Source organism: Hordeum vulgare, chromosome 4H (genome assembly GCF_904849725.1).
Source record: "Hordeum vulgare subsp. vulgare chromosome 4H, MorexV3_pseudomolecules_assembly, whole genome shotgun sequence".
NCBI classification, from domain to species: Eukaryota; Viridiplantae; Streptophyta; class Magnoliopsida; order Poales; family Poaceae; genus Hordeum; species Hordeum vulgare.
The window spans coordinates 135,355,070-135,427,158 of NC_058521.1; positions in this window are offsets into that span (position 1 = coordinate 135,355,070).

Below are 72,089 nucleotides of genomic sequence, written 5' to 3' on the forward strand. Positions count from 1 at the left end.
ACCATAGATAAATCATGAATTGGTAACTAGTAGGATATAATGAGATAAACCACATTATTGTGAACATAGTTAGAAAGAATACATACCCATAATGAAGATTTATGTTCCTTAAATAGAACATGGCAATGGCATTCTTCTACCTTCATGTTGAAATTCCTTCTTAATTTCAGCAAGATCAATTCCTTTAAATATCTCTCTCGATGTAGCACATCATTAAGTCATCAAGCCAACAATTGGACATCTTGCTGCGCAAATCGGTCTTGATGATCTTCATTGCTCAGAAGGCCCTTTTAGCCGATGTCGTTGCCACCGGTAGAAGCAACCCCAACTCAATAAGGTGATAAACAATAGGGAATATAACATTTCTTTCAAGTTCAAACATTTTTTGGCTAGGGTTGAAAGATTATGGCAAACTCTAAAATCATCATGTCTTCTCATATGGTTGATGAACAGCTCGAGTTCAATTTTTATACGCTTACGATCATCATTGGAGAATTCTGCATCATAGATGTTTGTAAGCTTAGCAACTTTGTCCAAATCAAACTTGGAAAATGAGTCTCTTGGGTCAAGACAAGCTAATCCACAAAGCAGTTCTGAAGCCATGTCATTAAAGCGATGATCAAGCTCTATGGTGATAGAATCTATCGCTGCAAAGAAGGTATAAACACGAAAAAAATGGTCTTGAGTAACATTATTTCTCCCTCCTTTTCTTGATCGACCGAATCTCGGTACAACTTCATCCATATTTGGTATTGGAATATCATTAACATTACAAAAGATCTTGACATCTTCAAAATGTGGTTCCGAACCATGGTTCCTCAAGTTGGCCAAGGAAGACTTCACATCTGTAACCAAAGACATAGCTTGAACAATATTTTGACCCTTCCGTTGGAGGAGTTGTGACAACTGATTTGTAATGCGAAAGATTTGCAATATCAACTTCATGATGAACACAAAGCTAAAAGACTCCATTATCTGCACCAAACCTCCCGCCCTTGATGGATTATGCTCATCCTCATACACAATAGTTAGCACTTCTATGACTGCATCCCACATTGATTCAATGCGGGCTAGTGTTTCATAATGAGAGCCCCATCTTGTATCTCATGGTCGAGCCAATGATGTTTCTTGGTTTTTTCCTCTTACTGAGAAAATTTCTCCACTCTCTAACTTAGCCAACAAATTTATGCGTTGTTGATCAAGCAATATATGCTTCCTCTCGCAAGACGAACCAGCGGCGTTCACAATCAGTGTCACATATTCAAAGAAACCCTCAATGGAAGAACAACATCTCGTGACAGAAACAACTACAAGCTGCAATCGATGGGCAAAACAATGCATCTAGAAAGTATATGGGTTTTCATCTCGGACAGGTTTCTGAACACTCTTAAATTATCCCCTTATATTAGATGCTCCATCATACCCTTGCCCTCGTAAATTTGCAATAACTATCCCATTCTTACCAAGAACCTCAACTAGTGCTTTCTATAGTGCTTCTGTTGTGGTCTCCTTGACATGCTTTATACCCAAAAATCTTTCAATAACTTCTCCATCGTTCATATAGATGTAAGGCATAGAAGAAATAATACAATTAGTTAATTAAAAAATGGTGATTATAAGGCAAAATATGAAACACATAATCAAGTAACCAGTGGCTTACCTCACAACCAAGGCCATCTGCTCTTTAACTGATATGTCACGATAGTCATCAACAAGAACAGAAAAAAGGTTATCCCCCATCTCTTGTTGTATTCCTCTTCGAACCACATCTCCACAACTTTTGCCAAGTTGTTTTTGAATTGTTGAAGAAGTCATTTGTGCATTTCCTAGACATAGCTCATTAAACACAATTCTCACTTCCTCCTTCCTTGCTTTGTACCAATCATGCATCTCTAGAAACTTACCCTTATTTTAAGAAAGGACAGATTCATTGTGACCATGAAATGGTTCACCTTGCAATGCAAGAAAACTTACAATCATCAAAGATGTTTCCAAACGGGTCTCATACTTGATTAATGATTCTTTGTTATAGATGGTAACCTTACGCTCGAGACTTGAACTTTGATTTTTGAAATCTTCATATGTTGTCCTTGCTTGATTGTGGACACTCCCAGGGCCACCAACATGAAAAGTAAATGCTTTGTATGCATTCTTCCAAGTAATGTAGCCCTCTTTCGTGAAGGTAGTATGACCAAATTTTTCATCTACCAGATCTTGTCTAAAAAGAAAACAGTAAAAGAAATAGGTTGCATTATTTTTTATGTTGTATTCTAACCAAGGATTTTTTTTTCATACCACGCTTCACGAAAGGCCCTCTCAAAATGATCACGCTCATAAGTATGACCAACCGGTCGAGTTGGACCCTTTGCCACATACGCCAATCTAATTTCATCTCTAATGTTGGGATGAAAATTATTGATTGGAACTCAAAGCCTAGGATCAAGCTCGATGTGGTCAAGATGTAATTCTTCAATGAACGTGCCTTATCTCTCTTCTCTAGCTATTGGTTCATCCTCAACATAATTTTCCCCTTCATTCTCTTCCTCTTGAAGAGATGTTGAAACTTCAGTCCGCGCATTTTCTTGAGGTGCAGGCTCTTCTTCTCGTTGTTCAGTGGCTACTTCCGAAGTTGGAGCTTGGCTCGAGGAGCTAGTGTCACTGGCTTTGGCAAAAATACTTTTAAGTCTATAAGAGAAAACAAGAGTTGTGTATGTTATCAAGCAAGTAAAATTAGTACATGACACGGTTAAAATGATGCGATGAAGTGAAAAAAGTAAACAAAATTATACCTTTCATTACATACTTAACCCTCTTCTTCGGCGGCGGGGGCATCTACAACTGCAAATCCGGTGAACTCGTCGAATTGTGGCCACCACCTCGCTGATCGCAGACTCGCGGAGTCCCTTCGTCGCCTTGCCGGTCGCCAGCTTCGCGCCCTCCGGTTGCTGATTGCCGGCTGCCCGGCTGCTCGCTGTCGTGCCTTCGTGCAGGTGTGCAGCCATGCCCTATGCGCGCGGCGTGTCCTAGCTAGCCTTCCTGTCTCGCGAGAGTGCTGAAGGCCGATCGAACGTGCGATATAGACTGTATTAGCCTCCAGGCGATCAAATGTTTGTATTAGCCTCCCTGCAGTTTTGTGTCGTGCGTGTGAGCTTCAACGGTTTAGTCGTCCCATGGGCATGGCCCAATAGGAGGCACGCTCCACACAGCCTGCAACTAGTACGTGTGACTACCTGAAACTCTGAAAGCTGAATTACATTACGTTATTACCAGCTAGGCTAATACAGACATAGAGTAAACTTCTAGTAGTATATATGGGTATTTGTACAGCTGGTTAGGTATGGCGATGGCCAAACCATGCCATATAGCTAGCTTCGCCACTGTGAGAGAGGTTCTTAACATGATGTCCATACAAATATTTTGATGGCATGGTGATGATGTGTGAGCATACTTATTCCTCAGTGAAATCCTAGTGTTGTTTAAGTCGGGGCCGCGCGATCGTTAACTCCTGCCAACCTCCTCCCTGGCGACATGTGAGTAGTGCTCTGCTTTGAAAGAGTTAATAAAATCTTGCAATAGGTATGTGATTTCTTCATGAATAATGTGAATCCATGACTATACATACTCTCACATCCACATATTTGCTAGCCTCTTGGTACCGTGCATTGCCCATTCTCACCTCGAGGATCGGTGTAACCTTCGCCGGTGCATCCAAAACTCGTGAAATGATATGCTTTGTTCCCCATAAACCTCATTATATCTTCCTAAAAATAGCCACCATACCTATCTATCATGGCATTTCCATAGCCATTCCGAGATATATTGCCATGCAACTTCCACTAACAAGTCATATCACTTGTACTTCCATTGTCATATTGCTTTGCATGATCGTATAAGCTGACATAGTATTTGTGGCAAAGCCATCATTCATCATTTTTATACATGTTACGACTCATCATTAGATACCCTAGGACACTGCAAGAGGCATTCATATAGAGTCATACTATAGTTTTCATGTTGAGTTGTAAGTAGATAAAAGTGTGATGATCATCATTATTAGGACACTCTCTCATTTGAGGAAAGGATGATGGAGACAATGATTCCCCCACAAGTAGGGATGATACTCTGGACGACAAATTAAAAAAATAGAATAAGAAAAAAAAGTAGAGAAATAAATGAGAGAAAAGAGAGAAGGGACAACGATACTACCTCTTTTTCCACACTTGTGCCTCAAAGTGGCACCATATTCTTCATACAAAGAGTCTCATGTTTTGCCACTTCCATATGTTATTGGTAATTTTTCATTATAGAGCTTGGCTTGTATATTCCGATGACGGGCTTTCTCAAATCGCCGAGGTCTTCATGAGCAAGCAAGTTGGATGCACACCCACTTAGCTTTAGTTTAGATTTCATACACTTATAGCTCTAGTGCATCCGTTGCATGGCAATCCCTACTCCCCGAATTGATATCTATTGATGGGCATCTCCATAGCCCATTGACATGCCTAGTTTATGTGAGACTTTCTTCTCCAATTTCACCCCTTTGAAACCAACCACCATATTCTATTCCACCTTTATGCTATATCCATGGTTCACGCTCATATATTGAGTGAGTAATAAAAAGCTGAAGTGGGTTAAAGAGTACAATCCAATTGCTTGACTTGACATCGTGGTGCTTAACATTTCTATTTATGTGGTGAAGACGGAGTCATGCTATACATATATGATAAAATGAATAGGGGATGAACATTCTTTAAGGATTACATATTTTTAAAGTTGATAATTGTGTTGCTTATGTTTATGAATATTACTATGTTAATGTTTATTAATTCATCGTTTCTCAATGATCAAACCTGAAATAGATTACATGTTGGGTAGCATGCCACATCAAAAATTATGTTTTTATCATTTACCTATTCGAGAACGAGCAGGAATTAAGCTTGGGGATGTTGATACGTCTCCAACGTATGTATGTTTTTTATTGTTCCATGATATAGTATTATCATTCTATGATACTTTTTTGGAATTTATTTACTAGCTAATATTATTTTTGAGCACTAAACTGATAACCCAGTGCCTAGTGCCAGTAGTTGTTTTCTATATGTTTTTGGCTTTTCAGGTTTGCAGTACCAAACGAAGTCCAATTGCCCCTAAACTGGTGGAGTTCTATATCCTAGTGATAGAACGCGACGAGGACATGTCTTTGTATTGTTGCCACTAAGGATACAACATTGGGATAATTCATATTGATTGATTTCTATTTGTCTACATCATGTCAATGTTCTCCAAGCATTACTCTGTCTTACTTAATAATCTATATGCATGTTGGATAGCAGCCGATGTGTGGACTAATAGTAATAGTTGCAGGCAGGAGTCGGCATATTTGCTGATGGACATAGTTTTCTATCAATTGCCCAGCGGCAATTTGTTTACCCTCATGTGCCTACTACATGAGAGATGCCATTAGGGAAAACTACGGCCCCTGGGTCTATTCACTTATAAGTTTACAAACACTACAATTACCTTGCTGCCTTTATTTACTTTGCATTTATCAAATTTCATCTAGACATTTTACTTGCTTGCAAATAACGAGTACAAGGGGATTGACAACCCTCTTGACCGCATTGGGTGCAAGTGTTTGCTTCTTTATGTGTAGTAGCTGAAGACGGGGCTGGTTGTTACTCCTATTGCTTCGATAAACCTTGGTTCTCTACTAAGGGAAATACTTACCTATATCGTGTTTCATCACCTGTTCCTCTCCATGGAAAAACCAACGCAGATCACAAGTATCATGAAGCTGCTAGAATTGCAAAAACTGTTAAAAACAAGTAGGATGAGTTAGATAAAAAATTACCAGTTGTTGGCATGCATTTGTTTCTGTTTATATTGGAGAACATTGCTATCATGGATTATGTGACATGGGTGCTAGTGTTAGTGTTATACCTTTTACCTTATATCAAGAAATTAGGATTGACATAACACCCTCTCAGATTGAAGACATTGATGTCACTATTAAAATTGCAAACAAAGATACTATTTCACCACTTGGGATTGTTAGAGATGTTGAAGTCTTGTGTGGAAAAATTAAGTACCTCGGTGATTTCTTAGTACTTGGTTCACAACAAGATATTTTTTGTCCCATTATATTTAGTAGACCTTTCTTGTATACCGTTAATGCTGAAATTAATTATATCACTAGGAAGGTTAAAGTAAGCCTTGGTGATGAGTCTCATAAATTTAGTTTCTCTAAGTTGAGAAAGGATTATCTATAGATAATTGGTCTTGCTTCTATTACTTTATTAGTTAGAAAAATATCGGCTAGACCATGAGAATGATATGCATACGAATGAAAGGAATGAAATAGATGAAATATTCTTTAGACAAACACCTATTCTTAAGCACAACTTGTTTGTTGACATTCTAGGGGATCCTCCACCATCTAAGGGAGATCCTGTGTTTCACCTAAAGAAAATATATGATACTTTGAAATATGCTTATCTTGATGAAAAGAAAATTTATCATGTTATTATCAGTGCTAACATTTTAGAGCATGAACAAAAGAGATTACTCAGAACTCTAAGAAAGCACCGAGCTGCTATTATATACTCTTGATGATCTTATGGGCATTAGTCCCACTCTATGTCAACACAAAATTAATACAGAATTGGATGCTAAACTTGTCATTGATCACCAAGGCTGCTTGAATCCTAAAATAAAATATGTGGTAAGAACTCAAATACAAATGCTTCTGGAGGTAGGTATAATTTATACTAATGCTGATAGTAGATGGGTAAGTATTGTTCATTGTGTTCGTAAGAAAGGAGGTATAACCGTTGTTCCTAACGATAAAAATGAACTTATTCCACAAAGAATTTCAATTGCTTATAGGATGGTGAAAGCACAATTGCTCCCTAAGGTGTTGGAAATATGCCCTAGAGGCAATGATAAAATAGTTATTATTATATTTCCTGTTTCAAGATAATCGTTTATTATCCATGCTATAACTGTATTGAATGAAAGCATAGATACATGTGCGGATATATAGACAAAAGAATGTCCCTAGCAAGCCTCTAGTTGGCTAGCCAATTGATCAATGATGGTTAAGGTTTTCTGACCATACGCAAGTGTTGTCACTTGATAACTGGATCACATCATTAGGAGAATCATGTGATGGACTAGACCCAAACTATGAACGTAGCATGTGATCGTGTCATTTTATTGCTATTATTTTCTACGTGTCAAGTATTCATTCCTATGACCATGAGATCATGTAACTCACTGACACCGGAGGAATACCTTGTCAAATGTCACAACGTAACTAGGTGACTATGAAGGTGCTCTACGGGTATCTCTGAAGGTGTTCGTTGAGTTAGAATGGATCAAGACTGTGATTTGTCACTCCGTGTGACGGAGAGGTATCTCGGGGCCCACTCGGTAATACAACATCACATACAAGCCTTGCAAGCAATGTGACTCAAGTGTAAGTCACGGGATCTTGTATTATGGAACGAGTAAAAAGACTTGCCGGTAACGTGATTGAAATAGGTATACAGATACCGACGATCGAATCTCAGGCAAGTAACATACCGAAGGACAAAGGGAATGACATACGGGATTATATGAATCCTTGGCACAGAGGTTCAACCAATCAGATCTTCGTAGAATATGTAGGATCTAATATGGACATCCAGGTCCCGCTATTGGATATTGACCGAGGAGTGTCTCAGGTCATGCCTACATAGTTCTCGAACCCGCAGGTTCTGCACACTTCAGGTTCGACGATGTTTTACTATAGTTGAGTTATATGTGTGGTTACCGAAGGTTGATCGTAGTCCCGGATGAGACCACGGACATCATGAGGGTTTCCAGAATGGTCCAGAAATGAAGATTGATATATAGGATGGTTTCATTTGGTCACCGGAAAGTTTCGGGCATTACCGATAGTGTACCGGGAGTGATGAATGGGTTCTGGGTATTCACCGGGAGGGGCCCACCCCCCCGGGGGTGAGCCCAGTGACCCTAGGGTGGCTCACCAACCCTTAGTGGGCTGGTGAGGCCAGCCAAAGAGGGCTATGGCGTCACAAGGGAAAAATATCAAAGGAAAAAAAAGAGGGAGGTGGGAAGGAAGGAGTGGACTCCTTCCCCCAAACCAAATTGGGGTGGGAGTCCACCTCCTCCCTTCGGCCGATGCCCTCGGGGCTCCCTTGAGCCCCAAGGCTAGCCCCTCCCCTCCTCCTACATATATTGGTGGTTTAGGGCTTTTTGAGACACAACTTTGCCACGTGCAACTCAAACCTATACCACGTAGTTCTTCCTCTAGATCGGATTTCAGCGGAGCTCGGGCAGAGCCCTGTAGGAGTAGATCATCACCACCACCGGAGCATCACCACGCTGCCGGAGAACTCATCTACTTCTCCATCTCTCTTGCTGGATCAAGAAGGCCGAGATCGTCATCGAGTTGTACGTGTGCTGAACGCGGAGGTGCCGTCCGTTCGGCGCTAGATCGGAATGGATCGTGGGACAGATCGTGGGACGACGGTGATTTGAATCACAAAGCTGTACCACTACATGAACCGCGTTTCTTAACGCTTCCTGCTTAGCAATCTACAAGGGTATATGGATCTAATCTCCTCTCGTAGATGGACACCACCATGATAGGTCTTCGTGTGCGTAGGAAAATTTTTGTTTCCCATGCAACGTTCCCCAACGATGGTATCAGAGCTAGGTTCATGTGTAGATGTTATCTCGAGTAGAACACAAAAGGTTTTGTGGGCGTTGATGTTCGATTTGCTGCCCTCCTTAGTCTTTTCTCGATTCGGCGGTATTGTTCGATTGAAGCGGCCCGGACCGACATTACTTGTACGCTTACGAGAGACTGGTTTCATCAACTGACATGCAACTCGTTGCATAAAGATGACCGGCGGGTGTCGGTTTCTTCAACTTTAGTTGAATTGGTTTTGACTGAGGCGGTCCTTGGAGAGAGGTTAAACAGCAATTTGCACATCTCCGTTGTGGTTTTTGCGTAAGTAAGATGCGATCATACTAGATACCCATAGCAACCACGTAAAACATGCAACAACAAATTAGAGGACGTCTAACTTGTTTTTGCAGGGTATGCTTGTGATGTGATATGGCCAAAGACATGATGTGATATATTGGATGTATGAGATGATCATGTTGTAATAGTTAATATCGACATGCACGTCGATGTTACGACAACCGGCAAGAGCCATAGGGTTGTCTTTAAACTAACGTTTGTGTTTGCAGATGTGTTTACTATATTGCTAGGTTGTAGCTTTAGTAGTAATAGCATAGATAGCACGACAACCATGATGGCGACACGATGATGGAGATCATGGTGTGGCGCCGGTGACAAGAAGATCATGGCGGTGCTTTGGTGATGGAGATCAAGAAGCACAAGATCATGGCCATATCATGTCACTTATGAATTGCATGTGATGTTAATCCTTTTATGCACCTTATTTTGCTTAGAACGACGGTAGCATTATAAGGTGATCCCTCACTAAAATTTCAAGATGAAATTGTGTTCTCCCTGACTGTGCACCTTTGCGACAGTTCATCATTTCGAGACACCACGTGATGATCGGGTGTGATAGACTCAACGTTCACATACAACGGGTGCAAAATAGTTGCACACGCGAAACACTCGAGTTAAACTTGACGAGCCTAGCATGTGCAGACATGGCCTCGGAACACAAGAGACCGAAAGGTCGAGCATGAATCGTATAGTTGATATGATTAGCATAGAGATGCTTAGCACTGAAACTATACTCAACTCACGTGATGATCGGACTTGAGTTAGTGGATTTGGATCATGTACCACTCAAATGACTAGAGGGATGTACTTTTTGAGTTGGAGTTTATTAAGTAATTTGATTAGTTAAACTCTAATTATCTTGAACATAGTCTAAGCCCACTTTGCAATATTTTATGTTGTAGATCAATGGCTCACGCAGTAGCAACCCTGAATTTCAATACGTTCCTAGAGAAACCTAAGTTGAAAGATGATGGAAGCAACTTTGTAGACTGGGCAAGTAATCTTAGGCTCATCCTACAAGCTGGGAAAAAGAATTATGTCCTTGATGTTGCGCTAGGAGATGAACCACCCGCTACGTCTGACCAAGATGTTTTGAACGCTTGGCAGTCGCGTAAGGAGGACTACTGGGTAGTTCAATGTGCAGTCTTGTATGGCTTGGAACCGATACTTCAACGTACCTTTGAGCATCATGGAGCTTATGAGATGTTCCAGGAGTTGAAGTTTATCTTTCAGAAGAATGTACGAATCGAGAGGTATGAGACCTCCGATAAATTCTATGCTTGCAAGATGGAGGAGAATTTGTGTCTTAGTGAACATGTGCTCAAAATGTCTGGGTACTCAAACCGTCTAGCTGAGCTGGGGATTGAACTCCCGCAAGAGGCTATCACTGATAGAATTCTTCAATCACTGCCACCTAGCTACAAGAGCTTTGTGTTGAACTATAACATGAAAGGGATGAACAAGTCACCCGACGAGTTATTTGCGATGCTGAAAGTCGCACAGTCAGAACTCCGGAAAGAGCATCAAGTGTTGATGGTCAATAAGACCACTGGTTTCAAGATAAATGGCAAAGGCAAGAAGGGTAACTCCAAGAAGAGGGCAAACCTGTTGCCGATCCGACGAAGAAACCCAAGGCTGGACCTAAGCCGGAAACAGAGTGTTATTATTGCAAAGAGATGGGTCACTGGAAGCGCAACTGCCCCAAGTATTTGGCTGATAAGAAGGCGGCCAAAGAAAAATCAGGTATATGTGATATACCTGTTATTGATGTGTACTTAACCAACTCTCGTAGTAGTGCCTGGGTATTTGATACCGGTTTTTTGCTCATATTTGCAACTTGAAGCAGGAACTACGGAATAAACGATGGCTGGCGAAGGATGAAGTGACGATGCGCATGGGAAATGGTTCCAAGGTTGATGCAATCACCGTCGGCACAGTCTCACTTCAGTTACCATCAGGATTAGTTATGAACTTAAATAATTCTTATTTAGTGCATGCGTTAAGGATGAACATTATATCTGGATCTTGTTTATTGCGAGACCGTTACTCATTTAAGTCAGAGAATAATTGTTGTTCTATTTCTATGAGTAATATCTTTTATGGTCATGCACCCAATGTGAGAGCATTGTTCATACTGAATCTTGATTGTGATGATACACATATACATAACATTGAGACCAAAAGATGTAGAGTTAACAATGATAGCGCCACGTTTTTGTGGCACTGCCGCTTAAGTCATATTGGAGTAAAGCGCATGAAGAAACTCCATTCCGATGGGCTTTTCGAGTCACTTGATTTTGAATCACTTGGCACGTGCGAACCATACCTCATGGGCAAGATGACTAAGACTCCATTCTCCGGAACAATGGAGTGTGCAAGTGACTTGTTGGAGATCATACATACCAATGTGTGCGATTCGATGAGTGTGGAGGCGCGTGGCGGATATCGTTATTTTCTCACCTTCACTGACGATTTGAGTAGGTATGGATATGTCTACTTAATGAAGCACAAGTGTGAAACGTTTGAGAAGTTCAAGAAATTTCAGAGTGAAGTTGGAAATCATCGTAACAAGAAGATCAAGTTCCTACGTCCTGATCGTGGGGGTGAATAGCTGAGTTTCGAGTTTGGTGCTCACTTGAGACAATGTGGAATTGTTTCACAGTTAACACCGCCTGGAACACCACGGCGTAATGGTGTGTCTGAACGTCATAATCGAACTTTGTTAGAAATGGTGCGATCTATGATGTCTCTTACCGATATGTCGTTATTGTTTTGGGGTTATGCATTAGAGACAGCTGCATTCATTTTAAATAGGACACCATCAAAATCCGTTGAGACGACACCATACGAGCTGTGGTATGGCAAGAGGCCAAAGTTGTCGTTTCTTAAAGTTTGGGGATGTGATGCTTATGTCAAAAAGCTTGAGCCTGAAAAGCTGGAACCCAAAGCAGGAAAGTGTGTCTTCATAGGTTACCCAAACGAGACAGTTGGGTACACCTTCTATCTCAAATCCGAGGGCAAAGTGTTTGTTGCTAAGAACGGAGCTTTTCTTGAGAGGGAGTTTCTCTCGAAAGAATTGAGTGGGAGGGAGATAGAACTTGATGAGGTTGTCGAACCTCTACTCCCTCTAGATGGTGGCGTAGGGCAGGGGGAAACATCTGTTGAAGCGACGCCGGTTGAGGAGGAAGTTAATGATGATGATCATGAAACTTCGAATCAAGTTCCTATCGGACCTTGCAGGTCGACAAGATTATGTACTAATCCTGAGTGGTACGGTAATCATGTCTTATAAATCATGTTGTTAGACAACAATGAACCTGCGAATTATGAAGAAGCAATGGTGGGTCCGGATTCCAACTAATGGCTGGAGGCCATGAAGTCCGAGATAGGATCTATGTATGAAAACAAAGTGTGGACTTTGGAAGTATTACCTGAAGGCCGCAAGGCTATTCAGAACAAATGGATCTTTAAGAAGAAGATGGACGAGGACGGTAATGTGACCGTTTATAAAGCTCGACTTGTGGTAAAGGGTTTTTCACAAGTTCAAGGAGTTGACTACGATGAGACGTTCTCACCGGAAGCGATGCTTAAGTCCGTCTAAATTATGTTAGTAATAGCTGCATTTTTTGATTATGAAATCTGGCAGATGGATGTCAAAACGGCGTTCCTTAACGGCTTTCTTAAGGAAGGGTTGTATATGATGCAACCCGAAGGTTTTGACGATCCAGAGAATGCTAACAAAGTATGCAAGCTCCAGCAATCCATTTATGGACTGGTGCAAGCATCTCGGAGTTGGAATAAGCACTTTGATGAGGTGATCAAAGTATTTGGGTTTATACAAGTTGTTAGAGATTCTTGTATTTACAAGAAAGTGATTGGGAGCTCTGTAGCGTTTCTAATATTATATGTGGATGACATATTGCTGATTGGAAACAACGTGGAGTTTTTTGAGAGCGTAAAGGATTACTTGAATAAAAGTTTCTCAATGAAGGACCTAGGAGAAGCTGCTTACATTCTAGGCATTAAGATCTATAGGGATAGATCGAGGTGCCTAATAGGACTTTCACAAAGCACATACCTTGATAAAGTTTTGAATAATTTCAAAACGGAACAGTCCAAGAAGGGGTTCTTGCTTGTATTACAAGGTATAAAATTGAGTAAGACTTAGTGCCCAGCAACTGCGGAAGATAGAGAAAATATGAGTACCGTCCCTTATGCTTCAGCCGTAGGTTCTATCATGTATGCATGTTGTGTACTAGACCGGACGTCGGCCTGGCCATAAGTATGGCAGGCAGGTTTCAAAGTAATCCAGGAGTGGATCATTGGACGGCGGTCAAGAATATTCTGAAGTACCTGAAAAGGACTAAGGAAATGTTTCTCGTTTATGGAGGTGACGAAGAGCTCATCGTAAAGGGTTACGTCGACGCAAGCTTTGACACTGATCCGGATGACTCTACGTCTCAAACCGGATACGTATTTATTCTTAATGGGGGTGAGGTAAGCTGGTGCAGTTCCAAGCAAAGCGTCGTAGCAGATTCTACATGTGAAGCGGAGTACATGGCTGCCCCAGAGGCAGCTAAGGAGGGTGTCTGGATGAAGCGGTTCATGATGGATCTTGTAGTTGTGTCGAGCGCACTAAATCCAATAACTCTGTTGTGTGACAACACTGGTGCCATTGCTTTAGCAAAGGAACCAAGGTTTCACAAGAAGACCAGACACATCAAACGACGCTTCAACCTAATCCGCGACTACGTCGATGGAGATGACATAAATATTTGCAAAGTGCACACGGATCTGAATGTAGCAGATCGCTGACTAAACCTCTTCCATGAGCGAAGCATGATCAACACCAGAACTGTATTGGTGTTAGATTCATAACAATGTAAATTGCATAGCGATGTGAGGACTAGATTATTGACTCTAGTGCAAGTGGGAGACTGTTGGAAATATGCCCTAGAGGCAATGATAAAATAGTTATTATTATATTTCCTGTTTCAAGATAGTCGTTTATTATCAATGCTATAATTGTATTGAATGAAAGCATAGATACATGTGTGGATATATAGACAAAACAATGTCCCTAGCAAGCCTCTAGTTGGCTAGCCAGTTGATCAAGGATGGTTAAGGTTTTTCTGACCATACGCAAGTGTTGTCACTTAATAACTGGATCACATCATTAGGAGAATCATGTGATGGACTAGACCCAAACTATGAACGTAGCATGTGATCATGTCATTTTATTGCTATTGTTTTCTACGTGTCAAGTATTCATTCCTATGACCATGAGATCATGTAACTCACTTACACCGGAGGAATACCTTGTGTGTATCAAACGTCACAACGTAACTAGGTGACTATAAAGGTGCTCTACAGGTATCTCCGAAGGTGTCCGTTGAGTTAGCATGGATCAAGACTGGGATTTGTCACTCCGTGTGATGGAGAGGTGTCTCGGGGCCCACTCGGTAATACAACATCACATACAAGCCTTGCAAGCAATATGGCTCAAGTGTAAGTCACGGGATCTTGTATTACGGAACGAGTAAAGAGACTTGTCGGTAACAAGATTGAAATAGGTATACGGATACCGACGATCGAATCTCGGGCAAGTAACATACCGAAGGACAAAGGGAATGACATACGTGGTTATATGAATCCTTGGCACAGAGGTTCAACCGATAAGATCTTCGTAGAATATGTAGGATCCAATACGGACATCCAGGTCCCGCTATTAGATATTGACCGAGGAGTGTCTCGGGTGATGTCTACATAGTTCTCGAACCCGCAGGGTCTGCACACTTAAGGTTTGATGATGTTTTAGTATTGTGGTGGTTTTGTCACGGGAGATGTCCTCGTGCAAGGACTTAGGTGTGAGGCCATCGCAACCATGTGGCGGCTTGAGAGGGGTTGGTCGGAATCGAGAGACGCGAGTTTACCCAGGTTCGGCCCCTCCGATGGAGGTAAAAGCCTACGTCCTGCTTGTGTTTCATTGATGAAGAAGATGATCTCGATTTTAAGGGTGCAGACTCGGCACCTCTAATCTCGGGGGTGTATAATATGTCTATCTCATGATTTGTTTTTTCTAGACCTAAGTTGTGTATCTTGTCCCTCTTGGGGTGCCTTACCCCTCCTTATATAGGTGGAAGGGGTAAGTTTACATGTAGAGTCCTACTAGGAGTAGGAATAGGACTAGTCTCTCTTGAATCCTAATCTGGGTCTTGTTTCCTTTGTGAGGGAGTCTCTCCTCTTCTTGGGCATTCTCTTTTGAGCCGTCCCACTTGGCCTCTCTATGAGCCGCCTTATGCCAGGGTGCACGTTGGGCCTTGTGCCTTTGCCATTTGTGTGAGTTGCCTGCCGGGTCATGTATGACCCGCCCGCCAGGTCACTGTTGAGTCGTCGGTGAGTCGCCAAGTCCTTGACAGGTCATACTTCAAGTCGGGTTACACGGTGGGGTATATCCCCAACATTAGCCCCCAGATTAGGTTGAATTTATTCAAGGTAAGCTCCTGAAATCAGAATAAATATGTCAAGGGACCAGCTTGCTCCACTGGCTGGCTTGATTTATTGAAGTGGCTCTTTGAAAAATCCAGGTTTCTTCGAGCCGCCTTCAATCATATCGTAGGTACATATCCTTTGCAATAAAATATATATATGCCATTGAGTCGGCCTCCAATGCTTTGGCTTGATGGGGAATAAGAAATCCTTAAAATTTTGAACCGGCTTCCCTTGCTTTGGCGGGTTATGGTTGATAATGGCGAGTCAAACAAACTGAACTCCAATTGAATAAATTCGTGTGATGATGAACCGGTCTTTCAATGCTTCAACTAGATAAAAATATGTTGAACCGGTCTCGAAATTGACATCTTGAAAGTGCTCCTCAATTTTTTTTGATATATCCATATTACCTGTAGCCCCCAAGCTCCAAGTTTAGCAGCTCATGATGACTTGGAGATTTGCAATAATATCTTTGACCATGTAGCCCCCAAGTGCCGGGATGTCTTGCCCGCAGCAGCCTGGGACTTGTAATCATCTTATACTTATAAAGCTTCAGCTGGTGTAGCCCCCAAGGGCTAGCTCATCAGTGTGTGATGGGCTGGGTCTTCAATTTGGATCTCATGATCTGTGAAACAACTTAGTGTTGTAGCCCCCAAGTGTCGGGTTGTCTTGCCTGCGGCAACCTGGGACTTTAGAAATTTTGATCTGAATAGTGTAGCCCCCAAGTGACAGGTCGATTTCTTGCGGCGACCCGGGACTTCCATGTTCTTCTCCTTTGAAAATAAAACATCATATGATGTAGCCCCCAAGGGCCGGGTCATTATGCAATATTGAGCAGGGACTTTGTAGATCTGACTATGTAAACTTGAACGGCAATGTGTAGCCCCCAAGGGCCGGGTCATTATAAAAATGATGATCCGGTTCTTCCTTGAATCCATACTTGAATAAAGAGCGACCTGTAGCCCCCTAGGGCCGGCTTATCTCCTTGAAATAGCCGGGTCTATTGATGATGTGATGATTTGAAAGAGCAGTTTGCACTAGCCCCCAAGTGTCATGGTGCATGCTTGTAGCGACATGGCACTTGCATACTTTGATGTAATCTTGATTTGAATAATGTAGCCCCCAAGTGTCGGGTTGTGTGCTGGAGCGACTCGGGGCTATTCCTTCCATTGTAGAATAAAATCATATCCACTTTGTGAGCTGATGGTGCCTTTGTGATAAAAGAAATCCTTGATCGTGGTTGCAATGTAACCCGGCAAATATATCCTTGAGAAATCCATATGTTTTGAGAAATGTATAAGTGTTGTAGTTTACTATAGAGCACAAGTTTGAATAAATCCAAGGGCCGGTCCATTAGATGACTCAGCATTATATGTGATAGGGCGGCTCTTCGACAATAGTCAATTATTCCGAGCTGGCTTGGAAACCCCAATCATTTAACACTAGTTATGATAAACCATGATGAAAATCCAGCCAAATTGTCTATTCAAATATTTATTTGCACCTGCAAGAATTTATGCTTTGACCCGGTTTGAAGACCGGCATGATATGTATGTATGATGCATGATGCAATGCCAGATGATGCATGTATATGACAAAATAGTACTGGTTTATGAGACTTGAATCTTACTTCAATGAAACTAGCTTGATAGCCACCGATTTATCCTCGCTCTCTGTAAGCCGGCACTCACGACCAATCAATGTTTTAACCTGGAAGTCACGGCCAAATGGATGACTTATCGAGAGTACACAGGGTTTGGAGTAGCATCATGCAGATAGACAGGTTTAACCAAGTTTCAAAGAAGGTGGCTTAATAGCCCATGGAATATCCTCGCTTTCTGTAAGACGGCACTCATGACCAAACGATGTTTTAACCTGGATAGTTCAGGGTCCAACTGGCTTGACATATCGAGAGTACACGGGATTTGGAGTAGCATCATGCAGACAGACAGGTTTGACCAAGAAGGCGGCTTAATGGCAAATGGAGTATCCTCACTTTCTGTAAGCCGGCACTCACGACCAATCGATGTTTTAACCCGGATAAGTTCAGGGTTCATATGGATTGATTTATCATGAAATGGAGTACATGGGATTTGGAATAGCATCATGCAGACAGGCAGGTTTAACCATGAATTCTTGCCATTAAGCCGGGCACCCATGTTTGAACTCGCATCGTGGCGACTCGTCCTCTTGAGCGATTTTAATATGCATGCCAATGAAGAAGGGCACCCATGTTTGAACGGCGCATCATGGCGACTCGTCCTCTTGAGGGACTTTAAAAATGCCTGCCAATGAAGCAGGGCACCCATGTTTGAACGGCGCATCGTGGCGACTCATTGTCTTGGGCGACTTTAAAATGTCAGCCAATGAGGCAATAGCCCTCAGGGCCGGGTTATCTTGCATGCTCCCTCTCCGAGATATAAAACCACTTTTTGCAATGAAGAATTCCCCTGCATAAAAATATTGCAGCCCAAAGTCATCGTTCTTGGACAAATAACATGTACTAAAAAGTAGATAAGATGAATAGCACTTGATGTGTTTTTCACGGATGCGTGTCAGAAAATCTTCTGACATATTTGATATAAACCACGCAGCGGAGGCGGCGGCTCGGGTGCGTTTGTTGGGCGGCTCGCACTAGCGTATACTGCACCGGCGGGTTGATGTTGTCCAAACCGGGAAGGCGATGCCTTGGAAGCTGTCTTAGTCACGCGGACGTGAAAGTTGGACGCGTCATTGTAAGTCATCTTGATCGCGTGGACGTGAGAGTTGGCCGCGTCATTGTAAGTCGTCTTGATCGTGCAGACGTGAGAGTTGGCCGCATCATTGTAAGCCGGCTTGACCGTGCGGACGTGAGAGTTGGCTGCATCATTGTAAGCCGGCGCAGTGCGACACGAAGAAATGCCGATCCAGACTGATGTTGGTATGCCTCCATCTCCATGACATAATGCCATTTTTGTGAAATAAAATTGCCCTGCATAGAAATATCACAGACCAAAGTAACTGCTTCTTACAGAAAATAATATGTGTTAAATAAATTTAGACGGATATCACCTGATGCATTCAATCAGCAGATAATCTTCGTAGCTATTGGGTCCACAAAGTGATTTGATTCTCCGTGTTAACCTTCCATGAAATAACTTTGGGTTGACTGTTGTTTTGACTACGTACGGAGCTCTGTGCGCGCGAAACGGAGCCCATGGCAATTTGAGGTGTGATGGCTGAGACTTGGCGTGCTCGGACCAAAGCGGAGGTGGGTGAGCAGGGGCGTGGACGAAGCCACGGTGGCTAGGCGAGGCCATGGCGGAGGCGGGAGCGGAGTCTGCTGTGGCGAAGCAGGCGAAGTGACCACGATGGTGTGACGCAAAGTGGTCGATGGCTCACGCGCCATGAGCAGGTGAGGTGTGGCATCGTGGGGTTAGCGATAGGGTGGCTTGCAGCCGAAGCGTGCGCTGGCCAGCGAGGCAAAACCGGCTTGAACACGCGGCGAGGCCGGCTCGAAAGCACGGCGAGAAAGCGGCCGAGCGGGCGGGAGCGCTGGGTGGCCTGGTCCGAGTTTGCTGCAAACGCCAATGGCCGAGGGCATGCACAAGCCCAGGCAAGGCAGCCACAGCGAGGCTCAGATGGCTACGGCACGGCAGCTCATCGAGGCCAAGTCGGCCACGGCGCGACGTCAACGCGCATGTGTAGCTGTTGGTTGGTTTCCTTTTCTTCTCTGGATCAGACGCCAACAGCAGTAGGTGATGCAGCGTGCATTACCCTGGTGTAGCAGCTATTATACCAGCTGGACGCACGGGAGCTGGCGCTAGCGATGCGCGTGGAGGCGAGGTGGGGAAAGGTGACTTGGCGAAACCGGCCCGAATACGGGCCGCGGGCGGAGCGAGGCCAGGGCGGCAGAGGCGAACCGGCTCGAGGTGTGTCTCGCGTGGCTGGGTGAAGCTACAGCGGCGGCATGCCATGGTGGCGGCGAGGTGATGGCGCTCAGTGGCGACAGCAGCTCGTAACCGGAGCAACGAGGAGGCGCGGCGGAGACTCATGGCGGTTCGGACGGGAAGCGCAACAGATGTAGCTGGCTCAGCGACTCGGTGTCTAGTTGAACAGACGGTGGTTTCAGCGCCAGGGACGAGGCGACGGTGGCTTTAGCGGAAGGCGAACAGAGGCGAACCGGCTCAGGGCTCGGCCGTGGCGACGACGCGAGCCACGATGAGCCGGTTCAACGGAAGGCCGCACCCGTGGAGGCCGAGTCAGGGTCACCTCCACATCCGTGTTGCTGCAGAGTAACAATACCAGGCTTTAATTATGTAGCAGATTTCCCCTGTTGCAATGATTTATCTATCTTCTCGCGATCCATTGTCTTCACGTGGTGACGTTTTGATATATCAATTCCTTCCTTTTATCAACACCCCGATTTGACCCAGAAAACGAGCAGAACCTCGTAAACAGTTGCTCGATCTGTCGTTTGGTTTTTCTTAGGACGCATGTGTTGTAGATCCCTTGTGTTCTTGCTTGTCGAGGGAGGAATAATCAGCCAATCCGATTGCTCGATGATACCTTAGATCGATTCTCTGTCAGTCTCGCATGAAACGGCGGTTGATTCGACGGAACCTTAAAAACTCCTCTTCGTCTAATCTTGTATTTGCCGCTTCAACTGCTTGTCATGGTGACAATGTAAATCCTTTCGCGCTTCTTCTTCATCTCGCACACAGCAAGGTTCTCGATTCCTGAAGAGTTCCCTTCAAAAACACAATACCACCGTGCGACTAGCCCCACGGTGGGCGCCAACTGTCGTGGTTTTGTCACGGCAGATGTCTTAGTGCAAGGACTTAGGTGTGAGGACATCGCAACCATGTGGTGACTTGAGAGGGGTTGGTCGGAATCGAGAAACGTGAGTTTACGCAGGTTCGGCCCCTCCAATGGAGGTAAAAGCCTACGTCCTGCTTGTGTTTCATTGATGAAGAAGATGATCTCGATTACAAGGGTGCAGGCTCGGCACCTCTAATCTCGTGGGTGTCTAATCTGTCTATCTCGTGATTTGTTTTGTCTAGACCTAAGTTGTGTATCTTGTCCCTCTTGGGGCGCCTTACCCCTCCTTATATAGGTGGAAGGGGTAAGTTTTACATGTAGAGTCCTACTAGGAAGAGGAATAGGACTAGTCTCTCTTGAATCCTAATCCGGGTCTTGTTTCCTTTGTGAGGGAGTCTCTCCTCTTCTTGGGCCTTCTCTTGTGAGCCGGCCCACTTGGCCTCTCTATGAGCCGCCGTATGCCAGTGTGCACGCCGGGCCTTGTGCCTTTGTCATTTGTGTGAGTCACCTGCCGGGTCATGTATGACCCGCCCGCCAGGTCACTGCTGAGTCGTCGGTGAGTCGCCAAGTCCTTGGCGGGTCATACTTCAAGCCGGGTCACACCGTGAGGTATATCACCAACAAGTATAGTTGAGTTATATGTGTGGTTACCGAAGGTTGTTCGGAGTCCTGGATGAGATCACGGGCGTCACGAGGGTTTCCGGAATGGTACGGAAACGAAGACTGATGTATGGGATGGTTTCATTTGGTCACCAGAAAGTTTCGGGCATTACCGAAAGTCTGCCAGGAGTGACGAATGGGTTCGTGGTATTCACCGGGAGGGGCCGACCCACCCGGGAGTGAGCTCGTGTCCCTAGGGTGGCGCACCAGCCCTTAGTGGGCTGGTGAGGCCAGCCCAAGAGGGCTATGGCGCCACAAGGGAAAAATACCAAAGGAAAGAAAAAAAGGAAAGAGGGAGGTAGGAAGGAAGGAGTGGACTCCTTCCCCCAAACCAAATTGGAGTGGGAGGCCACCTCCTCCCTTCGGCCAGCGCCCTTGGGGCTCCCTTGAGCCCCAAGGCTAGCCCCTCCCCTCCTCATATATATATTGGTGGCTTAGGGCTTTTTGAGATACAACTTTGCCACGTGCAACTCAAACCTATACCACGTAGTTCTTCCTCTAGATCGGATTTCTGTGGAGCTCGGGCGGAGCCCTGCAGGAGTAGATCATCACCACCACTAGAGCGTCGTCACTCTGCTAGAGAACTCATCTACTTCTCCGTCTCTCTTGCTGGATCGAGAAGGCCGAGATCGTCATCGAGCTGTACGTGTGCTGAACGCGGAGGTGTCGTCCGTTCGGCGCTAGATCGGAACGGATCGTGGGACGACGGTGATTTGAATCATGAAGCTGTACCACTACATCAAGCGCGTTTCTTAATGCTTCCCTCTTGGCGATCTACAAGGGTATGTGGATCTAATCTCGTCTTGTATATGGACATCACCATGATAGGTGTTCGAGTGCGTATGAAATTTTTTGTTTCCCATGCAACGTTCCCCAACAGTTTTGGTAATTGATCACAACATATGTATCATTGGACTAATGAGCTTATCCAAGTATATTTTAGAAAACTTCAAAGATGCCTTGGCTATAGGATTGTGAGGAGAAGCCCCTTGATGCATGGAAGGAAATGGTATTGGCTTAAGCTTCAAGCAAGAATACTCTACATTTACATTTGTGAGAAATCATTTTAAGTCAATAGAAAATCCAATACTATTAAAAGGGTGATGTATTATGATGAATTGGTTTCTCAAGTGCTGAGAGGTAGCCACAAAGAATACTTAGCCATTCTCCTGAAAAATATCTATGTCCAAAGCTATACCAGAAAAATTGATGCCACCAACTATTTCCACTCAGCTCTACCGATTTTCCACCAGACAGATCCCTTACCAAACCCTACCACATCGGTACCACCAACTTTCACATCGGTGCCACTGAAATTGAGTGACCAACTTTCTATTGAGAAAATTTCAAGAATCAGAATTTCTGAGTTTGAAATCGGGCTCATCGAGATTTGGAAACTAGTCTAGGTCACCGTATCAGTACCACCGAGATTCATATATCGGTCTCATTGAGCATTAAAAAGTTGCCAAATTTAGTGCAACTCGGTACCATTGAGATTCATTTCGGTGTCACCGAGTTGGGCAATAATGTTGCAACGGTTGAATTTTGGGAGATGCCATTATATACCCACATCCACCTCCTCTCATTCAAAGAGGAAGCACTCAGAACACACTTACACTTGCCAGATCCATATTTCTGAGAGAGAGCCACCTACTCATGTGTTGAGATCAAGAGATTCCGGTCCAACCATTTGAACCTTGATTTCTAGCCTCCCAGAGTTGCTTTCCACAAGATCAATCTCTCCTACCCATGCCAACTCTGTGAGAGAGTGATTGAGTGTTGAGGAGACTATCTTTTGAAGCACAATAGCAAGGAGTTCATTGTTCTACCGCACCTATTACCTTTTGAAGGGTGGTGCCTCCTAGATTGGTTAGGTGTTACTTGGGAGCCTCCTACTTCGTGTTGTGGAGTTGAACCAAGAAGTTTGTAGGGGCAAGGAGGCCTACTTCGTGAATATCTACTGTGAATGAGGCTAGTCCTGTGTGGAGGGAAGCCATGGTGGAATAGACAAGCTCGCTTCTTCGTGGACTCCTTGTGGGTGAAGCCCTCTGTGGACTCTCAGAGTCGTTATCCTCCGTGGTTGGCGTCTCCACTAACATGGACATGCGACAGCACCACCTATCAGAACCATGCCAAAAAATCGTTGTGTTGTGTTTGATATTCTTACCTTACCCTCTACATTAGATTTGTGTGTCTTTACTTTCCGCGGTAATACTCTTAGTTGTGCATGTGTAGGGTGAACTTGACTAGTCATAGTTGCTAAAACTGGCCCACAACTAAAATTGGGAAAAGGCTAAGTTTTTATCTTTTCAAGTAGTCTAATCACCCCCCCCCCCTCTACACATACTTTCGATCCTACAAGTGGTATCAGTGCTTTGGTCTCCATTGCATTGGTTTCACAACCTAGAAGAGTATGGCGTCTAGTGAGGGAAATTATCATTGTAGAGGTCCATATTTCTATGGTACAAACTTCACTAGTTGGAAGCATAAGATGAAAATACATATTCTTGGTCATAATCCTGCCGTTTGGGTTGTTGTTCATGTTTGTGTGCAAGGTGATTTCTTTGGAGAAGGAAGAGAACCGGATCATAATACGAGAACAAATGAGATGAAGATGTTGCAGTACAATGCTCAAGCGCGTGATATCCTATTCAACTCCTTTTGTCCCGAAGAATTCAACAAAATCAGTCGGCTTGAGAATGCAAAGGAGATTTGGGATACTTTGATTAATATGCAAGAACGTACTGATTCTGTCAGGGAATCTAAGTTGGATGTGCTTCAAAGTTAGCTTGACAAGTTCAAGATGAAGGATGGTGAAGGAGTCACTGAGATGTACTATAGGGTAGCTCTCATCAGAAATGAGATTGCCGACTTCGGAAGCAAAGAAATGACCGACAAATTCATCATCAAGAAGATACTTAGAGCCTTGGATGGAAGATACAACACTGTGTGCACATTAATCAAAATGATGCCAGACTACAAAGATCTCAACCAATTGAAGTCATTGGAAGGATTGTTTCTCATGAAATGTCACTCAAGGAAAAAGACGAGTTGCACAACAAGTCAAGCGGTGCTTACGAAGCTTCAAGTGATACTCCTGTTACTTCAAATGACAACCTTGTTACCAATGAAGAGATCAGCCTCATGGTCAGAAAATTCAACAAGTTCTACAAGAGTATAGGCAAAGAGAGAAGCTCAAGCTCAAGATATGATGAGAAGCGTTCCTCTAGTTGTGACCGAAATCGGTACAACTATGTAAAGCCCGGAGACTAATCAAATGAGTGCTCAAATCCCCACGAAGGAAGGGAAGAGTCATCTAGAAGATGAAGCTCAAGATATGAGTCACCTCACAAAGAGAGAAGGAGTAGAGAATATCATTATGAATGAAGACAACCATGGAGAGGAAAGGAATCAAAGAATAAGAACAGTTACACCAAGAGCATCTCAAGAAGAAGACACCAAGCTCACATTGGTGAGAGTCTGACAACCAATCTGAGAGAAGCTATAACTCCAGCTCCAACTACAGTCAAGATGAAGGTGTTGCTGGTCTTGCACTCGTTTCCTCCAATTCTTATGGCTTATTTGATTCACCAAATGAAGGGATTGGAAACTACTTCATGGCAAAAGGCCCCAAGGTATCACACCCCGAGTACTTTGACATTGATAGTGATGAGGATGACTTGTTAGGAGAAGAAGACTTGCTCTTTGATAAAGCTAGTGATAACATTGAAAATGTACTTGAAAATAATTATGCTAGTCAAGAGAAATTGAATGATGATGATAAGAAAGAGATTGAACGACTAACTAAGATTTAAACACTCTTAAGTTAGCTCATGAAACCACTCTATAAGATCATAGAGAGCTTGCAAGAACTCATGAGAAACTACGCTTCGAGAAGCTAAATTTAGAGCAAGAGCATGAGTTTCTAAAAGAAATCAATGATGCTCTTCGAAAGAAGAGTTACTCTTATCTAGCCAAACGATTACTCTTGTCTACTTTTCTTCCACACGTTAAACCTAAGAACACTAGTAACAAAGGCAAGAAAGTTTCTTCATCTAGTAATAACAATGCAAAAGCTAGATCAAATGATGGTATTGCTAGTAGCTCCTTTGACTCCACTAAGGATTCTCTTAGCTTAGTTAAACTTGAGCAAGAAGACGATTTATTGAAAGGAATTATAGGGAGAGGTGTCTTAAAGACTCATGCCGGAAGAAAGAAATTCGAGGAAATTGTGCACAAGCAAGGAGGACATCAGAAGAAGCAAGGTGTTGCCCACTTCAATGTCAATGGAGGTGTTTGGGAAGAAGGTCCATATCCCATTCCCAAGTTTGTTCCTCAAGAGGAGAAGCATGACCCTACTCCTCCCAAGGGAACAAGCTTTCAAGATGACTGTCGTTGTTAAAACCCGCAAATCTCAGGTAGGGGGTCCTGAACTATGGACCTTAGATCGATGGGTTGCAGGAGGAACGGGGAGATAATGTTTATCCAGGTTCGGTCCCTCTTGAGGAGGTAAAACATTGTGTCCTACTTGATTATATTGATGAGGATGATGATTACAGAGTCTACCTCGAGATCGTGTATACTAAACCCTAGGTGGATTAATACCCCTACATGGACGAGGACCCCCGGTTTATATAGTCATCGGGAGGGCCTAGGGTTACATGCAACCGACCTAGTCTACTTTACTTGGTCTCCATGCCAGTCTTCGGGGTTCTCCTTCTTGACTATGAGACAATCGCGCAACCCAGCCCATGATAGGCACAACCCATCAGGCCGACCTCTTTGTAGTAAGCTGACTATGTGAGGACCCCTTAATCCTGGACTCCCTAAGTAGCCTTCGAACTAGCTTTTAATGCTGATGTGCAGGGTCTTTAGATGATTAGCCCAAAGTGTCCAGCTTGCAAGGCGAGTTCCTTCGTCTCCTCCGAGTAAGAAATGACGGTCTTGGTCTTCGGATGGCTCCCGATTACCGAAGGGTCATGGGGCCCACGTCTTTTAATTCTGCACAATCTAACAATATTTCTCGATTCTCGCATGCTTTTGTAGAGGAAAACACCTCTCACATTCCTTGACAGAACCGTTCCTTATAGCAAGCACGGGTAGCGCCCTTTATAAAGAGATCAAAATCCATCTTGAGGACCATCGCACCTTAGCCTCGCCAAGAAACCCTAGAGCTCTTAACACCTGTGGAATCATGGATGGTCCTTCTTCGCGCCGCCTCGATCCCCTTCCACGGGACTGGGCCAGTTGCTTTGTCTCTCTCCTCCGCCTATGTGAACTTGAAATGCAGGGATATCTCCCCCAATTAGATCTCGCACCCACTCACACTGGTCTGACCTCCATTCATGGGAAGGCCTTTGCGGAAAACTTCCCTTCCCTGCATGGGGGAGAGCGAGTTTGCCAAGTTCCTTTCCTGCTGCGAGGGGTGGGATTCCCCATTCACCCCTTCTTAAGGGGTTTATTGGAATTTTATGGGCTGCAGCTCCACAATCTTACTCCCGGTTCCATCCTCCATACCCCAGGCTTCGTAACGTTATGCGAGGTGTTCTTGGGTTGCAAACCCCACTTTCATCTATGGAGAAAGTATTTCTACGTCATTCCCCGCACTAGAGGAACAACAATCCTAGAAGTGGGTGGAGCCGAAGTGTGGTGCATAGCCTCCACAGGATACCCGTTTGGGACACCGAAGAAGGAACTCGAAGAGTGGCCCTGAAAGTGGTTTTATATTGAGGATGTTCGCCCATTCGATCCAGTTTGTAGGGGCCTTCCTGAATACTCGGCGGATCCTTTAAAGAAGCGATTCAGCTAGAGGCTGAAGAGTCTTTCTCAAGAGGAGAGTTCTGAAGTGAAACGTCTATCTAACAAGGTCAAGATGCTCGCTCACTGCGGACTAACCATCATTGATGTAATGGCCGCAGTGATTACCTGGTGCGTCCAGCCGCTCCAACAACGTACGCATCCCTTGTGGTGTTACAGTGGGACAAGAGATTCCACTCGATCCAGAAGGCAAGGACCAAATGACCAGAAAGCCTTAGAGGCTATCCTAGCCGATCTCTTCAAAGGGGAACAAGAAGATTTTACTCGCCTCATCACCAAGGACGGCTATTCGGCATACGACCCCGTCGAATATTTAAGTGTGCTAATGTTCAAAGTTTCTACCCCTTTACTGTTTGATTTATAATTTCTACCCCTTCCTTGCAGCCCAGCCCGAGGACTATGCGTGTGATGACGATCCTCGGTTTCATGAAGACCGTGAGCTTTCTATCATTTTCGAGGATGGGGTGTTTTACCAGTATGGAGTTGACGAACAGAGGGTATCCCTTGTAGCCAACAACCCCAGTTCCCTTCCCTCTTCGGCGAGTAAGAGAAAAACGACGGCCCAACGAGGCGCCGCACCTAGGGGTCATCGAAGCGCCCGCCGGACCACTCCCCGGACAGAACTGGTCGGGGTTCTATTAGACGATGACAAGATTCCCGAACAAAAGGTGGCTGGACAAAACTCATTTGTTGCTCCTTCAGAAAAACGGTATACAAACCTACTTATATTCCTTACGATGATATCCGTCCTTCTATACTTTCCCGACCCTCGACCGACCAGTGTGGGAGACGTGCGCAACCCTCCCCGCTCGAAGACGGTGTCGAGGTATTGGGCAGTCAACCAAATCCCAGAGCATCGGCAGACACCGGAGTACCGAACATGGGACGCTCCCAGAGTGCTTGAATAGACGATCGATAACCAACTCTGAATATGAGATTGCAATGAATCGTCGACGGCCGAAGGAGGCACTAGGTCATCATGTATTCTCCGAACAAGAGTTTAATGCTCTCAGTTCGGATGATACGTACCTTGGAGCCGCGCGATATGGCCTTAAAGAAGTGGTCGAGCAAGTGTCTGCCGACATGCAAGTAAATTATTGACATTATAATGTCCGAACAAAAGTTCGGACCCAGTATCCCCCGAGCCTTAATTTGCTCGGGACGGCTGAATTAACGGTCGATGTCAAATACTTTTTCAATCTACAGGCTTTGAAGTAGAAAAACGAGAGTTTATCCAAAGATCACCATCAGAGCCAGGCCAATTTAGAGGCGAGTAGGGCCAAGCTAGAAGATGTGAAGAAATTTACCAAAGAAGCCCATGGTAAGGGAGTTAATTTGTGATATGCTGAATTTTCTTAAAATATATATTAATAGCCAAAAAATTGCTATAGCAGGTGAATCAATACGCCAAATGCAAAAAGATCTGGATGCCTCTCGAGAAGCTCAGCGATATGCCGAATCACAGCTTGAAGCCGGTCAGCGCATACTAAAGCGATGTCGCGAAGAAAACAACAATCTCAAGGAAGAGAATAAAAACAAGCTCAGGAAGTTGAGAGTTTGAAAACTCAATTGGCACAGACTCGAGAACAGAACCATAAATTGAAAGGCGGCATGTTCTATGAGTAAATCTCTGACCTAGAACTGATTCCATTTTTATTGTGTTGATCATGAAAATTTGTTCCTCCTTTGGGTTAGGTCTTCTGACTGGGCGTCCTGAAGAGGAGGCAACTTCCTTTGGGGGGACCTAATGAAGGAACTGTCCATTGTGCATGAGCATGCGTGGAAGGCTATGCGGAGTATGGTCTGAGCTTTATGGCCGAACCAAGACCCTCCACAAGGGATGGCCGACCTTGCCGAGCGATTTATAGGAGCCCGTAGTTGCTTCCAATTGTGGAAGACCTTGGCCTGCCGAGAAGGATCTCGGGAGGCATGGTCTATGGTGAAGACCTGATTTACTCGCCTAGATCCCGAGCACATGGCCCGAGTTGGACTAGTGGTACCAGATGGGAAGGAGATTCGTCTAAATCTAGTGTACGATCAAGTGATGCCCGCTGCACGGTTTTCACAGGAGGACTGCATGTTAGATGCGATAATAGATCAACTAGATCAATCATCAAGTGTGTAATCACATGTAATGATATTTGTGTGTTAAGACACTTACCTTCATATTTTGAAGATTATGTCTTTAACCGGCCATCAACTTCGACCTCCCCTGTTATAAACTGGGCAGTGTTTCATACTTTGTATCCTACAAAGGTAGGAATTAAATTTCCGATAACTAGGCAATCAGGCCATGTGGTACTAACAGACAAAAGTTATATGGGTGGATTATGCTATATTACAACAAGGCGTAAGAAACATCTTCGAGAAAAAATAGTTCCTTAATGGATTCCTTTTTCCGAGTTGCTAGATGTTTTGTAGTCGGTATGGTTGTTTATCCGCTCAACACGGCCAACAGTTTTTTGATGCGAAATTGCCGAGTAGGTGGGCATCGTCCTAGCCGATCAAGTTGTATCTCAAGAAGCGCTAGCTTTTGGCTTTACCCGTCTAAGGTTCGTGTCCGGGCGAACCGGTCATAACAATCGCAGCGGTGCCTCCTTTACCCTCTAGCCGAATACATCGGGAATGCAGAGAGCAAGCACATGAGTGAGGCAACTGCTACCTCTTGAGCTTGCGTTGGTTTTTCCCTTGAAGAGGAAAGGGTGATGCAGCATAGTAGCAGTAAGTATTTCCCTCAGTTTGAGAACCAAGGTATCAATCCAGTAGGAGTATCACGACAAGTCTCCAAAGTACCTGCGCAAAAACAACAAACTTGCACCCAACGCTATAAAGGGGTTGTCAATCCCTTCACAATTGATTGCAAGGTGAGATCTGAAGGCGGAAAGTGCAACAAAGTAAAAGTGTAGATCTGAAAATATGATGTGAAGTAGACCCGGGGGGCATATTGTTCACTAGAGGCTTCTCTCATGATATCAAGTATTACGGTGGGTGAATGAATTACTGTCGAGCAATTGATAGAACCGCACAAAGTCATGACGATATCTAAGGCAATGATCATACATATAGGCATCACGTCCGAGACAAGTAGACCGATACTGTTTGCATCTACTACTATTACTCCACACATTGACCGCTATCCAGCATGCATCTAGTGTATTAAGTTCATGACAAACGGAGTAACGCCTTAAGAAAAATGACATGATGTAGAGGGATAAATTCATGCAATAGATATAAACCCCATATTTTTACCCATGATGGAACAACATGATGTGTGCCTCGCTACCCCTTCTGTCACTAGGTGAGGTCATCGCACGGTATGAACCCAAAACCAAGCACTTCTCCCATTGCAAGAATTATAGATCAAGTTGGCCAAACGAAACCCACAACTCAAAGAGAATTACAAGGATACGAAATAATGCATATAAGAGATCACAGAAGACTCAAGTAATATTCATAGATAATCTGATCATAAATCCACAATTCATCGGATCTCGACAAACACAACGCAAAAAAGATTACATCGAATAGATCTCCATGAAGATCATGGAGAACTTTGTATTGAAGATCCAAGAGAGAGAAGAAGCCATCTAGTTACTAGCTATGGGCCCGAAGGTCTGTGGTGAACTACTCACGCATCATCGGAGAGGCAATGGTGTTGATGGAGAAGCCCTCTGTGTCTGAATCCCCCCTCCGGCACGGCACCAGAACGTGCCCCAGATGGGATCTTGCGGAGACAGAAGCTTGCGGCGGCGGAAAAGTATTTTCGTGGCTCTCTCCCGTGGTTTCAGATTTTTAGGGAATTTATAGGCGGAAGAAGTAGGGAAAAGGATCCACGGGGGGCCCACAAGCCTGGTAGGCGCCCCCCCAGGCCACAGCTAGGGGGCTTGTGGCCTCCCCCGGGATCCTTGCCTTGGTTCTCAAGTTCCATGCGTATCTTCTGTTACGGAAAAAATCATTCCGAAGATTTTATTCCGTTTGGACTCCGTTTAATATTCTCCTCTGAAAAAGGTCAAAAACACAGAAAAAACAGGAACTGACACTTGGCACTGAGTTAATAAGTTAATCCCAAAAAAGATATATAATGCATACAAAACATCCAAAGTTGACAAGATAATAGCATGGAACCATAAAAAATTATAGATACGTTGGAGACGTATCAAGCATCCGCAAGCTTAACCCCTGCTCGTCCTCGAGTAGGTAAGTGATAAAGACTGAATTTTTAATGTGGAATGCTACCTAACATATTTTTCCTTTGTAACTTCTTTCATGTGACATGAATGTTCAGATCCGTAGGATTCAAAACAATAGTTTGCTATTGACATGAAAACAATAATACTTCGAGCAAACTAGCATGGTGATCATGAACTTTTGAAATAACAAGGCCAAAGAAAGTTATCCCTACAAAATCATATAGTCTGGCTATGCTCCATCATCCCCACACAACGAATTTAAATTATGCACAACCCCGGTATTGGCCAAGCAATTATTTTTGCACTCTTACTTTCTCAAACCTTTTCAACTCTCACGCAATACATGAGCGTGAGCCATGGATATAGCACTATAGGTGGAATAGAGTGTGGTGGAGTGTTGCCTCTGAGCTTGAGTTGGTTTTTCCCTTGAAGAGGAAAGGGTGATGCAGCACAGTAGCAGTAAGTATTTCCCTCAGTTTTGAGAACCAAGGTATCAATCCAGTAGGAGAATCAAGCCAAGTGTCCACAGTACCTGCGCAAACACAAACGAACTTGCACCCAACGCTATAAATGGGTTGTCAATCCCTTCAAGATTGATTGCAAAGTGAGATCTGAAGGCGGAAAGTGCAACGAAGTAAAAGTGTAAGGCTGAAAATATGAAGTGAAGTAGACCCGAGGGCCATAGTGTTCACTAGAGGCTTCTCTCAAAATAGAAAATATTACGGTGGGTGAACGAATTACTGTCGAGCAATTGATAGAACAGCGCAAAGTCATGACGATATCTAAGGAAATGATCATACATATAGGCATCGCGTGCGAGACAAGTAGACCGATACTTTCTGCATCTACTACAATTACTCCACACATCAACCGCTGTCCAGCATGCATCTAGTGTATTGAGTTCATGACGAACAGAGTAACGCCTTAAGCAAGATGACATGATGTAGAGGGATAAACTCAAACCAATGATGTAAACCCCATCTTTTTACCCTTGATGGCAACAACACGATGCGTGCCTCGCTATCCCTTCTGTCACTGGGTGAGGTCACCGCATGGTATGAATCCAAAACCAAGCACTTCTCCCATTGCAAGAATCATAGATCAAGTTGGCCAAACAAAACCCACAACTCGAAGAAAATTACAAGGATATGAAATCATGCATATAAGAGATCAGAAGAAACTCAAATAAGATTCATAGATAATCTGATCATAAATCCACAATTCATCGGATCTCGACAAACACATCGCAAAAGAAGATTACATATGATAGATCTCCATGAAGATCATGGCGAACTTTGTATTGAAGATCCAAGAGAGAGAAGAAGCCATCTAGCTACTAGCTATGGACCCAAAGGTCTATGGTGAACTACTCACGCATCATCGGAGATGTCATGGTTCTGATGAAGAAGCCCTCCATATCCGAATCCCCCCTCCGGTAGGGCACCAGAACATGCCCCAGATGGGATCTTGCGGAGACAGAAGCTTGCGGCGGTGGAAAAGTATTTTCATGGATCTCTCTAATTATTTTGGATTTTTCGGGAATTTATAGGCGGAAGAGGTAGGGCCGATGAGCCACAGGGGGCCCACAAGCCTGCTAGGCGCGGGTCCCCCTGGACGCGCATAGGGAGCTTGTGGCCTCCCCTGGTGGACTCTGCCTTGGTTCTCACGTCCCCTGCATATCTTCTGTCCTGGAAAAAAACTTTTCGGAAGTTTTATTCCGTTTGGACACCGTTTAAAAATCTCCTCTGAAAGGGGTCAAAAACACGGAAAAAACACGAACTGGCACTTGGCACTGAGTTAATAAGTTAGTCCCAAAAAAGATATAAAAGGCATACAAAACATCCAAAGTTTGACAAGATAATAGCATGGAACCATAAAAAATTATAGATACGTTGGAGACGTATCAAGCATCCCCAAGCTTAACTCCTGCTCGTCCTCGAGTAGGGAAGTGATAAAGACTGAATTTTTGATGTGGAATGCTACCAAGCATAGTTGTCCTTTGCAACTTCTTTCATGTGACATGAATGTTCAGATCCGTAAGATTCAAAACAATAGTTTTCTATTGACATGAAAACAATAATACTTCAAGCAAACTAGCAAGGTAATCAAGAACTTTCGAAATAACAAGGCCAAACAAAGTTATCCCTACAAAATCATATAGTCTGGCTATGCTCCATCATCCTCACACAACTAATTTAAATCATGCACAACCCCGGTATTGGCCAAGTAATTGTTTTCGCACTCTTACTTTCTCAAACCCTTTTCAACTCTCACGCAATACATGAGTGTGAGCCATGGATATAGCACTATGGTGGAATAGAGTGTGGTGGAGGTTGTGAGACAAAAAGGAGGAGATGGTCACATTGACTCGGCGTATCAAAGGACTATGGAGATGCCCATTAATAGATATCAATGAGAATGAGTAGGGATTGCCATACAAAGGATGCACTAGAGCTATAAGTATGTGAAAGCTCAAAAGGAGAACTATTGGGTGTCCATCCAACTTGCTTGCTCACGAAGACCTAGGGCAATTTTGAGGAAGCCCATCATTAGAATATACAAGCCAAGTTATATAATAAAGATTCCGACTATAATTGTCCCTTCTCTCTTTTTCTCTTTTTTTTGTTTGGGCTCTTTGGCCTCTTTCCATATTTTTTTTGTGCGCAACTTTGGCCTGTTTTTTATTTATTCCTAACATGGGACAATGCTCTAATAATGATGATCATCACACTTTTCTTTACTCATAGCTCAAAGCTTAGAACGATGATGACTCTATAGGAAATGCCTCCGGCAGTGTACCGGGATGTGCAACGATTTAGCTTGGCCTATGACGTTGAAAAATCTCGCTAGCTATCTTACGATCGTGCAATGGCAATATGAGAGTGACGGCACAATTCATGAGACGGAACGGTGGGAGTTGCATGGCAATATATCTCGGAATGGCTGTCAAAATGCCATAGTAGGTAGGTATGGTGGCTGTTTTGAGGAAGGCATATGGTGGGTTTGTGCACCGGCGGAAATTGCGCGGTACTAGAGAGGCTAGCAATGGTGGAAGGTGAAAGTGCATCTATACCATGGACTCACATTAGTCACGAAGAACTCACATACTTGTTGCGAAAGTTTTTATTAGTAATCAAAACAAAGTGCTAAACGCATACTCCTAGGGGAAGGGTTGGTAGGTGTTAACCATCGCACGATCCCGACCGCAACACAAAGGATGACAATCAATAGATCAATTATGCTCCGACTTCCTAACATAGCGTTTCACCATACGTGCATGTTACGGGAATCACTAACTTCAACACAAGTATTTCTAGATTCACAACACCCTACTAACATAACTCTTAATATTACCAAATCCACGTCTCAAAACTAATTGAAAGGAATCAAACTTCTCTTTCTACTCAATGCACATGAAGATGGAAGTTTTATTGTATCCTCTTCGGGTACCTATCACCTTTGGTACTACTTTCATAGCACAAGCCAACTACTAAGTTATGCACCGCCGTGCTCTAAAAGATCTAAGTGAAGCACATAGATTAAAATTTGTCTAGCTCAAAAGATATAAGTGAAGCACAAAGAGTATTCTAGCAAATTCACGATGAGTGCATGTCTCTCTCAAAAGGTGTGCAGCAAGGATGATTGTGACACAACAAAAAGAAAAGACTCCTACGATACAAGACGCTCCAAGCAACACACATATCATGTGGTGAATAAAAATATAGCTCCAAGTAATGTTACCGATGGATTGAAGACGAAAGAGGGGATGCCTTCCCGGAGCATCCCCAAGCTTAGGCTTTTTGGTGTCCTTGAATTTGGCTTGGGATGCCTTGGGAATCCCCAAGCTTGAGCTCTTTCCACTCTTTATCCCTTTGTCCATGAGAACATCACCCAAAACTTGAAAACTTCACAACACAAAACTTAAACACAAACTCGTGATATCATTAGCACAAGAAAACAAACTACCACCTCTTTAGGTATTGTAGAAATCTTAATTTCTATTTGTATTGGTGTTAGATTACTGTATTCTAACTTTTCCATGGCTAGTACCCCCCCCCCCCCCCCCCGATACTATCCATAGTTTCATCAAAATAAGCAATCAACACAACAAAAAACAGAATATGTCAAAAACAGACCAGTCTCTAGCAATCTGTATACTTCGTATACTTTTAGTATCTCCAAACTTCTGAAAAATTACGAACATTTGGGAAATTGGCATATAAACCAGCAGCAAAAAGAATCAACTCAAAATCTCTTTCTGGATAAAAATGAAAAATAATTTCGTGAGCGAAAAGTTTTTTGTCTTTTTCAGCAAGATCAAACAACCATCACCAAAACTAGTCATAAAGGTTTTACTTGGCTCAAACCCAAAAGGAAACACATAAAACACAATCATAACAGAATTATGATGGTGTGGACACAACAAAATAGAAAGCAGAAGCAAAGATAAATTCATTGGGTTGCCTCCCATCAAGCGCTATTGTTTAACGCCCTTAGCTAGGCATTGATAATAAAATGATGCTCACATAAAAGATAGCTATCGGACACAAAGAGAGCATCATGAAACATGTGACAAACATATCTAAGTCTAACATATTTCCTATGCATAGGTATTTTGTAGGAAAACAGATTGTCAAAACAACCAATAGTTACCATATGCAAGGAAGAAGAAAGAGACAATAGCAATCTCAACATAATGAGAGGTGATTTGGTAACATGAAAGTTTCTACCACAATATTTTCCTCTCTCATAGAAATTACATGTGGGATCATAATCAAATTAAACAATATAGCTATCACATAGGATATGATTTTCATGATCCACATGCATGAAAAGTTGACGCTCTTCAAAAATAGTGGGATTATCATCACCTAAAGTCATGACTTCTCCGAACCCACTTCCAATATTATTGCAAACATCATAATCATCATGAGGGTTAAACAAATTTTCAAGATCATAAGAAAAATTATCACCCCAATCACGATAATTGCAACAAGTAGTGGACATAGCAAAACTAGCATCCCCAAGCTTAGGGTTTTGCATATTTTTAGCATGATTGACACTAATAGGATTTATAGTGAAACCATTGCAATCATGCTTTTCATTCAAGGAGTCCTCGTGAATCACTTCATAAATTTCTTCATCACGATTTTCAGATTCACGCATCTCAAGCAAAACTCCATAGAGAAAGTCAAGTGCACTCAACTCACTAGCAATTGGATCAACATAATTGGATCTCTTAAAGAGATTAGCAAGTGGATGAGGATCCATATCAATAGATTTTCAGCAAGCGAAGATGCAAGCATATTGAAGTCACATAACACACAAGAAAAGGAAAGGCAAACGAAAAAGGCAAATATTTTTTGCAATTTTTTATTTTTTAGAAGTAGGGGAGAGGAAAACGAGAGGCGAAAGGCAAAAAAAAAGGAAATGCAAGAGATGATTTTGCGACAGTTACTTGGATAAGCTTCACTTAGAATAATCCCCGATGCCAGAAATTGACACGTTGAAGGGAGACTATTCTTGACTTGATACTCCCCGGCAACGGCGCTAGAAATCCTTCTGCTGCCTCTGAACTTGCGTTGGTTTTTCCCTTGAAGAGGAAAGGGTGATGCAGCACAGTAGCAGTAAGTATTTCCCACAGTATTGAGAACCAAGGTATCAATCCAGTAGGAGAATCAAGCCAAGTGTCCAGAGTACCTGCGCAAACACAAACGAGCTTGCACCCAACGCTATAAAGGGGTGTTCAATCCCTTCAAGATTGCTTACAAAGTGAGATCTGAAGGTGGAAAGTGCAACGAAGTAAAAGTGTAAGGCTGAAAATATGAAGTGAAGTAGACCCGAGGGCCATAGTGTTCACTAGAGGCTTCTCTCAAAATAGCAAATATTATGGTGGGTGAACGAATTACTGTCGAGCAATTGATAGAACCGCGCAAAGTCATGACGATATCTAAGGCAATGATCATACATATAGGCATCACGTCCGAGACAAGTAGACCGATACTTTCTACATCTACTACTATTACTCCACACATCGACCGCTATCCAACATGCATCTAGTGTATTGAGTTCATGACGAACAGAGTAACGCCTTAAGCAAGATGACATGATGTAGAGGGATAAACTCAAACCAATGATGTAAACCCCATCTTTTTACCCTTGATGGCAACAACACGATGCGTGCCTCGCTACCCCTTCTGTCACTAGGAGAGGTCACCGCACGGTATGAACCCAAAACCAAGCACTTCTCCCATTGCAAGAATCATAGATCGAGTTGGCCAAACAAAAGCCACAACTCGAAGAGAATTACAAGGATATGAAATCATGCATAAAAGAGATCAGAAGAAACTCAAATAAGATTCATAGATAATCTGATCATAAATGCACAATTCATCGGATCTCGACAAACACACCACAAAAGAAGATTACATCAGATAGATCTCCATGAAGATCATGGAGAACTTTGTATTGAAGATCCAAGAGAGAGAAGCAGCCATCTAGCTACTAGCTATGGACCCGAAGGTCTATGGTGAACTACTCACGCATCATCGGAGAGGTCATGGTGTGGATGAAGAAGCCCTCCGTATCCGAATCCCCCCTCCGGCAGGGCACTAGAATGTGCCCCAGATGGGATCTTGCGGAGACAAAAGCTTGCGGTGGAGGAAAAGTATTTATGTGGATCTCTCCCGTAGTTTTGGATTTTTCAGGAATCTATAGGCGGAAGAGGTAGGGAAGACGAGCCACAGGGGGGCCCACAAGCCTGCTAGGCGCCCCCCCTGGCCGCGCCTAGGGGGCTTGTGGCCTCCCCTGGTGGCCTCTGCCTTGGTTCTTACTTCCCCTGCGTATCTTCTGTCTTGGAAAAAAATATTTTCAGAAGTTTTATTCCGTTTGGACACCGTTTAAAGATGTCCTCTGAAAGGGGTCAAAAACACGAAAAAAAACAGGAATTGGCACTTGGCACTGAGTTAATAAGTTAGTCCCAAAAAAGATATAAAAGGCATACAAAACATCCAAAGTTTCACAAGATAATAGCATGGAACCATCAAAAATTATAGATACGTTGGAGACGTATCATGGAGGTTGTGAGGCAAAAAGGAGGAGATGGTCACATTGACTCGGCTTATCAATGGGCTATGGAGATGCCCATCAATAGATATCAATGTGAATGAGTAGGGATTACCATGCAACGGGTGCACTTTGAGCTATGAGTGTGTGAAAGGTCAAAAGGAGAACTAGTGGGTGTGCATCGTACTTGCTTGCTCATGAAGACCTAGGGCAATTTTGAGGAAGCCCATCATTTGAATATACAAGCCAAGTTATATAATGAAGATTCCCACTATTATATGGAAGTGTCAAAACAAGAGACTCTCAATCATGAAGAACATGGTGCTATTGTGAAGCGCAAGTGTGGAAAAAGATAGTAGCATTGTCCCTTCTCTCTTTTTCTCTCTTCTTTTTTTGGGCTCTTTGGCCTCTTTTCATTTTTTTGGGTGGGCATCTTTGGCCTCTTTTTTTTATTTCCTCACATGGGACAATGCTCTAATAGTGATGATCATCACACTTCTATTTACTCACAACTCAATACTTAGAGCAATGATGACTCTATAGGAAATGCCTCCGGCAGTGTACCGGGATGTGCAACAATCTAGCTTAGCGTATGACGTTGAAACATCTCGCTAGCTATCTTACGATCATGCAATGGCAATATGTAAGTGACGTCACATGTCATGAGACGGAACGATGGTAGTTGGATGGCAATATATCTCGGAATGGCTATGAAAATGCCATAATAGGTAGGTATGGTGGCTGTTCTGAGGAAGGTATATGGTGGGTTTGTGCACCGGCGAAAGTTGCGCGACACTAGAGAAGCTAGCAATGGTGGAAGGTGAAAGTGCATCTATACCATGGACTCACATTAGTCATGAAGAACTCATATACTTATTGCAAAAGTTTTATTAGTAATCAAAACAAAGTGCTAAACGCATACTCCTAGGGGAAGGGTTGGTAGGTGTTAACCATCGCGTGATCCCGACCGCCACACAAAGGATGACAATCAATAAATCAATTATGCTCCGACTTCGTAACATAGTGGTTCACCATACGTGCATGCTATGGGAATCACTAACTTCAACACAACTATTTCTAGATTCACAACACCCTACTAACATAACTCTAATATTACCAAATCCATGTCTCAAAACTAATTGAGAGGAATCAAACTTCTCTTTACTAATCCATGCACAAGAATATGGAAGTTTTATGGTATCCTCTTTGGATGCCTATCATCTTTAGGACTACTTTCATAGCACAAGCCAATTACCAAATTACTCACAGAGAGCACTCTCAAAAAGATATAAGTGAAGATCGAGAGTTCTTATTTCTCCAAAATATGACACCACTGTGCTCTAAAAAGATCTAAGTGAAGCACTAGAGCAAATTTATCTAGCTCAAAAGATATAAGTAAAGCACATGCGAGCTAAATTGCCTAACTCAAAAGATATAAGCGAAGCTCAAAGAGTATTCTAGCAAATTCATGATGAGTGCATGTATCTTTCAAAAAGGTGTGCAGCAAGGATGATTGTGACACAACAAAAAGAAAAGACTCCTATGATACACGACGCTCCAACCAAAACACATATCATGTGGTGAATAAAAATATAGCCCCAAGTAACGTTACCGATGGATTGAAGACGAAAGAGGGGATGCCTTCCCGGGACATCCCCAAGCTTAGGCTTTTTGGTGTCCTTGAATTTGGCTTGGGATGCCTTGGGCATCACCAATCTTAAGCTCTTTCCACTCTTTATCCCATTGTCCATGAGAACATCACCCAAAACTTGAAAACTTCACAACAAAAAACTTAAACAGAAACTCATGATATCATTAGCATAAGAAAACAAACCTCCACCTCTTTAGGAACTGTAGGAAACTTGATTTATATTTAAATTGATGTTATATTACTGTACTCTCACTTTTCCATGGCTAGTACACCCCGATACTATCCATAGTTTCATAAAAATAAGCAATCAACACAACAAAAACAGAATCTGTCGAAAACAGACCAGTCTGTAGCAATCTGTATATTTCGTATACTTATGGTATCGAAAAAATTCTGAAACATTATGAAAATTAGGTAAATTGGCATATCAACCAGCAGCAAAAAGAATCAACTCAAACGCTCTTTCTGGATAGGAATTGAAAATAATTTTGTGAGCGCAAAGTTTCTGTCTTTTTCAGCAAGATCAAACAATCATCACCAAAACTAGTCATAAAGGTTTGACTTGGCACAAACACAAAAAAAGAAACACAAAAAACACAATCATAACAGAATTATGATGGTGTGGACACAACAAAACAGAAAGCAAAAGGCAAAGATAAGTTCATTGGGTTGCCTCCCAATAAGCGCTATTGTTTAACGCCTTTAGCTAGGCATAAGGCGATAGAATCAAGTACCGTCGTCTTTGGTGCTCAAACCATAAGTAGCCCTCATCATGGATTCATAAGGAAATCTTATTTTCTTTCTAGGAAAATTTTCCATGCCCTTCTTTAATGGAAATTGAAATCTAATATTCCCTTCCTTCATATCGATGATACCACCAATAGTCCTAAGGAAAGGTCTATCAAGAATGATGGGACATGTCGGATTGCAATCAATATCAAGCACAATGAAATCTACGGGTACATAGTTCTTATTAGGAATAATAAGAACATCATTGATCCTTCCCATAGGTTTCTTAACAGTAGAATCTGCAAGATGCAAATTAAGAGAGCACTCATCAATCTCATTGAAGCCTAGAACATCACATAAAGACTGTGGAATAGCGGAAACACTAGCACCCAAATCACACAAAGCATTGCATTCGTAGTTTTTGATCTTGATTTTGATAGTAGGTTCCCACTCATCATGAAGTTTTCTAGGAATAGAAACTTCCAAATCAAGTTTCTCTTCAAGAGATTTCATCATAGCATCGACGATATGATCGGTAAAAGCCTTGTTTGATTACAAAAGGCAAATATTTTTGTAATTTGTTATTTTTCAGAAGTGGGGGAGAGGAAAACGAGAGGCAAAAGGCAAAAAAAAGGAAATGCAAGAGATGATTCTGCGACAGTTACTTGGATAAGCTTCACTTAGAATAATCCCCGATGCCAGAAATTGACATGTTGAAGGGAGACTATTCTTGACTTGCTACTCCCCGACAACGGCGCTAAAAATCTTTCTGTCGCCTCTTGAGCTTTCGTTAGTTTTTCCCTTAAAGAGGAAAGGGCGATGCAGCACAGGAGCAGTAAGTGTTTCCCTCAGTTTGAGAACCAAGGTATCAATCTAGTAGGAGAATCAAGCCAAGTGTCCAGAGTACCTGCGCAAACACAAACGAGCTTGCACCCAACGCTATAAAGGGGTTGTCAATCCCTTCAAGATTGATTGCAAAGTGAGATGTAAGGCTGAAAATATGGTGTGAAGTAGACCCGGGGGCCATAGTGTTCAGTATAGGCTTCTCTCAAAATAACAAATATTACGGTGGGTGAACGAATTACTGTCGAGCAATTGATAGAACCGAGCAAAGTCATGACGATATCTAAGGCAATGATCATACATATAGGCATCACGTTCGAGACAAGTAGACCGATACTTTCTGCATCTACTACTATTACTCCACACATCGACCGCTATCCAGCATGCATCTAGTGTATTGAGTTCATGACGAACAGAGTAACGTCTTAAGCAAGATGACAGGATGTAGAGGGATAAACTCAAACCAATGATGAAAACCCCATATTTTTACCCTTGATGGCAACAACACGATGTGTGCCTCGCTACCCCTTCTGTCACTGGGTGAGGTCACCGCACGGTATGAACCCAAAACAAAGCACTTCTCCCATTGCAAGAATCATAGATCAAGTCTGCCAAATAAAACCCACAACTCCAAGAGAATTACAAGGATATGAAATCATGCATAAAAGAGATCAGGAGAAACTCAAATAAGATTTATAGATTATCTGATCATAAATCCACAATTCATCGGGTCTCGACAAACACACCGCAAAAGAAGATTACATCGGATAGATCTCCATGAAGATCATGGAGAACTTTGTATTGAAGATCCAAGAGAGAGAAGAAGCCATCTAGCTACTATCTATGGACCCGAAGGTCTATGGTGAACTACTCACGCATCATCGGAGAGGTCATGGTGTGGATGAAGAAGCCCTCCGTATCCGAATCCCCCTCCGGCAGGGCACCAGAACGTGCCCCAGATGGGATCTTGCGGAGACAGAAGCTTGCGGCGGCGGAAAAGTATTTTTGTGGATCTTCTCGGCAGTTTTGGAATTTTTCTGAATTTATAGGCGGAAGAGGTAGGGCAGACGAGCCACCGGGGGGCCACAAGCCTACTAGGTACGCCCCCTGGTCGCGCCTAGGGGGCTTGTGGGGTCCCCTGCTGGCCCCTGCCTTGGTTCTCAAGTCTGGTGTGTATCTTCTGTTCCGGAAAAAATATTTTGGAAGTTGTGTTCCGTTTGGACACCGTTTAAAATCCTCCTCTGAAAAGGGTCAAAAACACGGAAAAAACAGGAACTGACAGTTGGCACTTAGTTGATAAGTTAGTCCCAAAAAAGATACAAAAGGCATACAAAACATCCAAAGTTTGACAAGATAATAGCATGGAACCATAAAAAATTATAGATACGTTGGAGACGTATCAGTGCTCTTCTTATATAGCTTGCCCTCATGGACCTGATAAGTCTTTGATCGGCAGATGATACGTCGCGCCTCGGTTTTGTCATGAGGCAGCTCCTTGCGTAATAGGTAAGCAAGGAAGGGTTCGGTCCATGGCAGAATTATGTCCATGAACTCATGGGCCAAGGGCATTTCTTCAATTGAAGACCCTCCCATGACTTGATTGTCATGCTCGGTCGCTAGGGGTACCACCTGCTCTTCATCTTCATCCCCTTTGCGGACCATCTCGTCTTTCCATACTACGAATGGCTTGAACAGCCGCTCTACAAACATGTTGCTAGGGACAGGGTCACGCTTTGCGCCTAAGCGGGCGAGAACGCCCGCTGCTTGGTTGTTGTCTCTTGAGACATGTTAGAACTCTAATCCTTCAAATCATGATAATATTTTGAGGATGGCGTTCCTATAAGCCGCCATTTTTGGATTCTTTGCGTCAAATTCGCTGTTGATTTGTGAAATGGCGAGATTAGAGTCTCCTTATACCTCGAGATGTTGAATGCCCATTGAGGCTGCCATCCGAAGAACGTGTATCAGGGCTTCGTATTTGGTTGCGTTGTTTGAATTGGCGTACATGATCTGTAGCATGTACCAAAGATTATCCTTGGTCGGTTATGTGAGAATCACTCCAGCCCCCAGTCCGATGAGAGTTTTGGACCCATTGAAATACATGGTCCAATGAGCATAAGTGTTATACTCTCTCGGGAGTTCAGCCTCAGTCCATTCAGCCACGAAGTTGGCTAGAACCTGAGATTTGATGGACCGTCGTGCTTTGTAGGTGATCTCAAAAGGCGTGAGCTCGATGGCCCATGTTTCTATTTGGCCAGTGGCATCCTTATTGTTGATAATATCGTTCAGCGGAACTTCTGAAGTTATGGTGATCACACACTCCTGGAAATAGTGCCAAAGCTTTTGTGATGCCATGAACACTATATAGGCGATCTTTTGGTAATGTGGGTAGCTAGTTTTGCATGGGGTGAGAACTTCAGATACGTAGTAAACCGGCCTTTGAGTCCATAGTTGTTGGCCCTCAGCTTCTCGTTCTATGATGAGTACCGCATTGACGACTTGATTGGTGGCCGAGATGTATAGCAACATCGGCTCCCCTGTGAAGGGTGCTGCTAGTATGGGGTTGCTGGCTAATATCGCCTTGATGTCCTCCAGAACCGTTGTGGCCTCATCGGTCCACTTGAAGTCTTTGGTTTTCCTCAGCAACCGATAAAGTGGAAGGGCCTTCTCGCCTAGACGGGATATAAATCGGCTAAGAGCCGCCACGCAGCCAGCCAGCTTTTGGGCATGATGTAGCTCTATTGGTATCGCGAGGTGTGACAATGCTCACATTTTGTCCGGATTGGCTTGGATTCCTCTTTGCGATGTGATAAATCCGAGGAGTTTGCCGCCGGGGACTCCGAAGACACATTTACTCGGATTAAGCTGAATATCGTATGTCCGTAAGTTGGCAAAGGTCTCCCTGAGGTCGTCCACCAGCTGGTTGACGTGTCTGGTCTTGATGACCACATCGTCTACATATGCATCTACTGTTTTTCCGATTTTTTTCCCCAAGACAGTCTAAATCATGCGCTCGTAAGTGGCGTCTGTGTTTTTAGCCCGAACGGCATTGTGTTAAAACAGAATGGCCCATAGGGTGTTATAAATGTGGTTGTTGCGTGATCGGATTCTTTCATTTTGATCTAATGGTATTCGGAGTAGGCATCGAGGAAGCATAGGGAATCATGGCCGACTGTGGCGTAATCTGATCTTTTCGGGGCAATGGAAAGGGATCCTTGGGGCAGGCTTTGTTTAGGTCTTTAGAATCGACACATAGCTGCCAGGATTTATCCTTCTTTGGTACCATGACCAGGTTTACCAACCAGTCGGGGTGTTCAATGTCCCTGATGAAACCGGCTTCCAGTAGCTTGGCGAGCTCTTCGCCCATAGCTTGGCGTTTGGGTTCGAAAAATTGGTGCAGGGCCTATTTGACAGGTTTGAAACCGGCGATTATGTTCAGACTATGCTCTGCCAACCCCCAAGGGATTCCTAGCATGTTTGGTGGGTGCAAGGCAAATATGTCCCAATTTTTGCATAGAAAAGTGTGTAGTGCTTTGACAATTTTGCGCTCCAGTTGTGCCCCGATTGACACTGTTTTATTGGAATTCGTTGGGTGTACCTGGAATTTGATGATTTCGTCGACCGGTTTCAAGGATGTGGACTTGGGCCACTTGTCGAGGATCACGTCGTTTTTGTCTACCGCGGCATGTAGTGTCGCTCTTTTGCGACAAAGGTCTCTCCCAACATTTCCACGGCAAGGGATGTCATTTTGTTTTTGGATCGGAGGGCTCTTTTGGGGCAACTGTTTACAGTGATCACTCCGTTTGGCCTTGGCATTTTGAATTCCATGCACTAGTAATGCTGTATGGCGTGGAATCATGTGAAGGCTTCGCGTCCCTGATGACCCACAAGTATAGGGGATCAATCGTAGTCCTTTCGATAAGTAAGAGTGTCGAACCCAACGAGGAGCAGAAGGCTCTGATAAACGGATTTTAGCAAGGTAATAACTGCAAGCACTGAAAGTAGCGGTAACAGGTGATTGTGTAACGAGGTGAAACGTAGCAAGCAAAGAGTAACAAGTAACAAGTAGCAGCAACGGTGCAGCAAGTGGCCCAATCCCTTTTGTAGCAAGGGACAAGCCTGAACAAAGTCTTATAGGAGGAAAAACGCTCCCGAGGACACACGGGAATTTCTGTAATGCTTGTTTCATCATGTTCATATGATTCACGTTCGTTACTTTGATAGTTTAATATGTGGGTGGACCGGCGCTTGGGTACTGCCCTTACTTGGACAAGCATCCCACTTATGATTAACCTCTCTCGCAAGCATCCGCAACAACAAAAGAAAAATTAAGACAAAGTCTAGCCATAGCATTAAACTAGTGGATCCAAATCAGCCCCTCACGAAGCAACGCATAGACTGGGGTTCAAGCTTCTGTCACTCCAGTAACCCATCATCTACTTACTACTTCCCAATGCCTTCCTCTAGGCCCAAATATGGTGAAGTGTTATGTAGTCGACGTTCACATAACACCACTAGAGGAAAAGACAACATACAGCATATCAAAATACCAAACGAATATCAAATTCACATGACTATTATCAGCATGACTTATCCCATGTCCTCAGGAACAAAAGTAACTACTCACAAAACATAATCATAATCATGATAAGAGATGTAATGAATAGCATCAAGGATTTGAACATAAACTCTTCCACCAAGTAATCCAACTAGCATCAACTACAAAGAGTAATCAACACTACTAGCAACCTTACAAGTACCAATCGGAGTTGCGAGACGAAGATTGGTTACAAGAGATGAACTAGGGATTGGAGAGGAGATGGTGCTGATGAAGATGTTGATGAAGTTGCGTCCCCTCCGATGAGAAGAGTGTTGGTGATGACGATGGCGACGATTTCCCCCTCCGGGAGGGAAGTTTCCCCGGCAGGATCGTCTTGCCGGAGCTCTAGATTGGATCTGCTCAAGTTCCGCCTCGTGGCAGCGGCGAAACCACGAAAAAGCTCCCGACTGATTTTTTTTCTGGACCAGCACGCTTCATATAGAAAAAGAGGGGGCTCGTGGGCCGTCAGGGAGCCCACAAGCCCCCACTCCGCCACCAGGGGGTGGCGGTGTCAGGGCTTGTGGCGCCCTAGCAGCCCCCCTCCGGTAGTTCTTTCGCCTAGTATTTTTTATATAATCCAGAAAAAATCCACGTAAATTTTTAGGGCATTTGGAGATGTGCAGAATAGTGGATAGGATTTGCTCCTTTTCCAGTCCAGAATTCCAGGTGCCTGAATTCTCCCTCTTCAAATAAACCTTGCAAAATAAGAGAGAAAAGGCATAAATATGGTACCACAAGTAATATAACAGCCCAAAAAGCAATAAATATCAACATGAAAGCATGATGCAAAATGGACGTATCAACTCCCCCAAGCTTAGACCTCGCTTGTCCTCAAGCGAAAACTAAGTTCCATAAACATGTCCACATGTTGAGGAACGAAGGTGTCGATAAAACATAATACGGACATGAGGGCATCATGATCACACATAGAACATCAATAAATCATAAAGATTCTTATGGGAAAGTAACAATTCCTTCACAAAGCAAAGCATGAAGCAAAAACCTTACCGAGAAGTAACCAACAATAGTCCATAGTAATTGAAGCAATTGCAATTTATCACAACATCAGAAAGAGTCAAATAAGAGCTTCTAAGGCAAACCCACATACTCAATCATCTCTTTCGTTCTCCACAATTGTTACAACTCACGTGGTACTCATGGTGTCAAAGTTTCAGCTGGACACAGAGGAAGATAGGGGCTTATAGTTTTGCCTCCCAATGGTTTACCTCAAGGGTAAAGTCAACAACAATAAAGCATGAGTACTCAACTCCAAGTTGATATATGAATATAGATCTTTCCCAAGCATGTGACGGTAGCCAAGACAAAGGCAAAAAGGGAATTGGTGAAGATCACCATGACTCTTACAAGGGTAAAAAGTAAAGGTACAAGATAGGCCCTTCACAGAGGGAAGTAGAGGTTGTCATGCGCTTTTGAGGTTTGAATGCGTGTCCTCTTAGTGCGGAGGAATGTCACTTTATATTGCCTCCTGTGATAAAGAACTTTATTATGCAGTCTATCGCTTTTATGTCTTCCTCATCACAGGTTCGTATAAAGCTTATTTTCCACACACTAATAGATCAGACATATTAGGGAGCAATTTTTATTGCTTGCACCAATGACAACTTACTTGAAGGATCTTATTCAATCCATAGGTAGGTATGGTGGACTCTCATGGAAAAACTGGTTGGAGGTTTATGGATGCACAAGTAGTACCTCTACTTGGTGCGGGAGTTTTGGCTAATATGAGGTGGAAGCAACCGTCACATGCTAAGGGATCTCTAATCATATAACATTGTTTGGAACCAAGCAAACACAATTCATTATGTTGTCTTCCTTGTCCAACATCTACTCCTAAGCATGTAATAGTTTGGTGAGTGCTCACAATTGTAAAAAGTGTCTAAGATGATATATTTATATGTGAACCTCTCTTTCCTTATTACTTCTTATTAATTGCAACAATGACTAAAGTCTATGTTGATTTATTGTCAACAAGTTTCAATCATCATACGTGTCATAGGTGAAGTTATCACTTTCTATAAGATCGTCTCATGATCTTTCATGTTATCGTTCTTTTCATACTTTTGATCATGGCACAAAGAAAGCCCTTGACTAAGATACTCTTTGTTATATAGCTCGTAAGCTCGAATACATCGGGGGAGAGACAAAAGAAAAAGACTCAAACTAAAAACTAAATACTTATTCCTCTAAAAGAAGAAATAAAAACTGAAAAGGAAAGAACTAAAACAAAGGTAAAAGCAAAAGATATAAAGGTGATACGATACCAGGGCAACTCCACCAAGCTTGGTAGAAGCCAAGGGGATTGCCCATACCAATGCTTAGTTGTCTTCCTTTGGTGGTGATGGTGGTGTTGTTGGAGCCTTCTGATCCTGCGTCTTCCAAGGCATAGGTGCTCCATCATGGCAGGATGAGCGAGTCGCCGGAATCCTCAAATCTGCAGCCAACCTTATTGATTTAAATCTGTACTCATACTCACAATTTTGGTTTTGCAGGTCATAGATCTGGCCCTGAAGTTGATCAACCCTATTATAGAGCCTGGAGAGGTGTTTCCCAATATCAATGGCATCCATCTTGTGATTGCTAGTGAACTCTGTGATCCTCGTCTGGTTGGCGTTGAGTCCACGCTCCACCATCCCTTGGCACTTGAAGACTTGTTGCTCCATTGCTTCGAGCCTCGTCTCCACGCTTCCGGTCTTCTTAGGCCCCTCAACATCAAGGATGTGCAACATCCCCTCGCTCATCTTGATAGATTGAGGGTGTTTCAGCACTTCCGTGAGGTAGGGATTGATGACCTTCTCGAAGATCTTGTCCTTCGGAGCGTTTGGGGAAGTCATGATGATCTAGATCTGCGGCACAAACAAGCACGAAACAAAAACAGAGGAAAATTGCGCGATACGGAGATCAAAACCTTCTGGCGACTATATATTGATTTTTTCTGGGCCAGAAGGAGTCCTCCGCAAGAAAACGGAGTCAGGGAGGAACATGAGGTTCCCACAAGCTTGCCCTCCGCCACCAGGGGTAGGGGGCGGTGGCAGGGCTTGTGGCCGCCTCGTTCGCTCTCCGTACTGCTTTTTATTTTCCTAATTTTCCAAAAATTCCAAAACTGAAGAAATTTCCTATTGGAAAAGTATCGGAGTCCAATTTATTACCGAAACAGATACATCTTCGTTTTCAAGGTCTGAAACAGGTTGATAAACATCCCTTATGTACTCCTCTGGAGTTATGACATTGATGATATTGGTCTCAACATTTATGGGAGTACCAGAGATGTAATGCTTGATTCTTTGCCCATTTAGCACTCTAGGAAAATTTCCTTCCGTGTTATTGATTTTGATGGCACCGGAATGATATACTTCCTCGACAACATAGGGACCTTCCCATTTAGAGAGAAGCTTGCCTGCAAAGAATCTCAAACGAGAATTGTATAGCAAGACATAATCACCTACATTGCACTCTCGTTTCTGTATTCGTTTGTCGTGCCATCTCTTAACCTTTTCCTTGAACAGCCTGGCATTCTCGTATGCCTGGGCTCTCCATTCATCTAACGAGCTGATATCAAACAACCGCTTCTTAGTTTGAAATCAAAGTTGAGCTCTTTGATTGCCCAATAAGCTTTGTGTTCCAGCTCAAGAGGTAAATGACATGCCTTACCGTAAACCATTTTATACGGTGACATGCCCATGGGATTCTTATAAGCATTCCTATAAGCCCATAGTGCATCGTCAAGTTTGCTAGACCAGCTCTTTCGAGATCTATTGACGGTCTTTTGTAGGATCAACTTGATCTCCCTATTACTCAACTCAACTTGACCACTAGACTGAGGATGATAAGGAGATGCAACTCTATGGTTGACATCATACTTAGCTAGCATCTTGCGGAAAACACCATGAATGAAGTGTGAACCGCCATGAGTCATCAAGTATCTAGGGACTCCAAATCTTGGGAATATGACTTCTTTAAGCATCTTAATAGAGGTGTGGTGATCAGCATTTTTAGTGGGGATAGCTTCTACCCACTTAGTAACGTAATCCACAGCAACTAAGATGTGAGTACACCCATTGGAACTCGGGAAGGGTCCCATATAATCAAAGCCCCAGACATCAAATGGTTCAATGACAAGTGAATAGTTCATAGGCATCTCTTGACGCTTACTGAAGTTCCCTATTCTTTGGCATTCGTCACAAGACAAGACAAACTTACGAGCATCCTTGAAGATAGTGGGCCAATAGAAACCTGATTGCAATACCTTATGGGCAGTTCTATCTCCAGCATGGTGTCCTCCGTAGGCTTCGGAATGACACTTCTGCAGGATCTGTCCCTGTTCATGTTCAGGCACACAGCGTCTAATAACACCATCTACTCCTTCCTTATAAAGGTGAGGATCATCCCAAAAGTAGTGTCTCAAATCAAAGAAGAATTTCTTCTTTTGCTGATAGGTGAAACTGGGTGGTATGTATTTGGCTACGATATAGTTTGCATAATCGGCATACCACGGTGCACTAAGTGAAGTGCGGATGACATTTAATTGCTCATCAGGAAAGCTATCATCAATAGGTAGTGGGTCATCAAGGACATTCTCTAGCCTAGACAAGTTATCTGCTACAGGGTTATCAGCACCCTTTCGGTCAACGACGTGCAAATCAAATTCCTGTAGCAGGAGAACCCATCTGATCAGCCTAGGCTTAGCGTCCTTCTTCTCCATGAGGTACTTAATAGCAGCATGATCAGAGTGAATAGTGACTTTGGAGTCAAGTATGTAAGATCTGAACTTTTCACATGCAAACACGACTGCTAAAAAATCCTTCTCCATAGTGGCATAGTTTCTTTGGGCACTATCTAGAGTTTTACTAGCGTAGTGAATGACATTCAACTTCTTGTCAACTCTTTGTCCTAGAACAGCACCGACAACATAATCACTAGCGTCACACATGATTTCAAAGGGCAAGTTCCAGTCAGGTGGTTGAACAATAGGTGCGGTTATCAAAGCCTTCTTAAGTATTTCAAAGGCTTCCTCACAATCCTCATCAAAAACAAAAGGAACATCCTTCTGCAAGAGGTTGGTAAGAGGCCTAGCAATCTTAGAGAAGTCTTTAATGAACCTTCTATAGAAACCAGCATGACCTAGGAAACTTCGTATAACTTTGATATCTGTGGGGCAAGGCATTTTCTCAATTGCATGAACCTTAGCCTTATCAACTTCAATGCCTCTTTCAGAGATTTTGTGTCCTAAGACGATACCTTCATTAACCATAAAGTGGCACTTCTCCCAATTCAAGACGAGGTTGGTTTCTTCGCATCTCTGTAAGACTCGATCAAGGTTGCTGAGGCAATCATCAAAGGAAGACTCGTAAACGGAGAAGTCATCCATGAAAACCTTGAGAATCTTTTCATAAAAGTCAGAGAATATAGCCATCATACATCTTTGAAAGGTGACAGGTGCGTTACATAAGCCAAAAGGCATACGTCTATAGTCAAAGGTACTGAAAGGGCAGGTGAAAGTGGTTTTCTCTTGATCAGATTGTGCAACAGGTATCTGTGAGAAACCTGAATAACCGTCTAGAAAGCAGAAGTGTGTGTGTTTTGATAGCCTTTCTAGCATTTGGTCGATGAACGGCAAAGGATAATGATCTTTCCTGGTTGCCTTGTTCAATTTCCAGAAGTCTACCACCATTCTATAGCCGGTAACAATCCTTTGTGGGATTAGTTCATCCTTATCATTAGGAACGACGGTGATACCTCCCTTCTTAGGTACGCAATGTACTGGACTTACCCAATCACTATGAGCAACAGGATAAATGATTCCTGCTTCCAGAAGCTTTAATATTTCTTTTCTAACGACCTCTTTCATCTTAGGATTTAATCTCCTTTGATGATCAGCAACTGGTTTAAAGTCAGGATCGGTTTTAATCTTGTGCTGACATAGAGTAGGAATAATACCCTTAAGATCATCAAGAGTATATCCAATAGCAGCGCGGTGCTTCCTCGGAGTTTTTAGTAACTTCTTCTCTTCGCGCTCTGAGAGGAGAGCACTAATAATGACAGGATATATCTCCTTCTCATCAAGATAGGCATACTTAAGAGTATCACGCAACTGTTTAAGCTCGAACACAGAATCACCCTTTGGTGGGGGAGGATCCCCAAGCAGTTCAACAGGGAGATTATTCTTGAGAATAGGATATTGTTATAAGACAATTTTATCTATCTCATCTCTCTCCTCCATATGCATATCATTTTCATGCTCAAGCAGATATTGCTCTAAAGGATCCGTAGGAGATACGGCAATAGAGGCAAGAGCAATGATTTCATCTCTACCAGACGACTCTCTTTCATGGGTTTGTCTTCCAAACTTGGAGAATTTAAATTCATGAGACACACCCTCGAAACTTACTGTGACAGTCTGCTTAATGCAATCAGTGTGAGCATTGACAATGTTGAGAAAGGGTCTACCAAATATGACGGGACAAAAGCTATCTTGTGACGTACCAAGGACGAGGAAATCAATAGGATACTTCGTCTTACCACACAAGACTTCTACGTCTCTCACAATTCCCAGAGGGAAGATAGTGTCTCTATTAGCTAGCCTAATAGTGACATCAATGGGTTCTAACTCAGCAGGTGCAATCTCATCTTTGATTTCATCATATAGAGAACGGGGTATTGCACTAACACTAGCTCCCATATCACATAAACCATGGTAACAGTGATCTCCTATCTTAACAGAAACAGCGGGCAAGCCAACTACAGGTCCGTGTTTGTCTTTCGTGTGAGGTTTAGCAATTCTAGCGGAGTCCTCATAGAATTTGATAACATGCCCATCTATGTCTTCGGCTAAGAGATCTTTGATAATAGCAACACTAGGTTCAACTCTGATCTCCTCAGGGGGGTGCAAGTGATCTAATGTAACCCCTACGTATCACAGTTGGAGCTTTAGAATAATCCTTTATCCTAGCAGGGTATGGTGGTTTCTCAGTGTAAGCACAAGGAACAACATGATCACTAAAAGCAATGACTTTCTCCTCAACTAGATTGGTTTTGGCTATGTTGCTTTCTACAGGAGGATGATATTTAAACCACTTCTCTTTGGGAAGATCAACATGAGCAGCAAAATATTCACATAGAGAAGCTACTATATCAGAGTCAAGTCCATACTTAGCGCTAAAATCTCTAGAAGTGTTTGTCTCAACAAAAGATTTAACGCAATCAAACTGGAAATTCATACCTGACTCCTTACCTTCCTCCAGCTCCCAATCTTCAGAGTTGCATTTGATTCTCTCCAATAAATTCCACTTGTGATCAATATCCTTCTTCATAAAAGAACCGGCACAAGAAGTGTCAAGCATGGTACGATCTTCTTGAGAAAGCCGAGCATAAAAGTTTTGAGTGATGATTTCTCTCGAGAGCTCATGATTGGGGAATGAATATAGCATTGATTTAAGCCTCCCCCAAGCTTGAGCTATGCTTTCTCTGTCACGAGGCCAAAAGTTATAAATAAAGTTTCGATCACGATGTACTAAATGCATAGGATAGAACTTTTGATGAAATTCCAATTTCAACCGATTGTAGCCACATGATCCAGTATCATCACATAGCATATACCATGTCAACGCCTTATCCTTCAAAGATAAAGGAAATACTTTCTTCTTTACCTCATCCTCGGGCAAACCTGCAAGCTTAAATAAACCACAAACTTCATCTACATAGATTAGATGCAAGTCTGGATGTGAAGATCCATCTCCTGTGAAAGGATTAGCCAGTAGTTTCTCAAGCATACCCGAAGGAATTTCATAAAAGATATTTTCAGTAGGTACCTCAGGTTGAGGAGCAACTCCTCATTATTCCGTTCGTGGTGAAGATACCCCGAACAAACTCCTCAAAGGAACAATTTCCATAGTGACAAGTGACAATAAATTTCAGCACAGTATATAAATGTTTCCTTACCAATTTCCACTTACCAAAGGCGTTTCACTCCCCGGCAACGGCTCCAGAAAAGAGTCTTGATGACCCACAAGTATAGGGGATCAATCGTAGTCCTTTCGATAAGTAAGAGTGTCGAACCCAACGAGGAGCAGAAGGCTCTGATAAACGGATTTTAGCAAGGTAATAATTGCAAGCACTGAAAGTAGCGGTAACAGGTGATTGTGTAGCGAGGTGAAATGTAGCAAGCAAAGAGTAACAAGTAACAAGTAGTAGCAACGGTGCAGCAAGTGGCTCAATCCCTTTTGTAGCAAGGGACAAGCCTGAACAAAGTCTTATAGGAGGAAAAATGCTCCCGAGGACACACGGGAATTTCTGTCATGCTAGTTTCATCATGTTCATATGATTCGCGTTCGTTACTTTGATAATTTGATATGTAGGTGGACCGACGCTTGGGTACTGCCTTTACTTGGACAAGCATCCCACTTATGATTAACCTCTCTCGCAAGCATCCGCAACTACAAAAGAAGAATTAAGACAAAGTCTAACCATAGCATTAAACTAGTGGATCCAAATCAGCCCCTCACGAAAAAACGCATAGACTGGGGTTTAAGCTTCTGTCACTCCAGCAACCCATCATCTACTTACTACTTCCCAATGCATTCCTCTAGGCCCAAATATGGTGAAGTGTTATGTAGTCGACGTTCACATAACACCACTAGAGGGAAAGACAACATACAGCATATCAAAATACCGAACGAATATCAAATTCACATGACTATTATCAGCATGACTTATTCCATGTCCTCAGGAACAAAATTAGCTACTCACAAAACATAATCATAATCATGATCAGAGGTGTAATGAATAGCATCAAGGATCTGAACATAAACTCTTCCATCAAGTAATCCAACTAGCATCAACTACAAAGAGTAATCAACACTACTAGCAACCTTACAAGTACCAATTGGAGTTGCGAGACGAAGATTGGTTACAAGAGATGAACTAGGGATTGGAGAGGAGATGGTGCTGATGAAGATGTTGATGAAGATGCGTCCCCTCTGATGAGAGGAGTGTTGGTGATGACGATGGCGACGATTTCCCCCTCCGGGAGGGAGGTTTCCTGGTGCTAGTAGTGTTGATATAGCAAAAGAGGGGGGCTAGTGGGCCGTCGGGGAGCCCACAAGCCCCCACTCCGCCACCAGGGGGATGGCGGTGTCAGGGCTTGTGGCGCCCTGATTGCAATCTCTGGCGATGGCTAGACGAATGCTGATAACAACAAACCTTCCCCTGCAACGACACCAGACGAATGCTGCTAGCACTCCCCGGCAACGGAACTAGAAGAATGTTGTTGATGGCCCACCAGCGCGTGGGTTCGCAACAGTTTTCGAGGGTAGAGTATTCGACCCAAATTTGTTGGTTTACCAGACAGGAGGTGAGAGAATACTCTTGAGTATTAGCAGCTGAATTTGTCAGATTCAACCACACCTGAAAGATTAGTATCTGCAACCACAGTAGTAACAGCAAAGTAGTATGATAACAACGGTGTCAGAAACGATCTGTTGACGGCAGACTATTCCTATAGATTGTATCAATAGCGCCAAGTTTCCCGTCGACGGAAATTGTCAGTTCCCATCAACGTCCAGCGAACCAAAATTGTAGCAGGTAGCAGCAGTGTAACGAGCAATAGCAGCGGCAAGGAAAAGCATTAGTGACAGCAGTAGCAAGTAGCAATTGTAGCAAGCGACAGTAGTAGCAACAGTAGCAGCAGAGCAAGACAAGTAACAGCAGCAGAGCAAGACAAGTAACAGCAGCAGAGCAAGACAAGTAACAGCAGTAGCAACAGTAGTAACAGCAGCAAAGCAAGACAAGTAACAGCAGCAGTAGGACAAACTCGTAGGCAATGGGTCGGTGATTTGTTTGGATGATATTCATCATGCAACAGTTATAACACGGAGAGATATGTGGCTAGCTCCCGTTCGTCAATGTGGTGTAGGCATGCATTCCGTGTGTCGTCATACGTGCTTAGGGAAAAGAACTTGCATGACATACATTGTCCATCCCTCCCGTGGCAGCGGGGTCCAAAAGGAAACTACGGGATATTAAGGTTCTCCTTTTAATAAAGAACCGGACCAACGCATTAGCACTTGGTGAACACATGAACTCCTCAAACTATGGTCATCACCGGGAGTGGTTTCGGTTATTGTCACTCCGGGGTTGCCGGATCATAACACATAGTAGGTAACTACAACTTGTAAGATCGGATCTAAAACACACATATATTGGTGACAACATAATAATTTCAGATCTGAATCATGGCACTCGGGCCCTAGTGACAAGCATTAAGCATGGCAAAGTAGTAGCAATATCAATCTCAGAACATAGTGGATACTAGGGATCAATCCCCACCAAAACTAACTCGATTACATGATAGATCTCGTCCTACTCATCATCGCCCAGCGAGCCTACGAATAGATTACTCACGAACGACGAAGAGCTTCATGGAATTGGAGAGGGAAGAAGGTTGATGATGACGATGGCGACAATTTCCCCTCTCCGGAGCCCAAGACGGACTCCAGATCTGCCCTCCAGATGAAGAACAGGTGGTGGCGGCGCCTCCGTATCGCAAACGCGATGAAAACTTCTCTTTTTATTTTTTTTTGGACGAAAGGGATCTTATAGACCTGAGATTGGGGGCGGCAGAGCCGTGTGGGCCCCACAACCTGCCCACCGCCACCAGGGGGTGGTGGCGGAGCGAGGGCTTGTGGCCCACTGGCCCACCCCCTGAGGTGGAACTTGGCGCAGATATTTTTCTTATTTTCCAAAATTGCTCCCCGTAAATTTTCAGGACGTTTGGAGAACTTTGATTTCTTCACAAAAATAACACAAAGGCAATTCTGCTGAAAACAGCGTCAGTCCAGGTTAGTTCCATTCAAATCATGCAAATTAGAGTCCAAAACAAGGGCAAAAGAGTTTGGAAAAGTAGATACGATGGAGACGTATCAACTCCCCCAAGCTTAAAACCTTGCTTGTCCTCAAGCAACTCAGTTGACAAACTTAGAGAGAAAGAAAAACTTTGACAAACTCTGTTTGATCTTGTTGTTGCAACTATGTCTAACTCATAACCAGAATTTTAGCAAGATCACAAGTTAACCACATAAGCAAATGACACAAAGGTCTCACGGTAAACTAATATCAATGGCATAATCAGCTAACGAGCAAATAATAATGAGTTTCAAATACCAACACTTCAATCAAAACAAGCATGAAGCAATATGAATAGGTGGTATCTTGCTAGCTCTTTCTGAGACCACAAAACATAAATGCAGAGCAATTTCTAAGATCAAGGGCTGACTAAACATTGTAATTCATAGCAACGAAGATCCAGTCATAGTCATACTCAATATCAATCAAAATCAAAGCATAAAAATGAAAGAGGTGCTCTCTAATTGGTGCTTATATAAGAGGAGGATGACTCAATAGGAAAATAAATAGACATGCCCTTCGCAGAGGGAAGCATTGATTTGCAGAGGTGCCAGAGCTCAAGCTTTGAAAAGAGAGATAATAATTTTGGGTGGCATGCTTTCATTGTCAACGCAATGACCAAGAGTTCTCAATATCTTCCATGCTACTCATGCTATAGGCGGTTCCCAAACAGAAAAGTAAAGTTTTAACTCCCCCACCACCAATCAATCACACTCCACGGCTAGCAGAATCCTCGGGTACCGTCCATACTAACATCAATCCGGGGGAGTCTTGTTTTACAGTTATGTTTTCGATTTAAGCGTGGAACTGGGCATTCCAAATACCGGCCCCTTTCTCGTGAATGACTATGAATAAACACATGTCGAGGATAACACTCCTAGCATGGAAGATACCAACAGCCCTCTATCACAACATTAGCGGTTCGGGCATGCAAAACAGATTATTTCTTGAAGGTTTAGAGAATGGCACATGCAAATTTACTTGGAACGGCAGGTAGATACCGCAAAATAGGTAGGTATGGTGGACTCTCATGGAAAAACTTTTGGGTTTATGGAAGTGGATGCACAAGCAGTATTTCGCTTAGTACAAGTGAAGGCTAGCAAAAGACTAGGAAGCGACCACCTAGAGAGCAACAACAGTCATCAAGATGCAATGAGTTTGACTAACATTGAATGCAAGCATGAACAGGATATAAATCACCATGAATACGAACATCATAGAGGCTATGTTGATTTTGTTTCAACTACATGCATGAACATGCGCCAAGTCAAGCCACTTGAAACATTCAAAGGAGAATACCATCCTATCATACTACATCATAGTCATCTCAAAATCTATGTTGACATTCAAGACAAACCATTATAAGCTCTTAGCTAAATAAGCATGGCATCGGAAACTATGATCTCTAAGTTGTCATTGCAAACATGGTTCTCTCACAACAATGCTAAATCTGGGTCGACAAGCTAGTCATATTTACAAAAACAAAATAGATAGAGTTCATACCAGCTTTTCAGTCTCAGTCTCTTCATCATATATCATCATTGTTGCCTTTCATTTGCACGATCGAACGATGTGAACAATAATAAGTGCATTGGACTAAGCTGAATCTGCAGGGAAACAAAAAGGAGAAGACAAAGTAATATGGCTCTTTGAAAGCTAATTGGGTAAGCATGTAAGAACCAATAAACATGGTAACCAATATCTTCTACCTTGACACAAAGAAAAAGAAAACTATTTACACGGGAAAGCTCCCAACAAGAAAAAGAAGAAAGAAAAATCTTTTTGGGTTTTCTCAAAAGGACACAAAACAAGAAACCAAGAAAATGAAAAGAAACTAGCATGGATAATACAGTGGCAAAGTGTAAACACTGGCTAACAAAGTGAAAGCATAAGCATGAATGTAAAGTCGGTGAGAACACGTACTCCCCCAAGCTTAGGCTTTTGGCCTAGCTTGGTCTACTCCCATGGATTATCCTGGCGAAACCCGAAGTCATAATGGGTATTATCTGGGAGTGTTCCAGCCACTGCCTGAATAGCTGCCTCACGAAGTCGAGCAGCTGTTGCCTCCCTCTCATACTCCTCTGCCTCTCCTATGATTATGTAGTATCTTCGTTTAACCTGAAAGTCAAAGAAAGCAGGAGCAGGAAGGCTAATATGGAAAACACGCTGCCGGTTAAATATCAAGTGGTATAGGAGGGATCCATGATCTCTCTCAAGGAACTGGTAGCGTGTTAGAGCGACACGATCAAGGTAGGCTGTACGGAGAGGAGGGTCTTCTGGACGGATGGATACTCCAAGAAAAATTGCTAAGCGTGTAGCATAAACTCCACCAAAGAAATCCCCCTCACTGGCATTTTTATTCAGCCTCCTTGCTATTATAGCTCCCATATTAAAGCTCATGTCACCTGTTACTGCGCTCTTAAGGATACTAAGGTCGGAAGCGCATAGGTGACAATGTGCACCCTTGCCATTAATGCACCTACCTATGAAGAGGGCAAGGTAGTGCAAGGCAGAGAAATGGATGCTTCCTATGGTGGCTTGCGTGATATCTCTGGTTTCCCCAACAGTTATACTTGAGACGAAGTCTCTGACCGAAGACTTAGGAGGATCATTAACACTACCACAACCGGGTATCTTGCAAATCCTATTGAAATCCTCCAGATTCACGGTATAGGATTTATCGTACAGATCAAACAGTATGGATGAGTCACGGCCAGCTAAAAATTCAAATCTACGCATGAAAGAGGCAGTGAGCATAGCATATTGTTCACATTTATTTGAGAGAAATTCTTCTAACCCGGCATTGCGGACAAGTGCATCAAACTCATCCTTGAAACCTGCTTCGATCATGAACTCATCGGAAGGCCATTCACATGGTTGTACCGGTGCGTCCCTTAGTTGAAAAGGTTCGGGCTCCCGAAAGGAGAGACGAGGACCCTTCTTACTTGAGGAACCACCATGAAACTTCCTCCTGAACATAATTTCCTTTTGCTGAAATTTTTGAAGTTCAAGAGAAAAGTGAATAAAGACCCACCACACCTTGTAGCAACTACTCCTACTAGTGCCTAGAGACCGTATCATGCGCTAAAACTACTTGGGACCAGCTAAAATCAACATTTCTAGCTCAAGAACAGGGTCACCAAGGTAGCAAGAATACGCGAAGGATAAAGCACTAGAGCAAAAACTAATTGGACCAATGGAGGAGTCACTTACCAAGGAGTGATTTCCCCAAAATGGTTCGGAGAATGGTGCTTTGAGCAAGGAGATCGAAAATCACAGCCAAATGAGCAAGAAGGGTTTGAGCTGCGAAACAATTTTTTCTGGAGGTGGAAGAAGAGGCTGAGAGCTGGAATGAGTGGAGGGGGTGCCTATGGGCCTCACAAGCTTGCACCCCGCCACCAGGGGGTAGGTGGCGGTGGCCGGGCTTGTGGCCCACTGGTCAGGCCCCCAAGCCAGCTCTCAGGCCCAGAAATTTTCAAAGTTCTAGAAAAAATCATGCTAAATTTTCAGGACCATTGGAGAACTTTTATTTTCGAGGTATTTTTCTCCGAGACTCGAAAACGGAAAACAGGAAAAACTAAACTAATTCTATCATTTTTCTTCTAAGCAACAGAAAATGAAAGCTCAAAACAGAGGTATGTGACTCTTTGATTCATCCGTTTCATGGTCATCGAAAGAAATCCGTCAATGGGATTGATCAAGTCCTTATTACAAAACCTTCTCGAATTGCAAGAGAGAACGGAGAATTTTCGAATAGCCACTAAGTCACCTCAATGGGGATACGTATCTCCCCAACAAGCAAATCATACTTCATCTTGACACAAGGAATAGGGCATTCAAAGCTCCCAATGAGAATCGATGAAGTCTTTTCGATAGCATTGATGCAATGTACTGGATACCGTTTCTTCGGAAAGTGCACTGTATGCTCATTACTGTTGACATGGAAAGTGACATTGCCTTTGTTGCAATCTATAACAGCCCCTGCCGTGTTTAAAAAGGGTCTTCCGAGGATGACAGCCATGGCATCGTCCTCAGGAATATCCAAGATAACAAAGTCTGTTAAGATAGTGGTGTTATCAACCACAACAGGCACATCCTCGCAAATGCCTATAGGGAAAGCAGTTGATTTGTCGGCCATTTGCAGAGAAATTTCAGTGGGTGTCAACTTATCCAATTCAAGTCTACGATAAAGAGAGAGCGGCATAACACTAACACCGGCTCCAAGGTCACATAAGGCAGTTCTTACGTAGTTTCCTTTAATAGAGCAAGGTATAGTGGGCACTCGGGGGTCACCAAGTTTCTTAGGAGTTCCACCTTTGAAAGTGTAGTTGGCAATCATGGTGGATATCTCAAGATCTGGTATCTTCCGTTTATTAGTCACGATATCTTTCATGTACTTGGCATACAGAGACATCTTGAGCATATCGGTTAACCGCATCTGCAGAAAGACGGGTCTTATCACCTCAACGAAGTGCTCAAAATCCTCATCATCCTTTTTCTTGGATGGCTTAGGAGGAAAGGGCATAGGTCTCTGAACCCATGGCTCCCTCTCTTTACCATGCTTCCTAGCAGTGAAGTCTTTCTTATCGTACTTCTTAGGTCATGGATTATCAGGATTAACCATAGGTTCAATCTCCACATCCTCATCATTGCTAGGTTGAGCATTATTATGAACATCACTGTCCATATTGTCACCAGGTTCATGTTCATCACCTGATTGTGTTTCTGCATCAGACGCAGAAATACCATTAGGTTCTTCAGGTGTGACAGTATTTGGTGAACTAGCGTGCAGGCTTCTATCATCCTTCTTCTTCTCCTTAGGATGACTGGGTGTATCAGCATTGATTCCTTGAGAATCTTGATCAATTCTCTTAGGATGACCTTCGGGATACAAAGGTTCCTGAGTCATTTTGCCTCCTGTAGTAATAACTCTGATAGAGTTGTCATTTAATTCATTGAGCAGGTCATTCTGAGCTTTAAGTACTTGTTCTACCTGAGTAGTAATCATAGAGGCATGTTTACTCAGAAGCTTCAGATCATTGACATTTCTGTCTGCACAAGCACTTAAATGGCTAAGCATACGAGTACTTTGTTCCAAATGTCTTCTAACATAATCATTGAAACTCTGTTGTTTGGCAACAAAGTTGTCAAATTCATCAAAGCATAGGCTAGCAAGTTTATCAAAAGGAATATCACTCTCATCAAACCTACGTAGAGAATTTACTTCCACTACCTGTATCGGGTTATCGAGACCATGGATCTCTTCGATAGGTGGTAGATTTTTGACATCTTCAGATCTAATGCCTTTCTCTTTGCATAGATTTATTGGCTTCTTGCATATCTTCGGGACTGAGGAATAGAATACCTCTTTTCTTCGGAGTTGGCTTAGGAGGTGGTTCAGGAATAGTCCAAGCATTATCGTTGATCAAGAGGTTATTCAGTAGGGTCTCAGCTTGTTCTACAGTTCGTTCCCTAAAAACACAACCGGCACAACTATCTAGGTGGTCTCTAGAGGCATCGGTAAGTCCGTTATAGAGGATATCAAGTATCTCATTCTTCTTTAGAGGGTGATCAGGCAAAGCATTTTGTAGCTGGACGAGCCTCCCTCAAGCTTGTGGAAGACTCTCTTCTTGGAGTTGAGCAAAGTTGTATATTTCCTGCAAGGCAACTTGCTTCTTATGGGCAGGGAAATATTTCTCACAGAAGTAATAGACCATCTCCTGGGGACTGCGCACACATCCAGGAGCAAGAGAGGTGAACCAGACTTTAGCATCATCCTTTAGAGAGAAAGGAAACAGCTTAAGGATATAGTAGTGGCGGATCTTCTCCTCATTAGTGAAGAGATTGGCTATTTCGGATAGTTTGGCAAGATGGGATATGACCGTCTCAGACTCATAACCGTGAAAAGGATCAGATTTGACTAGAGAGATTATCTCAGGGTTGATAGAGAATTCATAATCCTTATCGGTGACAAAGATAGGCGAAGTGGCAAACTTCGGGTCATTTTTCATCCTAGCTTCCCGAGATTTTTCCTTCCACTTGAGAAGTAATTTCTTAGCGTCATAGGCATCCTTACACGCAAGAAAATCCTCAGCTATCTCTCCCTCCATAACGTAACCCTCAGGTATATCAGGCAATTCATATCTAGGAGAGCTAGATCTAGCAGGAGCAAAAGCAGGTTCTATCTCAATAGTATCGGCAGTTTCAGAAGCATCACGAGCATTGGCAGTAACTCTAGCAATATGAGCATCAAGGAACACTCCTAGTGGAACATCAGGCAAAGGAGTATCTCTAGCAGTATCAAGCATAGCATCATCAGGCAAAATAGCATCTCTAGCATCATCAGGCAAAGCAGTATCAGGCATAGCATCTCTACCAGTATCAGGCATAGTATCAAGCATAGCATCTCTAGCAGTAGTATCACAAGCATCATCAAGCACACGCGACATATCAAGATTTCTAGCAGGAGGTGATGTCGCAAACTTACTCATAACTGAAGGTGAACCAAGTGCAGAGCTAGATGGCAATTCCTTACCTCCCCTCGTAGTTGAGGGCAAGACTTTGGTCTTCGCATCCTTCGGATTCTTCATAGTGATCGGCAGATATAAATCCCAAGTAACTTAGAGAATATAGCAATACCTCCCCTGCAACAGCACCAGAAAAATGTTGATTGCAATCTTTGGCGATGGCTAGACGAATGCTGATGACAACAAACCTTCCCCTGCAAGGGCACCAGGAGAATGCTCCTAGCACTCCCCGGCAACGGAACTAGAAGAATGTTGTTGATGGCCCACAAGTGTGTGGGTTCGCAGTAGTTTTCGAGGGTAGAGTATTCGACCCAAATTTGTTGGTTTACCAGACAGGAGGTGAGAGAATACTCTCGGGTATTAGCAGCTGAATTTGTCAAATTCAACCACACCTGAAAGATTAGTATCTACAACCACAGTAGTAACAGCAAAGTAGTATGATAACAACGGTGTCAGAAACGATCTGTTGACGGCAGACTATTCCTAACGATTGTATCAATGGTGCCAAGTTGCCCGTCGATGGAAATTGTCAGTTCCCGTCAACGTCCAGCGAACCAAAATTGTAGCAGGTAGCAGCAGTGTAACGAGCAATAGCAGCGGCAAGGAAAAGCAGTAGTGACAGCAGTAGCAAGTAGCAATAGTAGCAAGCGACAATAGTAGCAACAGTAGCAGCAGAGCAAGACAAGTAACAGCAGCAGAGCAAGACAAGTAACAGCAGTAGCAACAGTAGTAACAGCAACAGAGCAAGACAAGTAACATCGGCAGTAGGACAAACTCGTAGGCAATGGGTCGGTGATTTGTTTGGATGATATTCATCATGCAACAGTTATAACACAGAGAGATATGTGGCTAGCTCCCGTTCGTCAATGTGGTGTAGGCATGCATTCCGTGTGTCGTCATACGTGCTTAGGGAAAAGAACTTGCATGACATATATTGTCCATCCCTCCCGCGGCAACGGGGTCCAAAAGGAAACTGCGGGATATTAAGGTTCTCCTTTTAATAAAGAACCGGACCAACGCATTAGCACTTGGTGAACACATGAACTCCTCAAACTATGGTCATCACCGGGAGTGGTTCCGATTATTGTCACTCCGGGGTTGCCGGATCATAACACATAGTAGGTAACTACAACTTGCAAGATCGGATCTAAAACACACATATATTGGTGACAACATAATAATTTCAGATCTGAAATCATGGCACTCGGGCCCTAGTGACAAGCATTAAGCATGGCAAAGTAGTAGCAACATCAATCTCAGAACATAGTGGATACTAGGGATCAATCCCCATCAAAACTAACTCGATTACATGATAGATCTCATCATACTCATCACCGCCCAGCGAGCCTACGAATAGATTACTCACGAACAATGAAGAGCTTCATGGAATTGGAGAGGGAAGAAGGTTGATGATGACGATGGCGACGATTTCCCCTCTCCGGAGCTCAAGACGGACTCCAGATCTGCCCTCCAGATGAAGAACAGGTGGTGGCGGTGCCTCCATATCACAAACGTGACGAAAACTTCTGTTTTTATTTTTTCTGGGACGAAAGGGATCTTATAGACCTGAGATTGGGGGCGGCAGAGCCGTGTGGGCCCCACAAGCCTGCCCACCGCCACCAGGGGTGGTGGCGGAGCCAGGGCTTGTGGCCCACTGGCCCACCCCCTAAGGTGGAACTTGGCGCAGATATTTTTCTTATTTTCTAAAACTGCTCCCCATAAATTTTTAGGACGTTTGGAGAACTTTGATTTCTGCACAAAAATAACCCCAAGGCAATTCTGCTGAAAACAGCGTCAGTCGAGGTTAGTTCCATTCAAATCATGCAAATTAGAGTCCAAAACAAGGGCAAAAGAGTTTGGAAAAGTAGATACGATGGAGATGTATCACGCCCTGGCAGCCCCCTCCGGTAGTTCTTTCGCCCAGTATATTTTATATAATCCAGAAAAAATCCACGTAACTTTTCACGGCATTTGGAGATGTGCAGAATAGTGGACTAGGATTTGCTCCTTTTCTAGTCGAGAATTCCAGGTGCCTGAATTCTCCCTCTTCAAATAAACCTTGCAAAATAAGAGAGAAAAGGCATAAATATGGTACCACAAGTAATATAACAGTCCAAAAAGCAATAAATATCAACATGAAAGCATGATGCAAAATGGACGTATCAGTCCCAAAAGTGTGTGGTAACCGTTGTGGAACGGGATGGTATGAAAGAGTAGCTCTTCGGATCGGTAATTATCAGGTGTACCAAATACTATGTCGAGTGCTACTCGTCCTATGCAACGGGCCTCTCTCCCGAGGACAATAGCCCGGAAGGTGGTTGTGCTCGGCTCGATTCTAGATCGGTCAAATTGCATTTTTTCAAGCATGTCCTCGTAGATGAGGTTTAGGCTGCTACCCCCATCCATCAGTAGCTTGTTGAGTCTGAAGCTGCCAACTATGGGGTTTAGGACTAGGGCGGCAGGTACCCAGCCTGTAGTGGCCATCGGCTCGTTGCCCTGGTCGAACATGATAGGTGTGTTCGACCATGGGTTTGTCGCTGCTACATGATGGATTCGATGGAGCTCCGAAAGGCTCTCTTTCTATGATTTTTTGAGGTGAACATCTCATAGATCGTTAAGATCTCTTTGGTTATATCTGGCGGTGCCATTGGCCAGCACTCCGAGGGTGTTGCGTTGAGGATAGTTTCCCCGCTCTTTGCGACCTGCCTCAGGACCCAACATGCTCTAAGGCTATGGGTGGAGCTTTATTCAAGCGGGGTGGAATATATGGGGCATGGATTGTCCGGTAGTACGTTAAGGACCGATTTAACCCGCGTCCGAGCTCTTTTCGCCGAGTTTTCAGTTGTGACCGACCCTGTAACCAAGAGTGTGCATCTTGTCCACACTGGTCTGGCGAGGCTAGGTTCATTGCACATTTGCTGAATTTGCAAAGTACTTTCCCTGGTGCAGTATTTAAGCACTGTGCTCGACAACTCGGTGAGGGATTGAATCCGGCGACGAGAGTGGGTGTTGAGGATATCCTCATCGTGGCAATGCTGCTGGAAAGCATGAATGAGCTCCTTCCCATTGCGGCCTTCGGTACTGTTGCACAGGAGGAATTTGGCCCAAAAGTGGTGTACTGATTCCTCTGGCTTCTGCGTGACTTCGTACGTGGTAGAAGGGTCGTACTCTTCCGTCTTATGCTTGATATGGTCGGTGGGTGGGAAAAGATTTTGGATTCCCGTGATTTGCGGGCAGGAGACCTTGATGGTTGCGTTCCTGAGTAGGGAGCATGCTGGGCCTACTACTGGCCCCGATGCATTGTCAGGCGAGATAGATTTTCTGGACTGTTGGGTGAGTCCAAAAATCGCTAATCGAGACGTAGACCGTCCTCAGCTCGGGTGATTGGTGCGAGGAGCCCGTGCCCGGGGACTCGACGATCTTTGTTAGGTGCGTAATTGGTGGGATGTAGATTTCCTTCTCGTCGGGTCTAAGCCCTATCTGGTCGTAGACCATAACCTAGTCGGTCGTCATCCCCCTGACTTGTATCTCATCGAGTAGCTTGCGTAGCATCGGGATTCCAGTGGGGCTCGCACCGCTTAATTGTTCCGGTTCAACCCATGTTGTCGATCCCCTGGAGGGGCTTGAGGTTGCCCCCAGAGTGTTCTCGGTTGGCCCGTGCTCCGGCGTGTTCATCGTGTCGAGCTGTGAGGCTTGGGTTGGGACGAAGGTCGTCCCGGTGGTTAGGTCCGCGTCTTCCGATACCAAAGAGTCGGGGGCCACGAGTTCCTTGATAGGATCTAAGAATTTTGTTAATACAAGATCTCCCTGGGGGTCAGTGGTGAACTCTAGGTTCCCGAACCTGACTTCCTAACCAGGGGCAAAGTTCTCGACCACGCCAAGTTGGCCGGCCGGATTGGCATGCAGAACCACGCTTCCGAAGGCGAAGATCTGTCTGGGGACGAAGACATCCCTGCTAACGATCTCTTCGCTGATGACGAGGCGCACCATCGGTCCTTCCGGCGATCCAATCAGTGGAACTCTCAATGAAAGCACCAATGTCGGTATTAAAATCGGCAGATCTCGGGTAGGGGGTCCCGAACTATGGACCTTAGATTGATGGGTTGCAGGAGAGAGGGGAGACAATTTTTACCCAGGTTTGTGCCCTCTAGAGGAGGTAAAACTACGTCCTGCTTGATTATATTGATGTGGATGATGATTACCGAGTCTACCTCGAGATCGTGTATACTAAACCCTAGGTGGAATGATGCCCCTACATGAACGAGGACCCCAGTTTGTATAGTCACTGGGAGGGCTGATACGTCTCGGTCGTATCTACTTTTCCAAACTCTTTTGCCCTTGTTTTGGACTCTAATTTGCATGATTTGAATGGAACTAACCCGGACTAACGCTGTTTTCAGCAGAATTGCCATGGTGTTTTTTTGCGCAGAAATAAAAGTTCTCGGATTGACCTGGAAATTTACGAGGATTTTTTGTGAAATATATAAAAAATACTGGCGCAAGAATCAACCGAAGAAGTGGAGCGTGGAGCCCACAATCCCACCACGCCCCCCCCCCTGGCCGCGCCTGGCAGGCTTGTGGGGCCCATATTGCTCCACCGCCTCCAATTCCACCTCCATTTAGTCCCTTACGTCCGAAAAAAAATCAAGAAGAAGAGTTCATCGCATTTTACGATGCGGAGGTGCCGCCACCTCCTGTTCTTCCTCTGGAGGGCAGACCTGGAGTCCGTTCTGGGCTCCGGAGAGGGGAGATCGTCGCCATCGTCATCACCAACCTTCCTTCATTGCCAATTCCATGATGCTCTTCACCGTTCGTGAGTAATCTCATCGTAGGCTTGCTGGACGGTGATGATTTGGATGAGATCTATCATGCAATCGAGTTAGTTTTGATGGGGATTGATCCCTAGTATCCACTATGTTCTGAGATTGATGTTGCTACTACTTTGCCATGCTTAATGCTTGTCACTAGGGCCCGAGTACCATGATTTCAGATCTGAACCTATTATGTTGTCGCCAATATATGTGTGTTCTTGATCCTATCTTGCAAGTTGTAGTCACCTACTATGTGTTATGACCCAGGAACCCCGGAGTGACAATAGCCGGAACCACTCCCGGAGATGACCATAGTATGAGGAGTTCATGTATTCACTAAGTGCTAATGTGTTGTTCTGGTTCTCTATTAAAAGGAGAATCTTAATATCCTGTAGTTTCCATTAGGACCCCGCTGCCACGGGAGGGATGGACAATAGATGTCATGCAAGTTCTTTTCCCTAAGCACGTATGACTATATGCGGAATGCATGCCTACATTACATTGACCAACTGGAGATAGTTACATATCTCTCCGTGTTATAACTGTTGTATGATGAATATCATCCGGCATAATCATCCATCACCGATCCAATGCCTACGAGTTTTTCCTACTGGTCCTTGCTACGTTACTTTGTTGTTGCTACTGTTACTACTACTGCTGTCACTGCTGCTATTATTACTCTGTCGCTACTGCTGTCACTGATGCTACTGGTTACCGTTGCTACTGTTGCTATCACACTACCTTGCTACTGATATTTTGCTGCAGATACTAAATCTTTCAGGTGTGGTTGAATTGACAACTCAACTGCTAATACTTGAGAATATTCTTTGGCTTCCCCTTGTGTCGAATCAATAAATTTGGGTTGAATACTCTACCCTCGAAAACTGTTGTGATTCCCTATACTTGCGGGTTATCAAGGGCCTAGGGTTACATGCAACCGACCTAGTCTTCTTTACTTGGTCACCACGCCATTCTTCGGGGTTCTCCTTCTTGTATATGAGACAATCGCCCAGCCCAGCCCATGATAGGCATAGCCCATCAGGCCGACCTCTTCGTAGTAAGTCGACTGCGTGAGGTCACGGACTCCCTCAATGACCTTCCACCACAAGATCACAAGGTCAAGGAAAAGCTTCAAGAGGAGATTGACTTATTTGAGGAAGAACCCCAAACCAAGGTCGAGTGGGTTCCCGTGACAGTCCGAGACCGACGTTCGAGAAGATTCCCATTTTATTCCGTTCTCATCGTGTGGTTCGTTTCTTTGTCGCACTCATCATCGCATCATCCGCATTGCATCAACACTCTGTTGCCGCCAATTTTGAAAACCTGCATCCGTTATTTGTTGCCGGTTCTCTCCGTGTTAGTCGTTGACCGTGTTGAGCCCGACCACACACGCACGCGCCCGCGGCATCGTTAAAATATTTGTTTTTAAAAGTGTGTATAAACTATTCTCGAATTGGGTCGAAACTTGGCACGCGGTCTTGTTTTTATGTAGTTAGGCCGCCTGCCAAATTTTGTCGCAATCGGAGTCCGTCTGGTACCCGAACGATCGACCGTAGAGGCGCCGTTGTCGGTTATTCGTCGGACGGGTTTGTCAGTTTAAAAACTCGTTGCCGGGTTGCCCGTTTTCCCTATCGTCTCCGGCTAGACACTCTACACAGCCCCACCTAGCCATTCCGGCGTCTTTGGCCGTTCGATCGCGATCATGTCGTCGAAAACCGAACCAGATTCGGATAACCCTAGCCCCTGTCTATAAATAAACAACCTCCCTCCCCCCCTCCTGCCTCGTTTTCCGCACCATCCCCAAACCCTAGCCGTCACTGTCTCCCTCCTCAATCACCTACCACCTCGAGTGGGCCCGCCAGGCCCATCTGGAGCCCGCCTCGGGCCCGAATCAGGCCTTGCCAGATCTGCAGCCCCGCTCCAGCGCCTCGGCAGCTCCCGGCCGCCATGTTGCGTCGCCGGCGGCCAAACGAGCCCCGCCGCCGGCCAGAGTCGCAGCCCCAGCTGCCGCCGCCCGCGAGTGCCCGTTCCCGCTAGAAGCCGCCGCCGGCCACAGGTTGCCATGCCTCTGCCCCGATCTGGGCGAGCCGGCCCCGATCTACAACTCGCAGCGCCTCCTTAGGCCGCCACCGGCTAGATCTGGCCAGATCCAGTCCGGGAATCCCGTCCCCATTGTCCCGCCGTCCCTAGGCCTCCAGAGGCCTCCCATGGAAGCGCCGCCGCTGGTGCTCGCTCGCCCTGTTGACCGCTCGAGCAGGCGAGGCGTGGGCCGCCTCCAACCGTTGAGGGCTGCCCCAGCACCTCGGCCCAGCTCCCTCGCTTCGCCACGAGCCGGCCCAGCGACCAACTCCACCACCCGGCTCGTTAGTGCCCGAAGGCCCACCTCGTCGCCCCTTCGCCCGGCCTGCTTGCCCCAGCCCATCTTCTTCAGCCCAAGCCGGCCTGGCTCCTCTCCCCGCATGGGCCGAGCCCACGAGGTGAGCAGCCCTCCCTAGTCTTCTATTAAACGCCCGTGGCGCAGGATAGTTATGTTGTGCTCACTGTTGTTTAGGCCCAATAGTAGCAATTCGGCTCGCAGTAGTTTTTTTCCGTCGTGGTGATTTATTTAATTACCAGGATTTCACTAAATGCATAGTTTTTAAAACCTTCATAGTTTCTAAACCGTGCATCAGATTGGAGTGATTTAAATATGTAACTTGACTAGAATTTCGCGTAGATTAATATTTTCCAACTCTCATGCATGATAAAAACTTTTAAGCTTTCTGTTTGTATCGCTTTGTGTGTCGTGTCGTGCTAATACTGTTTTACCCATAACTTTTGAACCGTAGCTCCGTTGGAGATGTGCCATATATGTAAATGGAGCAAAACGACGAGTAGAATCATGTGAACTACTTTATTTTTTTGTTTAACAAACATAAAATGTGATTAGGACAGATCTGGACAGATTTAGAATTTAACACATGTGGTCATTTCGAAGATGTTATATGTCGTATTCGGCCCCATTTAAAATGCCTGGATAGGTAGACTATTTGTGCTTCACCCCTTGCCATGTTTAACCACATTTACTATTGTTGTGTTCCTAAATGGGAGTGAACTAAACAATTAAACGTGGAGTTTCATCGATATTCTACATGTTGCATATCGAGCTTCACTTAATGTGTAGTGTTTGCGTGATGTGAAATGCCATGCCATGCCTTGCATAATTGAATTGATCATGCATCATATTAGGTTGTGCATATTGTCGTGCATGTGTTGTGGTGAATATCGTGTGTTGATACTTGTTTCCGGTTTGCCTCGCCTCGATAAAGTTCCGCAAGCGTGTCGGAATGTGAGGATCCGTTCGACTACGTCAGTTCATCTGCTTCACGGCATCATTCTTATTCCAAGCAGGATCTCAGGCAAGATGACCATTTACCTAGATACCATTACTATCATTGCCATGCTAGCTGTCTCGTTTCTTTCGTTATGTCTCGTTACCTACCACCTGTTAAATGTCAGCCTCTCAACATTGCCATGAAAACCTTCAACCTATTCACAACCTAGCAAACCACTTATTGGCTATGTTACCGCTTGCTTAAACATGTGTTAGCGCTGCTAGTTGCAGTTGCAATTGCTTACATGTGATAACATGGGTTCTTTGTTATATCACCATATTTATGCTATTTAATTTAATGCACCTATATACTTGGTAAAAGGTGGAAGGCTCGGCCTTTCTAGCCCGGTGTTTTGTTCCACCTTTGCCCCCTTAGTTTCGGCTACCCGTGTTATATTCCATAATTGAGTGCTCCTAACATGCTTGGGGTTGTTATGGGGACCCCCTAGATTCTTGTTTTGGGATAAAACTTGTCTGGCAAGGCCCAACATTGGTATTATATTTGCCCACCATAATAATTATGTTAATACTGAAAAACATAGGGCTTCATGAACCCGAG